The following is a 72,089-nucleotide window of genomic DNA, read 5'->3' as shown; positions in this document are numbered from 1 at the left end:
GAAAGAAGAGTCAGTAGGAATGATAAAACTCAGGACTCTGACATTCCACTGTGTCTAGGGAAACTGAAATTCAACACCTTTGCTTTCTTCCCTGACTTTGGATATAATTCTCTGATTATCCCCCTCCCCAAAAAAAGCCAAGGTAGGAGTAGGCATTAGAATGAGAATAATAGCCAATCTCCAGTCTTCAAAACATTCCTCACTGAGAACAAGCTAGGTACTCTGCGGAGTTGGGATAAGGGGCAGAGGTCCCACCTTCTCACATCTAAATGGCAAACTCTGGCATTCCAACTTAAGTCCCACAATAGTAGGTTTGGGCAAAAAGGGGCCAAGATGTCCAGGAATGGTCACAGCATTACCCTGTCACCTATTTTAAGGAATTTGACATGACAAGAGGCATCCTATCCATAACCATTGAGGTCTCACCCCCTTTTACCTTGTAGAGTCTTCTTGTCCTTTCTGATCAATGGCTGATCCTCTCCAAGATTTCTTTAGGATTAAGAACAATTGGGTGCTTTGGATGGTATGGAGGTTAGAAGGAACCCATGATGGTCTGTGATATTTCCTTTATATTCATGTGCTTAGGGATCCAACATGTAGTTACTGATATGTTTGCCATAGGTCAGGTGGATAGTTTATTTTCCTCTCCCAGGACTTTTGATCCTTGAAGAGTGTCTTGGTCATTTGCAACCCTATGATGACACCCTAAAGGCAGCTAGGTGGCACACTGGACCTGGAGTCAGGAAGACCAAAGTTCTCCAACCTCAGATGTTAACCAGTTATCTGACCCTGGGCAAATCTAAGTCTTTGTCTACCTTGTTTTTTTTTTCTGTAATGTGGGATAACAATAGCACTTACCTTCCAGGGTTGTTGTGTAAATTAAATAAGATAATATTTATAAAGCATTTTTGCAAACCTTAAAGAATTATATAAATGCTATCTGTTAGCTTTTATTACCATTATCTTCAATTTCTCTTTTTCCTTGAACTCTCCATATCTAATTAATCAAATAGGTAAATATTTATTAAGTGATTACTATGTCACCAAATCTTATTGACTCTACCTCCATAACATCTCTGACATTTGTCCCTTTTTATTCACATGGCCACCACCCCAGTTCAAACTGTCATCATCTCTCAATAAACAACTGTAATAATTTCTTTAAAAAAAACAACTCTTACCTATGTCTTAGAATCAATATTGTGTATTGGTTCCAAGGCAGAAGTATGGTGAGGGCTAGGCAATGATGGTTAAGTGACTTGCCCAGGGTCACACAGCTAAGAAGTATCTGAGGACAGATTTGAACCCAGGACTTCCTATCTCTAGGCCTGGCTCTCAATCCACTAAGCCACAAAGCTGCCCCCAACTGTAATAATTTCTTACTTAAAACTATGCTTCCATTCTCTAATCTCTCCAATCCATCTTCCATATAACTGCCAAAATCATTTATAAAGCATGAAGTTGGCCATGTTTCTCTACTTTTCAAGATCTTTCAGGGGTTCTCAAAGCTTCTGGGAAAAAAACAGAAGCTCTTCATCCTGTTATTTAAAGTCCTTCATAATAAAGCTCCAGCCAATTTGTTCCAAGCTTATTTCACATTACACAGTTTCACAAACTCTACATTTACATCTACATCTATAATTACATCTACTGTAATTCAGTTTGGTATTGCATCTCTCACCTCTGAAGTTTTGAATGAGCAAGTTCTTTGTATCTCCAGCACCTAATACAGTGCCCAGCACAAAGTAGGTGCTTCACTGGTTGGAGATTTAGATTAGAAGCTATCAGCTGATCTGTAAGAATAAACTCCCCACCCTCAACTGGTGGGCATCTTTCTTGCCTCTTCCCCCAGGTACAAATATTCTTACCTATGCTTCTGCATCATAGTTCCCAAAAAGACTCTACTATTCTGTGCTTAGAGACCAGCCTAAATACCATAATTAAGCTGAAGAAGAGTTGAGGGAAAAAAGAGTCAGAGGGCTTTCCTCCCAACTAGCTGTGCAACCTTAGACAAGTCACCTGCCATCTCTAAGCCTCTGTATCTTCCTTTAAACAGGAAGAGTTCATGTCTCAGGCCCTTTCCAGTAATATTTCGTGAATCTAGAAGTCATGATGGGTTGTGGAACAGGTGTTGCTTGGCGGTTTTATTAATCCAACCTGCTGGGAAAACTCAGGCTTATCGAATGCCATTGTCACAGCAGTAGGGGAAGATGTCAGCCCTTAAAGTGGCATATACTGGTATTGAAAACAAACTGCAGAAAGGATTGTGGCAACTGGTACACTTGCTAGCCTTAAGCCACTTGAGATATTAAAAATGGGGAACTAATCTGGATCGCTGATGGGCTCGCCTTTTCTACGGCTTTCAGACCTTCCCAGTTTTCTTTTTGATGCAATATTAGGTGCAAATGTATTTCTTCCCCTGGGGACATCTGCACAAATCTTTAGCTAGAAACATTTACCATCTTTCCCTCTGCCCTGATACATTTTTCTTCAAAAAATAAACACCCATATGCCATGGGATGGAAGAAATCTGAATGAGAACACAGGGAACGAGATGTCATAGGGCTCCACTGAGGGACCAACAGCGAAACAGTTTTTTAATTATTGATGGCAAAACTAAACAGCAATTTTTCACTTGTCCGTATTTATTAAGACCTGTCACGAGGTAATGTGGTGGAACCTCATCATGGTGGAGAGAAGACTCATTATGGATTACAGAACTCAGGGGATTGGTGAGTACTTGACTAGCTACTCCAATCTGGCAGGAGGAGTTTAGTTTTATTTATGGTGATGCTCTTCAGACTGCCAGGAGAGGGGCAAGGAGAAAGCTATTCGAGCACATGTAATGAAGTTGTAGTCAAGAGAACCCTCATGGCTGCTTACTACTGTTAAATCTTCATTGAAGAATGGAAAGAAAATAGTTCTTAGGGGAAAATGTGATCAGTGTTGCTTGATGTAGCAAAAGAGGCAGAATTAGGTAGATGCTCCCAAACAGAATGGGGAGGATTAGTCTATTTAAGTGGCACTATATATGCAGTGATGCACATGCTTCTAAGTCTTAGTCAGGTTTGCTTCAGAACAGGGCACACACTGCCCCAACAGAAACTCAGTTTTAATGGATAAGTTCAATTTATTTGTCTCCTTGGAAGATTGAGAAGAAAAGGCCAAAATGAATAAGCCCAGTTGTATGAACTCGTGAGGGCACAACAGGTATAAATCAATTCAGAGCATTTATTTAATGCCATAGGTCAGTCATATATATATAATGGAAATGTATTAACTTTATAGTAAAGCTGTACATATTTCTATATGTACCTATCTATCCCATTAGAATGTAACTCCTTGTGAGAAAGGATCGTTTCATTTTTAATTCTTGAATCTAGTATCTAACAGCACATATTAGACAATAAATGCTTGTTGAATGACTGATCAAAGAAAAAGAAAGAGGGAGAGACATGAGTGGAGAGGAGATCACATTGGAGGAAGATATGAGGATGACTCTCAGGTGAGGAACTGGATATCTGGATAATATCTGGATAATATAATAAAAAATATCTGGATAAGTTATCCTCCATAAATAAAGGGAAATTTGGAGGTGGAATGGATTGGAGGAAATATAGCAAGTTACATTTTGGGATGTTGAGGTTTAATTGTCAGTAGGACATCCAGGTAAAGAGAATAACCAATTGAGAATTGGAGCTAAAAAGAGGAAATTATGACTAAATAGGAAGACTTATGACAGGTAATCTGCCTCAAGATGATTGCTGAAGTGATGGGGCCTAAAAGATGACAGAGAAAGAAAGAAGAGCCACCAAAGACTTGATGGGAGCCCATCCTTAATGAGTGGGAGACAGAAGAAGATCTAGCAAAGGAGACTGGGGAGTAGGCAGGGGGTAGGAAGAGAACCAGTATTGAACAGGGTCATACTCACTAAGGGAGAAAAGAATATTTAGAAGGAGGGAGTAATCAGCAATACCAAAAAACTGAAAAGAAATAAAAAAAGGAAGAGAACTGAGACAGGTCTATGAGACTTAGCTGTTGGAAAACTTGGAAAGATCATATTCAGATGAGTGGCAGGAAGCCAGACTACAAAGATTTGAGAATTGACAAGAAGGTGTAGAAATGGAATCTGTGAGTGTTGGTGTTCTGTGTATTAGCCAACACCTGTTCTTTAGAGTCTTAAAAGAAAAATTCTCAAATTAATTACCTACCTTCAATGACAGACACTTTTTTCCCCTCCAGTCAACACTAATAAGTTTGGTGTCAAGTCACATTTCTTATATTAGACATTAAGATCCCTTGCTGTCAGAGTAGTCTTTCTAAAGCACAGCTCTCATGTAACATTTTTGCTCCAACCCTCATGGCCTAATAAATACATTCTAAATGCCTTAGTCTCACATTGAGGGTCCTACACTGTAAAAGCTGCAACCATTCTAAGACATATCCCTTTCTTATACCTTGGACACATCTGCTCTTCTAAACAAATTGGATTATTCAAAGGCCTGTCCTCCCACCCTACCCACCCATCCCCAGGCCTCAGTGATCAACACTGTCCCATCCATGCCTTTGCTCATTCATTCCTTCTACCTAGAAGGTCCTCTCTCCACCCCTCCTTTGATCCATCTAAACTATCCAGTTTCCAAGGGTCAAAAAAATCTCTTTTAAGAAACCCTACTTGATTCCAGAATCAAGTTATTCCTCCTCTGAACTCCTCTGACATTTGGTACCACTAAATTGGTACCTGCCATAAGCTAATGGCTTTCCATTACTATAATTATCCAAGATTGTTCTTTCTCGTGGCCCTTACAAAATGAGTATAACCTACACTATAAAGAGAAGATTTGGTGAACTAGTGGCCACCAAGAAAAGGGTCACATGGAACTGCTAGGGGGAAAAAAATTAATGATTCTTCCTAAGTACTACCAAATAATACCAATGAATCACAGGATACTATGGTAATACTAAACTAAAAATACCTTGAGTATTGTCCCAGTAATAAGAAAATATTGGTTTTATGAAGAATAATCTATCTTAATTCAAATAGATTCATCATCACCAGGTCAGCCAATGGGTGATTTTTTTAATTGCAGCAATCCCTAATAAGGTAAGGATATGCTTCAATCTGTGTTGGGGGAAGGAGCCCACACCAATAAAATCAAGGGTCATTTGATTTGCTGAAGTATTAAAAGCTATGTACACTTGTCTCATCTTCTCTACTACCCAGTGAGTCCATATGAATATAGACCACATATTATTCATTATTAAATTCCCTGTAACACCCTGCTTGGAGTCTAACAAACAGTAGGAGCATAGTAAATATTTGCTGGATGACTCCATGAAGATTCCATCCAAACTACACAGTCTAATTATTTGAGACATTATGAGATTCTGAGGGAGATGAAAGTGAAGTGGATTGATGGCCTAAAGCCTACCCTTCTGTCTAACTTGTGATGTGGGGCTCTCTCTAGGGGAGAAATATCAATAAGCATTATACATATTTCAAAGTGGTCAAGCTCAATACCTCCAATTCACCTAAACCAATAAACTATACTTTTTTAAATGGTCCTTTGCCCCAAATGAATGAATAACAAGCTAAAGAAAAGCAAATAGACTCAGAATTATAATCATCCCTGGACTTACGTAAGTAGAGCAGCAGAATCTGAATATATCACAACCCAGCATAACAATGATTTCAATACATTGTGAATCAAAGAAAAATATCTTAATGTTGACAGGAACCTTAGAGATCATTTAATCTAATCTTGACCCAATGGATGAAACCACTTTACAATTTCCCTGGAAAGTGACTATCCACCCTCTCATTGAATACTTTTAGTGATGGAGATGTCAACACCTTAAAAATCTATTCCATTTTTTGAGAGTTATAAATTTTAGGAAATCCTATCTCAGTGTGATTTTATGTACCTCTAAGAATTGGTCCTAGTTCTGTCCTCTAGACCAGAGGCTCTTAATCTGGGAGTCAGGTATCCATGAATAAATTATGTCATTGGTTAGGGAAAAAATGCATCATTTCAATATAATTGGGAAGGTTTTTTGTTGTTGTTATCATTGTTATTTTCTTTGGTAATCTGATATATTTTATTTTGTGCCTTCCAAATATCTTCCTGAGGAAGGGTTCATAGACTTCACCAGTCTGCCAACGGTACAGCACAAAAAAGTTAAGAAGATCTGATCTAGAGAATAAAATCTAATACAGAATAAATCTAATCTCTTTTCTATATGATAGTGCTTCAAATAATTTTAAGACAGCAAACCCCTTATTCTCTGTACTAAAAAGTCCTAGATCCTTTAGCTGAACAGCACATGACATGATTTTAAGTTGCCTCACTATTCCTGCTCTTGTCTGCACATACCTGCCAACATCCCTCCTAAATTGGTTCTTCCAGAAATTGTCTGAAATTCCAAAAGTAGTCATATGAATACAAAGTCCATTGGGGACCACTCATCTCTGTAGTTCTGGATATTCTATTAATGGAGTTGAAGATCACCTTTCTTTTGGGGTTTTCTCTTCTATAGACTTCTAAGACAATGTCCTTCATTCAATAAAAATATTTCTATTATATGGCTCATACCATAAGTATCATGTATGCCTCCTGTAGCCTAGTTCATAAAAGTATTTCACTGCCTGTCTAATTTTCTTCCATTATGCATCCTTCTATGATCCTCTTTCTCTGGTTGAGATTCAAATTCTAATCATGGCACATAGCACTCTAACCTTGATCCATAAAGTAGTTTTTTTTAACCCTTATCTTCTGCCTTAATATTGATTCTAAGACAGAAGAGAGGCAAGGGCTAGGCAATCAGGGTTAAAATGGCTTGCCCAGAGGCACACAGCTAGGAAATGTCTAAGGACAGATTTGAATCTAGGTCCTCCTGACTCCACCATAAAATTTTGAGAAATCATTTTCTTTGCTTGAATTCTGGATTAGAACTATGATTTTGCTAGTGTTAAGAACTCCTAGGGAGGAATAACCTCTTCGCCCTACCCCTATAAATCAGCACAGTTCAACTTTTGCTCTATATTTATCATCTGAGAATTGCCCAGGGCAGTGAGAGTTTAGAACATGCCCAGCAAAACACAGTCTAGTAGGTATCTGAGGCAGAACTTGAACCCAAATTTTCTTGGCTTTTTGATCAGCTCTCTGGTCATTATAGCAGGCACCCTTTGTCCTTAACTACACCACACAGAATGATTTTATTGAGTGCCAAGAGATGAATGACCATCATTGAATATTCCTCAAAGAAAATGCTTTTAATTAACTACTCATAGGCAAAGATACCTTAGGAAGAGGTTTTGTTCTTTCTCTACCTTCCTCCCCTGTATCTTCCTTCTTCTGAGATGGATTAATTTGGTAGCCCTTACCTAGCTGATAGATTTCACCCAAGTCAAACATAAATCAATGCTGGCCATGCCAAATTGCCTTCTGTGATGGACTACATCTAAAAAAATAAAAATAAAAATAAAACATCCTTCTCCAGACCATATACTTTATTCCTTTCTTTGTATTTTAGGTTGGCAGGTACTATGAGGCTCACTAGCTTGTTCATTGGTTCAAGACCATTAATAGAACAATGATCAAATAAAAAGACCCCAGGCATAAACATGACAAGAAGCAAGAAAATAGATGGCTGTTCGTACTCATTTGTAATATCATATTATTCCAGCATGCTGTAAGTTTTTTGACCTTAAGCAAGGGAAAGTTGATGACTTTAATAGAGTTTTCTCTAAAAAGCTTTTTTTTCTGCTTCAAAACTGCTGACTTTTTTTTTCCTAGGCTCTCCAATAACTGCCTGCTAAGTTTCCAAGCTGAGGTTCACTCTGGTAATGCTTAGTTAATTGTATGAGCAACAGAGCTGTAGACAGAATTTTTCCGTTAATGGGGCTCCAGAAAGAGGTACTAGGCACATGTAAGAACCACAGAAATTAGACTTCAGTTAACACAGGGGATCCATGGTGAACATCTAACTATATTAATAAGTGGTAAGTGGAAGATTGGGAGTGACAGGGAAAAGTTTCAACTGGTATCTAAGAATTCTGAAATAGGGCAATCCCTCCCATGTACCCCAGTGTGCTCATGGGCCTGTCATAAAATAAGAAGCACAATAGAAATGTGAAAGTGTTCACACATCTGTGCTGTTCAAACACATGTGAACCAAGGAACTCTTGGGCTGAATCTGACCAATTACCAAAGATATTTTTTTAAATCAAATCAAATAAAAACAACACCTACAGACAGACAGAAAGACACACACACACACACACACACACACTACTTAAAATACACAGATATTTAAACCAAAGAATATTTTTTAAAACTTTAAATGTTCAAGTAAATAGCTCAATTTTTACTTTGTTTTGAAAATGCAAAGACATATTGACATGTTAAACATAGTGCCATGTTAAAGAAACTTCTAAATATTGTAGTTTAGTTTTTGTTGTTGTTTTTCTTTAATGAAGATGCTAGAATGGGCCAGGATTGCGGAAGTATTTCCAGTCATTGGTACTCATAGGAGCATGGACTGCCATAGTTAGATGGTATATTAAAGATCAACTAATCCAATCCTGTCTTTAAACAAATTTGGAATTGAAGTCTAGAGAGGCTAAGTGCCCAAGATTACACAGCCAGCTAGTGAAATAGCTAGGATTCATACTGAGATCTTTGGACCCTGAAGTCAGAGTTCTTCCCCCTTACAACACACTGTCATTTATAAATTCTTTTTCTATTAAAAAAAATAAAAATAATAACTCAGAGTCCATCCTGGTAAGTTCTATAAAATAATATTTCCAAAGCCAAATCTGCCAAGATTTCTTGCATACTCAGAGTACTTAAAAAAATGTCATCATCATTAGTCCAACTAAGCATCAGTCCCCAGAAGTAGAAAGGATGCAAAGTAGTTGATTCATTCAGCACTCTCCCTTACAGCCATTACTGAGGATAGGGAGGCAAGGTCAGGATTCATCTAGGGAATAGCAATGTATGTTTTTTAGTTTCATTCTTCAATGAATTTGTCATCTCTCCTACATGGACATTCTCTTCTTTGGTTGATACTATATGCTATTCACCTTATTCTTGTGATTTCTGCACATTCATAGGTCACAGTTCCACCATGAAGAATCTAAACAATTGGCTGAAAGCCTTCCTTTAGGTCTTTTTGCATTTTTGTGGGTATTAGAGCAGCTTTTAAGCTGTTCACCCTTTATCCAATATATAACCAATGGCCTAACTTCTTTTCCTCAGTGATATCTCTTGTCATTTATTGCATAGAGGCAAATATTGGAAATTACAATATATTTGCAACCACAACATATTCATGGATAACTCAACTCAATTTAAATTCTATAGAGACTTTATTTATCATTCCAAAATAGGGAATGGTAAAAAAATTACTGGAACAATAAATGTGCTTAAAAGTAAGATTTTGTCTTGGGAACTAGTTTGGGATCATTAAAAGTTCTGTGAATTTTTCCAAAGTAAATCAATTCTCTTTCTTCCATCCTATGGCATTTGGGCCCAACTAAAGACCCATCTGCTGAGTCTATCCAAGATATATGTAATGATATATCAAATCAGTGTATTAGATATACAATGGTAAGTAATCATCTTAACAACAGGCATTTTTTCTCCTGTTATCTTTCTCTGAAAAGATTTTCAGGCTGACCTCTATTGAATAGTCATGAATCTCATATAAGACACTGATATTCTGGCATGGGATGCAATCAGTCCAAGAGTCTCCGTAAACACTAGTAGCTAGAAGATCTCATTAGCTTTAAGAAATCCTTCTTCCTGGGGGCAGCTGGGTATCTCAGTGAATTGAGAATCAGTCCTAGAGACAGGAGGTTCTAGGTTCAAATCTGGACTCAGACACTTCCCAGCTGTGTGATCCTGGGTAAGTCACTTAACCCCGATTGACTAGCCCTTACCACTCTTCTTCCTTACACAGTATTGACTCCAAGATGGAAGGTAAGGGAAGAAAGAAAGAAAGAAAGAAAGAAAGAAAGAAAGAAAGAAAGAAAGAAAGAAAGAAAGAAAGAAAGAAAGAAAGAAAGAAAGAAAGAAAGAAAGAAAGAAAGAAAGAAAGAAAGAAAGAAAGAAAGAAAGAAAGAAAGAAAGAAAGAAAGAAAGAAAGAAAGAAAGAAAGAAAGAAAGAAAGAAAGAAAGAAAGAAAGAAAGAAAGAAAGAAAGAAAGAAAGAAAGAAAGGGAGAGAGAGAAAGAGAGAAAGAAAGAAAGAAAGAAAGAGAGAAAGAAAGAGAGAAAGAAATCCTTCTTCCTTTAAGAGTTTGCAAGTGATATCCATGATAGAGCCAGCACTTTTGCCCATTATACAGCTTGCTATTTTAAGTCTATTTTGATATTATTAATAAGAGGATCACTGATTTTTGTGCCTGCATTTACCATAGAATCTCATATAATCTGTTCTATGTGTGTATTGTTCCTATCACCAACCCAAACCATAGACTCTAATCCTCATCAAAGCTAGGACTGTTTCATTTTTTTTTTTTGGTTAGTGTATCTCTAGCACTTGGTACAATTTTAGGGAAAAGTAGTCACTCAGTAAATCCATGAATGTTAACATTTGCATCAGACACTTCTGATTGGAGGAGAACTTTTTAATGCTGAACTCTGGTACTAATATGTCAGAATCAAAAAAAAATTTTTTTTAATCAACAAAACATGGAGGTAGCTGGGTGGCTTAGCGAATGGGGGCCATGCCTAGAGATAGGAGATTCTGAGTTCAAATGTGACCTCAGATGCTACCTATCTGTGTGACCATAGGCAAGTCGCTTAAGCCCCATTGCCTAGCCCTTACCACTCTTCTGTCTTGGAAACAATATGAGATTGATTCTAAGACAGAATGTCATTTTTTTAAAGAAAGCAAATCATTTTTAAAAACTTAAATTTAACAAAAAATGAAAATGTTAGAATCTTGGATTCTCCGAACCTTTTAATATGGTTCTAAATTTTTTTAATGTCCTACTGTAGAAATCATTTGCAAAAAACCTGTTTTCTTCTCATTTATTTGTGTATATTTGAAGATAATTCTCATAAAGATTTTATAAATAAGAGAAAGTACACATGTAGACCAATAGTTATTGATGTCCTTCCAAGTGTCTTCATAGGTTAATCTTTTCATCAATTTTTCAATTTTAGTTTTACTATGAAGTACCCTCTAAAGGGGTCCCTTCATGTCCATCAAGATTGGGTCAGCTCTAGCACATATTTCTTCAATGATACTTGGTCTGGGACAACCATTCTTCCCAGCTTCATAATCCCCAAGTCATAGAACCATAGAATCTCAGAATTCAAAAGGAACTCAAAAGCCATCATCTTCGATCTCTACCTATAAATATTCCCTCTACAAAAACCCTATCAAGTGGTCACTGGCCTTTGCTTAAAGATACCCAGTAAGAGGGAACACACTAACTCCTAAGGAAGCCAATTCCACTTTTGAATAGATAAAAGTGTTAATTTAGCTTCCTTATATAACACATTAGGGACTGAAATGTAAGCAGCAGTATGCTGGAGCCAGCTTGTACCAGAAGGAAAGAACTGATTATAAACTTTAAAGTGTGAGCATTTGCATCTCACACTGAAAATAAGGATTTGATTTATTATCTTATCAATTTTTTAGATTAAGAAAGTGATGGAAAAATGTTAATCAGGCATATTAAATTAAAAAGTGCATTATATGTGTGGGGTTTTTGGTTGTTGTTGTTTAGAGATCTGGTTGTTAAATGTTAACCAGAACACATTTTGGGTGTCATATATCAAACTTTCTCTAGATTTGTTTTGATATCCTTGGCTCGGTCACTTCTTTTAACTTTTTTTTAAAACCCTTACCTTCCATCTTGGAATCAATACTGTGTATTAGTTCCAAGGCAGAAGAGAAGTAAGGGCTAGGCAATAGGGGTTAAGTGACTTGCCCAGGGTCACACAGCTAGGAAGTGTCTGAGGCCAGATTTGAACTAAGGGCCTCCCATCTCTAATTCTGGCTCTTAATCCACTGAGCTACCCAGCTACCCCCGGCTTACTCACTTCTGTAAGCTGATACTACTTACCATATTTTACCATCCTCTGTGCTGCCTTACAATTTAATTCATATTGTGTTTGGCACTAAGATCAAGTGTATGTAGTCTAAGGTAGTTTATAGGCTCTTTAGACCTCCTCACTGCTTTAGGATAATTACATTTTTGTCGGAAACAATAACATATTTTAATGTTACCTTTTATTTTTATATGCCAGAAAATTCTGTTCTCCCTAGCATGTAAATATTGAAGTCATGTGTTATAATAAAAGGAGAACACTTCCTGTGAGCATTGATACAGAGTGGGCATAATTTTCAAAACTTGCCTAGGGCACATCAATTTCCTGTCCCCACTGTGTTTCATGTGCACTGCCACCGCGACGGCATTCTTTGGTATCACAACTCATCAATGCACAGTCAAACACAATCACAATACTAAAAGACCAGATAAAATAGCTCGCCAAGAAAGCACAGTTCCCAGGTCCATCCTATACTTGCAAAAGGTTCCGCAGTCCAATGTTGAACTTGCTACTTATTTGAACTAGCTGTGACCTCCCATCCTTTTCTTGTAACCCCAGATACTCATTAGAGTTCACTAACAATACAAATTTCCCATCTTGTGCCTGAAAATGACCCCAGTGTCATCATCATTTGCTCCATGTTGGTTCCATGGCCTTCTTGTAGCCATTTTTCCTTTCTATTTCATAGGTCCCCCAGGAAACTCCCAGGGTTTGCATTATACCAACAGCATCCTGGAAATTTAGTGTCTGTACCACTGAGGGAGTTCAGAATGAACAGCACACTATGTATTCATTCCCCACTCTTTCTACGTTCATAAATTCTAAGCGAAATGAAAGCTTCAAAGTTAGATCTCTTTTAAATCAGCTGCTTCCTCTCCTGGGTTTTCTTACCTCCACAGACAAGGCCCTAAGTTTTCCTGATGTCTTCATTTGTATATTTCCATCTCCAAGATGATGAGATGGTAGAACACACAGCATAATGGGAAATGCAGCTCCCCCTCGACATGACTGGCGAAGTACCAGCAACATCATTCTGAAAGCAGCCTGGGTTTTATCTGTCACTCTGACTGGCTCAACTAATGTGTGCTCTGGTCCCCCCAGGAACACCGCTCCAGCCATATCAAATGGAAAGAATGAATTTGAATGCCCAAGTGCTAAATTAAAATGTCAACTCTGACCTTTAGAGGTCACAGCATCAGAAGGCCAAAGTGATTGATGCTCTCCTTGTGCTCATGGGTGAGCCAAAATATTTATAAATTGTAGGGAGCAGGAGGGCTATAGGAAGTCATCTAGGTTCCTGGGGCAGGATGTCGAAAGCTTTCCAATCCAAGCCTCCATCCCCTCTCAATGACCACCATCACCCAATTATGCCATTTAAAAAAATGATTAGAATGTGGTTTAAGTCATTTATTCATAAGCTTTTTAGCAAATTAAATTTACATGATAGATTTCTTTTTTAAAATGCATTAGTGGCTATGTGCCTTCCAGAAACCTTCAGAAGGAGATAGAGGGAGCCAGGGTTTCTTCCATCGCAGCACTCACTTCATTTTGCCTATAGATGAGGCAAGTTGAGGCATCATTCAACAAACATTTATTGAACATTTACTATTTGCAAGACATTGAGAGAAAAGGAAAGGGAAGAGGAAAGGAATAAGCATTTATGTAGCATCTATTATATGCCAGGCACTGTGATGATCACTTTTAAAATATTTGATTTGATCCTCACAATGACCCTGAAAAGTAGATATTATTATTAGTCCCATTTCACAGTTAAGGAGACAGTAGAGACAGACAGAGGTTAAGTGACTTGCCCAGGGTCACATAGGTAGGAAGTGTATGCGGTTAGATTTGAAGTTGGGTTTTCTTGTCCCTAGGCTCATTGCTTCATCCAATTGTGAGTTTGGGGAGGGAGAAGTAAAGACATGAACACAAGTGAGTATAAAATCAAATGTTTTGTAGAGCACTATGAGAATGCAGAGGGAAGAGAGCTCCTCTATTTTAGGGTGGAGAACAATAACCAAGAAATTGGGGTGGGGACTATTAATGGAAGAGCAGAACTTAGAGGAGGAGAAAAAGAAGGAGCAGGAGCAGGAGCGAGAGGAAAAAGAAAGGAAGGAAGGAAGGAAGGAAGGAAGGAAGGAAGGAAGGAAGGAAGGAAGGAAGGAAGGAAGGAAGGAAGGAAGGAAGGAAGGAAGGAAGGAAGGAAGGAAGGAAGGAAGGAAGGAAGGAAGGAAGGAAGGAAGGAAGGAAGGAAGGAAAGAAGGAAGGAAGGAAGGAAGGAAGGAAAGAGTGCAAATAAAACACTGTAAAATAATTCAAAAGAGAACACATGGAGGTTTGACAGATGACTCAGAACAAACTGAGCAATCTTGTTACTTTAATATATACATCTGATATATACTTTAACAATAAAAACAAACAATATGAAATAAAATTTCACATTCTGATATATAGATATAGATATTTAAATAACCCCTTTGTTTTTCTGTGTATGTTAAAATGCCTACTTATGTTTCTTCAATTCATTTTTTTTAAGACAATCAAGAATGTAGTAACTAAGTAGATGCTTGAAAGATGAATAGGATCTGGACAGGTGAGCTAAGGACAGAAAATAAGATGAGCATCCCTTCCCACAGTCAACCCCAAAAGCAATAATCAGTCTGAAGACCAAGACATTATCTTCAGAAGATTATCCAATAGGTTGAAAGATATCTCATGAACCTTAGCACAGGAGAAGCTACCTAGGAGTGTCAAACAAGCAGATGGTAGCACAAAGTACAAGGCAGTAAAGATCTCAAAGAAGTAGAAGGAATAAATTCCACAGAGGCTGCTTGGAGAAATGTTATCATCTGTCTAGAGGGAATAGTTGGTTAGTGAATAGGAACATTTATTAAATACTTACTATGATTTGACATAATAAGCAAAGAGAGAGTTCTACCAAACTCCTTTTATGCCACAAACATGGTACTGATTCCAAAACCAGGCAGGTCAAAAACAGAGAAAGAAAACTATAGACCAATCTCCCTAATGAATATAGATGCAAAAATCTTAAATAGGATACTAGCAAAAAGACTCCAGCAAGTAATCTGAAGGGTCATCCACCATGATCAAGTAGGATTTATACCAGGGATGCTGGGCTGGTTCAATATTAGGAAAACCATCAACATAATTGACCACATCAACAAGCAAACCAACAAGAACCACATGACTATCTCAATAGATGCAGAAAAAGCCTTTGATAAAATACAACACCCATTCCTATTAAAAACACTAGAAAGCATAGGAATAGAAGGGTCGTTCCTAAAAATAATAAACAGTATATATCTAAAAGCATCAGTTAATATCATCTGCAATGGGGATAAACTAGATGCATTTCCAATAAGATCTGGAGTGAAACAAGGATGCCCATTATCACCTCTACTATTTGACATTGTACTAGAAACACTAGCAGTAGCAATTAGAGAAGAAAAAGAAATTGAAGGCATCAAAATAGGCAAGGAGGAGACCAAGTTATCACTCTTTGCAGATGACATGATGGTCTACTTAAAGAATCCTAGAGATTCAACCAAAAAGCTAATTGAAATAATCAACAACTTTAGCAAAGTTGCAGGATACAAAATAAACCCACATAAGTCATCAGCATTTCTATATATCTCCAACACAGCTCAGCAGCAAAAACTAGAAAGAGAAATCCCATTCAAAATCACCTTAGACAAAATAAAATACCTAGGAATCTATCTCCCGAGACAAACACAGGAACTATATGAACACAACTACAAAACACTCTCCACACAACTAAAACTAGACTTGAGCAATTGGAAAAACATTAACTGCTCATGGATAGGACGAGCAAATATAATAAAAATGACCATCCTACCCAAACTTATTTATCTATTTAGTGCCATACTCATGGAACTCCCCAAAAATTTCTTTACTGATTTAGAAAAAAACATAACAAAGTTCATTTGGAAGAACAAAAGATCAAGGATATCCAGGGAAATAATGAAAAAAAAAACACAAATGATGGGGGCCTTGCAGTCCCAGACCTTAAACTATATTATAAAGCAGCAGTCATCAAAACAATTTGGTACTGGATAAGAGACAGAAAGGAGGATCAGTGGAATAGACTGGGGACAAGCAACCTCAGAAAAACAGTATACAATAAACCCAAAGATGCCAGCTTTTGGGACAAAAATCCACTATTCGATAAAAAATGCTGGGAAAATTGGAAGACAGTGTGGGAGAGACTAGGAATAGATCAACACCTCACACCCTACACCAAGATAAATTCAAAATGGGTAAGTGACTTAAACATAAAGAAGGAAACCATAAGTAAATTGGGTAAACACAGAATAGTATACATGTCAGACCTTTGAGAGGGGAAAGATTTTAAAACCAAGCAAGAATTAGAAAGTCACAAAAAGTAAAATAAATAATTTCGACTACATCAAATTAAAAAGCTTTTGTACAAACAAAACCAATGTAACTAAAATCAGAAGGGAAACAACAAATTGGGAAAAAATCTTCATAGAAACCTCTGACAAAGGTTTAATTACTCAAATTTATAAAGAGCTAAATCAATTGCACAAAAATCCAAGCCATTCTCCAATTGATAAATGGGCAAGGGACATGGCTAGGCAGTTTTCAGATAAAGAAATCAAAACTATTAATAAGCACATGAAGAAGTGTTCTAAATCTCTTATAATCAAAGAGATGCAAATCAAAACAATTCTGAAGTATCACCTCACACCAAGCAGATTGGCTAACATGATAGCAAAGGAAAGTAATGAATGCTGGAGGGGATGTGGCAAAGTAGGGACATTAATTCATTGCTGGTGGAGTTGTGAACTGATCCAACCATTCTGGAGGGCAATTTGGAACTATGCCCAAAGGGCGATAAAAGAATGTCTACCCTTTGATCCAGTCATAGCATTGCTGGGTCTGTACCCCAAAGAGATAATGGAGAAAAAGACATGTACAAGAATATTTATAGCTGCGCTCTTTGTGGTGGCCAAAAACTGGAAAATGAGGGGATGCCCATCAATTGGGGAATGGCTGAACAAATTGTGGTATATGTTGGTAATGGAATACTATTGTGCAAAAAGGAATAATAAAGTGGAGGAATTCCATGGAGACTGGAACGACCTCCAGGAAGTGATGTAGAGCGAGAGGAGCAGAACCAGGAGAACAGAAACTGATACACTGTGGTATAATCGAACATAATGGACTTCTTCATTAGTGGTGGTGTAATGTCCCTGAACAATCTGCAGGGATCTAGGAGAAAAAACACTATTTATAAGCAGAGGACAAACTGTGGGAGTAGAAACACCGAGGAAAAGCAACTGCCTGACTACAGCAGTTGAGGGGACATCAGAGAGGAGAGACTCTAAACGAACACTCTAATGCAAATACTAACAACATGACAATGGGTTCGAATCAAGAACACATATGATAACCAGTGGAATCACGCGTCGGCTATGGGGGATGGGGGGAGGAAAAGAAAATGATCTTTGTCTTTAATGAATAATGCTTGGAAATGATCAAATAAAGTATTATAAAATTAAAAAAAATAAAATGTAGATGACAGGGGGGAAAAAAAGCAACACCAAAAATTAGGATGAAAGATAGCTTTTACAAAAAAAAAAATCCTCTTGTGTGTCAGAGATGGTAAATCATGGTATTGCCAAAAGGCACTGGAGTAAAAGTTAGGAAACCTGAGTTCTAGTCTAGTTGTTCCATTGTGTGTTCTTCCGTGTGACTCTAGACAAGTAGCTTCAGCTCTGGACCTCAGATTCCTTGCTGTAACATGAAGGAAAGGAATTCTATGAGCACTAAGATACTACCATCACCAATTTTCTACGCTTGGCTTCTGTTCAGGATGTAAGTCACATTACTGTGCATATGAACAACAAAGTAGAATAAATAAGGTGGTAAAATAAGATGGAAGATACAAACAAGACATAGTGCTTATGGTTTAGAGTCCAACTGACCTGAGCCCAGGACTGAATAAATGAAGAACAGCAGACAGGATTACATTTGAGAAAATGCATGTCTGAAGTCCACATGGAAGAAGCATTCCCCATGGAGGTGAGGATCTATATTGGTTCCTCTTTCTGTATGACATCAAACCCCAGATCACTATGGGGCTTCTCAAACAAAATTCATAGTCAAGCAACAGAATTAACCCCACTCAGGAAATACTAAGGGCATGAATAAGACTTTTTTTTAAACCCTTACCTTTCATACCTGTGTATTGATTCCAAGGCAGAAGAGTCATAAGAGTTAAGCAATGGGGGTAGAGTGACTTTCCCAGGATCACATAGTTGGGAAGTGTCTAAGGCCATATTTGAACCCAGGACCTTTCACATCTAGGCCTGGCTCTTAACCCACTGAGCTACTGAGCTACCTAGCTATCCCCATAAATAATTCTTATAGGCAAGATTATGTTGTGCCATTAATTAAATAACACACAAAACTATTGAAGTATATCTATTTTGATTGAAAATGAACGTGGCTCAGGAGGATGGCAGATTGGATTACTTTTAGGAAATCTTCAATGACCCCAAACTTTTCTTTGAAATAAAATTCCATCTTTTTAACACTCCAAATCATGGAATATTTCCTTCTCCAAGACATCAAAGTTGTGGATGACCCAAAAAAAGCAATGGTGAGAAGCATGATGGAGATAAGTAAAGTTGCATGAATTTGCCAGTGATGAATTTTGGGGAGGAAAGCAGCATGATAGAGATCTTCAGAGTGAATTAAAACCAGAAAGGTAGGTAATGTCATTGGTATAATGAGACTGAAAGATAATAGATATACTCGGCATATTGTACTGGTATTGAATAAGTCCAAGAGATCATGAAGAAGGGTACTAGTCCACTGGGTATTCACCTCTGCTAGGAGACACGAAAAGAGAAGGAGCTGTCCAGGATGAGCAGGAATGGAAGAATGAGGATCTTTATAAATGGATGATCTTTATAAAATCCCATCATGGAGGTTCTGGATCCATTGAATAATATAATATATAAATATATAAACACATATATGTCAATGTGTATATATACATATATGTAAGCATATATTCACTCTTTATATTCATACATGCATGCATGCATACATACATACTCTAAAGGTCAGAGAAATTAAGTGACATGTCCAGGGTTACATAGCTGGTATCTAAGGCAGAATTCAAACTATAGCAAAGTAGCTCTGTATGTAGTATATCATATAATATATATATATATATATGTATATATATATATAAATTTGCAAACCAGATCAAGACATGGACCAGAATATGCTTTAAAAATTTTTTTATTTAGAATATTTTTCCATGGTTACATGATTCCAGAATATACTTTATAGAAGGATTTGTGTGAGATTTCCTTCAAAAAATAAGATCTCTGATGAATTTTAAATGTGACCTTACTAATAAAATCTAATATTAAAAAAAATACTTACTATGTGCCACATATGTGGCATTGGGTATACAAAGAAAGGCACAAAACAAAAACAATCTACATCTTAAAAGAGGTGAAAACATAAATAACTAGCTACATACAAGACATATACAGGGTAGTTAGAAGGTAATCTGAAAGATGAACAGCCAAAGACCCCAGTTCAGTGGAGAAAGGCACTTACCCAAAGAAAATCGGTATTTCTGTAGCATCAAAGATCTGATTTGATCAAGCCAGATTTTCATATGAGCCCAACCACTTGCTTATGTTCTTATGTATGTACCTCAACATGTATGTTCTGTGATAATGTGTTCCTTGCCTGTGCTCCCTCCCCTATTGGTGATCTGGTAACCTGTATAGTGTTTCATATAATAGATTAAGTCTTTCAGTGCTGTTTAATCATTTTATTTTGAACTGCTTCATCTTCAGGTTGACTGGTAAAAGAAATGTATCTTGGTGGCTCATGAAGAATGGTTTTGAATGAATGCTGATCCATACCTATAGTGTACCTCAAAGAAATGATGGTATATACATGGGAGTGGGGTCTCTGTATTCTTTGTAGAAGTAGAGGACATATCAGGTTCTATGTAGTGACAGAGAATTCAGAGTAACCCAGGAACAGTGCTCTTTAAAAAATCAAAATGAAAAGGAGACTTTCATCATTCTTAACTGTCTTCTGGAACAGTGCATTTCAAAGTGAAATCAATAAGGTTATCAATCATTCAATCAACATACACTTATTCAGTGCTTGTTATGTATCAGAAACTGAGCTAGACACTAAGTATATAAATGTAAGATTCTTTCCCCTTTCACATGGAGTTGTTATGGTTGCTTAAAGGGATAGAAAAGGCATGTTTGAATGTATGAATAAGATGAATTAAAAGTCCACTTACAAAGAAACACAGCCCTTCAGAAAAAATGCCAGAGGGAGATATAGACTGGTCTGAAAAGCAGATAGTCAACTGCTCCTCAGATGAATATTCTAAGACCAGTTTAAAGAAAAAGCAATGACTGAAGGAATGTTGGCTGCAGGATGTGCTATTCCATCATCTCATTTTCATATGATGATTCTCAGAGTTTAATAGCTTATAATTGAGAAATAGTATGTCAAAGAGCTATTTGGAACATTATAAAAAGACTATTGGAGTCATACCAAACAGAAAGGTAGAATATTTGGATTTTGCATCATAAATTAGAAATAGGTGACAGCTTATGAGAAAGCACTAATCTGATACATTAGAAGCTGCTATGGGATACTCCAGGAAGAACACAGTAGGAAATAGGAAAAGGAAAAGAGGGAAAAGCTGAATATAAGAGAAGTAAGAGAAAGATGATGCAAGACCTACTAAAAAGTTTCTTACAGAAGCCAGATTAGGGAGACTTATGGGAGTTAAGTCAGAAGAGAGAGCTGACAAGCTGAACAGTCTCTTTAGCTCTCTAATAGAGCACTCTCTGGGCTCCGAACTCTCTAGTGTCATCTTCAACCTGAGAGAAAGGAAACCTCTCAGGGATAACTGTTACTCTCTACCTCACTCTGTGGGAGAGAGGGAGAAACAGTGGAGAAAAGACTGAAATTGCATTTATTTTGTTGGGAGAAGAGACTTGGCTTTGTTTAAAGTCAATTAGACAAAGCAGACAGAAGCCTCTGTTGTTGGAAGAATTTGTTGGTAAAGGGCTATATGATCCTATCATTGTCTAAAGTTTAATGGGGAGGAACCCCTCAGAGCCTAAGAGCAGATATGAGGAGTTTGCTAGTTCACCATCTTAGGGGAACTGTTTGTAAATGAAAGATCATAACATTTCCTTAGCACTCTGCCACAGGTAGCTATGTACTAAAAGAGTTTGTCACTGCTTCAGCAACCCAATAGTGGAAGAAAAGAAGCTTTTTGCCTTTTGGAGAGCTGTGATATCAGGGAACAGATGGTAGAAAAGTGGCTTTTTTTCCTAGTAGGTAACATATGGTAAGGAGTGTTTTCTAAAGAGACTTAGGGCATCAAGAAGACCAGATATAAAAAATTATGAATTGCCCTGGAAACATGGATTTCTCCATTCATGTTTCACCCTGCAAGATTTCAGTGTTCCTCTACTCCACAAACCTGGTGTGAATTTGTGGGTAAATTTGATTCAGGTTTATGGATGAGCTATTATATTTTGATTATTTCTGCTCAAATCTTCTAACTAAATGTTAAGATTCTTCTTGCTTCTTCCTTCTATTAAAGGGAAGTTATAATTATTCCTAACTTTTCCTTATAATATATAAATATTATAATTAATTCTAATTTAGTAAATTTTCCTGTCACTAAACTAGCATTTATCAAACACCTATAATGTGCCAGGGACTGTGCTAAATATTGGTTAAAAGTCAATGCTGGGGATCTGCTAGGTAGCTCAATGGATTGAGAGCCAGACCCAGAGATGGGAGGTCCTGGGTTCAAATCTGACCTCAGACACTTCCTAGCCATTTGATCATTGGCAAGTTACTTGAACTCCCATTGCCTAGTCCTTACAGCTCTTCTGCCTTAGAATGTGACAGTATTGGTTGTAAGATTCAAGGCAATGGTTTAAAAAAAAAGGTCAATGTTGCTATAGTGATTGATTCTATACAAATGGGAAATACACTACTGGAGTTCTAGAGCTACGGTGATGAGTAGTCGGAGGGTATACATATCAAGATTACTCCCCTTGAGTTGAGAGAGAACTGAGTTTCATCCACATGGTTATGGCTAGCCCCATATGGGGAATAAAATCCATATCTGCCAGCATGTGGGAAAGTTGGGATAAGTGAGTCAGCCCAGAGAAAGAGAAAGAAGGTGTGAGTATCATGTCAGATGACACAGAAAACACAGTCCTTGCCTCAAAGATATCACATTCAAAGAGGGGTGGTATTTAGAAAACCATAGAAGAAAATTACAAAGCAGATGGAAGGTAACCTGAGATGGGAAGGTAGTAGCAGCCAAGTGAGAGGTTCCAAAAGGCGATTTCCTAGTGGGTGTCTGTGAATGGGATTCCTAATCATACTAGAAAGGTAAGCAAGTCTAAGAAGATGAGAACGTGTTGATCTCATGATTTCACTACACAAAATGCATCCATTTAAACTTAAGAAAAGTGGGAGGAGTTCCTTTTTTGCAAACTCACACTCCAGAATCAGTGTTAAAGTTCCAAGGGACCTTAGACACCAACTAATCCAATACTCTTATTTTACACATGATTTAACTGAAGCCAAGAGCCTTGGCCAGAATTTCATAGATCAATCAGCACACAAAACCTTACCATAAAGCGAAGCTCCACTGAAAAAGAGAACATGTCTTTAGTAAGCTCTGAATATTCCTCCGCACCTTGCACATAGCAGGACCTTAATAGATGTGCCATGAATAAATGAATGCCTCATGGAAAGAGGTCTTCCTGTCATTCTCACCTTGTTCTTTGTCATCCTTATTGTCCACCCCAGAGATCTATCATGTTTTCCTCCACCCAAGAATGGGAAATGATAAAGTTAATCTATGTGCCAAAGAGAAGGTTTAAGAAGACATTGCCCAGAAGAGTGCTACTGGGTTTTATTATAATCAGGAGGAGTTTCGAGCTCTCAGTTGGCCTGTGCATAGGAAAATTTGGGAGCCCAAACTGGACTTTGTACAAAAACCTGGTTTTTAAGTCATAGCTTGACACTCACTAGAGAGAAGACCATGAATAGGGCATTTCACTTCTCTGAAACTTGGTTACATCTTCTCTAAAATGGGAATAATAGTAATTGCTTTTATTATTTTATTTTATCAATTATTATGTTATCAATATGTTTTGATTTGAAGACCTTTAAGTAAAGAAGGGAAAAGAATAAGCATTTATGAAGTTCCCACTATATGCCAAGAATTGTGTTGTGTGGCAGTTTTATTATTTTTCTTTACTAAATAGAATCTCATTTGATCTTTACAACAACCCTGCAAAGTAAGTGCTATTATTATCTCCATTTTACAGTTGAGGAAACTGAGACAAAGAGAAGTTAAGTGACTTGCTCAGGGTTACAAAGTTAGTAAACCTCTGAGACCAAGTTTGAATAGCTTTTCCTGACTCTGAGGCCAGCACTCTATCCATTGCGCCATCTTTGGTACATAAATGGGAACAATTATTAGAAGTTGGTTCCATTTAGAATCTCAGAAACATAGTCTCTAAATTATCTTTAAGAAGCTTCTTCTCTGTTTTCTGAAAGCCCTGACTCTGTTTATCTCATAATACCTGATTGGATCACAGCCCAAATTATAACAGCCCCAGGTAAAAAGAAAGGGTCAGCAATAGGTCTAATAGCAAAAACAGCATCAACTATCACAGCTAATCCCCCATTTAATCTTGATAGCTCATTTCTAAGGAGGAATAATTAGGATAAAGTCAGTTTCAACATCTAGTCTAAAAGATATCATTTCTTTTTAAGAGGGAAGCTTTTCCTTTGAATCTGCTGGAATACACTCCAATTATGCAGCCAGCATCACTGAAAAAGCTAATTAGAAAATGTATCAGTGTTTAGGCACATTCCCTTCAATGCCTTTTCACAAATGGTTTTCATTTGAAAAGAGATCATTTTTGGACTCTAATTAGAGGCTTGATCCTTGTCGATAAGGAAGAACAAAAATGGAGGCCTATGGAGCGGAAAAACAAATTCTATCAGTAAATGTTTTATGAGGGGCCTAAAAAAAGGGAACCCACAAGTGAAGCATTTGTCTGTCTTAATCGGGCCAGCAGATTGACAAAATTCAAATTGCTCCAAATGCTGAAAGGATGGCTCCCTGCTTGTTTTCCTACTGCGCAATGTTTTCAAGCTCTTTAATTTCCATTTACTGAGGAAGAATTGATTTCTCACATTTGCAGAAGCTCTGCAAGCAGCAATGGCCTTGTACTTGGATCACATTAATTGTTTTGATGATTGAGTTGTAACTTCTATAATCTTTAAGCCTTTCCTGGACAGGCTTGAATCCACAGAGGCAGGGTGGTATGGTGAAAACAGCACAAGACTGAGAGTCAGAATGTCTGGGTTCTTGTCTTAGCTTTAATTAGCTGGATGATTCCAGATAAGTCATCTCACCTCTCTACACTTCAGTTTCTTCCTCCCTTTCAAATTAAAGGGATGAATTAATAGGAAAGAACTATCTTGTAGCTCTTTTCATATCCTTAGGACTTAGCACAGTGCCTGAAATATAGTGGGGTCTCAATAAATGTTTATTGAATTAAACTCAACAGAATCTAAGATCCCTACTGGCTATGAAAACTTACTTGTAAGAACTAGTTTAATTCTTACCTTATGTCAAGAAGAAGATTTCCATCATTTGACCCTTACATTATCAAGACATAAAGCAGAGTGCCTAAAGGTGTCCATCACTGTTGTGGATCATGTCCTACACAGAGTCTAAATGAAAGAAGTGTCCTCTACAGACAGTCGTCTTCTAGACATTCCTATTTGTAGATGGCAGGTTGTTGGTTACAATGAGAAGAAGAACAATATGGCCAACATCTGAAGATTTCCAAAGTATAACTCCTCCAGAGTAAGCTACAAAGATACACAAAAGAGGTCTGCATATTACAAGTAGTTGAAAATATATATTGTGAGTTTGGACTATAGAACATGAAAGTGGATGAAAAAGAATACATATTAGATAATATAATATATAATGTGTGTGTAGATGTTGTTCAGTCATTTCAGTCATTTACAACTTTGTGACTACATTTTGAGTTTTCTTGACAAAGATAGCTAGCTGGAGAGATTTGCCATTTTCTACTCCAGCTCATTTTATAGATGAGGATACCGAGACAAAAAGAATTAAGTGACTTAACCAGGATTACACAGCTGGGAAATGTCTGAAAACAATTTTGAACTCAGGTCTTGAACTTTACTACCTAGCTGTCTACATGCACACATACACACACACACACACACACACACACACACACACACACACACACACTACTACTACTACTACTACTACTACTACTACTACTACTACTACTACTGCTATTTGGCAGACCACTGAATTAGTCAATTACTCTATATCTGTATTGATGGATGGATGGATGGATGGATGGATGGATGGATGGATGGGTACACAAATAGATACATAGATAAATACCTCAGACAGATTCTTTAGATAGATGAACAAACAACTGGAGCTAAAAGTATAGTCATCCCTCACTAAATCTTGGTTCACTTATCCTGACTTTGCTGTAGCAGGTTTGTTGTTGTTGTTGTTGTTGTTGTTGTTTTAATATCCAATTCTGTATCATAATTACACTTATTGTGGCACACTATTGGCTGATGGAATGAAATGGGTGCTGGTTGACTCAGTGACTATAGGTTAATAAGCATGTGCAAAAGGTTTATAATAGAGTGGGAACGATTTATAAACCCTTAAAATATATACAAATAATAAAATAAATATAATGCCATTACATCACAGATTTTCACCTACTGCAGGAATCTCTGGAACATAACTCCCACAATAGGTGAGAGATTACTAAAAATGGAGAAAAGGGAGAAGAATTAATTACATTTGGGAAATATGCACTATGTTCAAGACTGTTGAATTGCTTCTTGAAATAAAACCTCTTTTCAACTCCAACACTCCAACATCCTTGTGATTATAATGCTCTATGGTTGTATATTGCTTAATGCAACAATATCTGAGAAATCTGAATTGCAGGGGAAAAGTATATATCAGCATATTTAAAATGATAAATTTTTGAAAATAGAGAAAAGAAGGAGGGACGCTTCACAAATATGTCTATCAGAATTCTAAGAAGGAATAGAAGTGATCACTAAATAGGACATTTTGATTACATAAAATTAAAAAACCTTTTATATGAACAAAAACTTTGCAGATGGAATAAGAAAAGAAAATGTCAAATGGGGGAGAGTCTTTGCAGCATAAATCGTGAATAAAAAGACATAGAGAGAAATGACAAATATTAGATCATTCCCCCAAAAGATAGGCAATCAAAATATATTAGTAAAATTTTCAAAGAAAACATTATAAACTATAAATGGCTATGTGAAAAGATACTCCAGAATTGAGGGAGTCTAGATGTCAGCTTAGAGATAGCAACAGTTTAGACCTCCATAAACCCTTCCTCACTAATCAAAAATACAATGCTGCCAGGGGACTGAAAACCAAATCTAACAGGACAGAGCTAGGGAACCCTCCTCTGGGACTCAACTTAAAATGTACTCCCCCCAAAAAGCCTGAATTCTTGAACATGTGGGTTTAAAGGAAAGGAAGAAGAAAGGTCCCAGGACCCCTCTCTCACCTACAGCACTGAGCCTCTTTGGAATCTCTGGGCAGGCAAGGGTGCTAATCTGGAGAGAGTACCTTGCCAGCAAAGCTGTGCCAAGGCTCAGGGCATAGAACACAGGTGGTGTAGAGGCAGCTGGAGGAGAAGTACAGAGCAGGCAGTCTAGTCACAGCCAAGACACTCCATCTTGAACCTACCTCCTTTTTGGAGGTTTTGGCCTCAGGACACAACCAGCTTTGCAGATCAACTCCTCCACCCTGGCTCAGTCTCATCAATAGGACAGATAAGAAGCCTTCAGAGGGCAGAGAAGCTCAAGCTCCAACATCCCTCCCCCAAGGACTGATCTGAGAGCCTTGCTGACTAAGCTCCAAGGGCGAAGGCTACAACCACTACAGGCAACAACCTTGGCAACAGGGTGGGAAGCCCAGCTCCTATTCAGCTCCTGCTATCAACCAGGGAAGATCTGACTAACCTGATCAATCAGCAGAACAGAGAAGAAGCCCTTTCAGGACAGACCAGCCCAAACCCATAGATCCAGAACATAATGAGAGGAGCAAGACTACAGGCAACCACAAGGAGGAAAGAAAGGGGAAATGTGAGTAAACAACAGCAAAAGAAAAAAGAAATTACAATCGACAGTTTCTATCCAGGCAATGAACAAAGAGCAGAGAAGAATCAAGGAATATCAAGCAAAAACACAGAAACTGGATTGGACACAGGCTTTAGAAGAACTCAAAATACAATTCAAAAAAAAATTAAGAGAAGCTGAAAACACCTGGAAGTTAGGAAAAGAACTTAAAAAGCAAAATAAATAATCTGGAAACAGAAAATAGTGTCTTGAAAGCCAAAATTAATCAGCTTGAAAATGAGGCAGAGGAGATGAAAGATGAGGCAAAGAAGATGAAAGATGACCTCCAAAGAAAATCAGACCAGAGGGAGAGGGATGTCCAAAAAGCCAAGGATGAAATTCAGTCTTTAAAAACTAGAATCCAACAACTAGAAGCAAGCAACTTCACAAGGCATCAGGAAACTATAAAACAAAATCAAAAGAATGAAAAAATTGAGGAAAATATGAAACACCTCATCTAAAAAAAATGGAAGATCTAGAAAACAGGTCCAAGAGAGAGAATTTACAAATCATTGGATTACCAGAAGATCATGACAAAAGAAAAAGCTTGGACATCATCCTACAGGAAATTATTCAAGAAAACTGCACTGACATTCTAGAGCAAGAGAGAAAAGTCAAGAATGAAAGAATCCACACATCACCTCCTGTATTTAATCCCCAACTGACAACACTCAGGAATGATATAGCCAAATTCAAGAACTACCAGACCAAGGAAAAAATATTACAAGTTGCTAAGAAGAAGTCATTCAGATACCATGAAACCATAGTTAGGATAACAGAGGATCTGGCTGCATCTACACTGAAGGACCAAAAGGCATGGAATATGATATTCTGGAAAGCAAGGGAACTAGGTCTACAACCAAGAATCAACTACGCAGCAAAACTGACTATATTTTTACTAGGGAAAGTATGGTCATTCAACAAAATAGAAGAATTCCAAGCATTCATAAAGAAAAGATAGGACTTGAACAGAAAATTTGATGCCCAAACACAGAACTCAAGAGAATCACCAAAAGGTAATTAAGAAAGGGGGGAAAAACTTTTTTAAGGGACCCAATAAGTTAAAATGATTTGTATCCCTACAAGAAAAGAGGATATTGGTAGCTCTTAAAAACTGTTATTATCAACTGGGTAGCTAGAAGAATTATTCTTAGAAGGAACAGTGAGAAACTATATAGGATGAAATGCCAAGACATAGATATGTGTATATATATATGCATATATGTAGGCATAAATATATGTATATATAAAACTAAAAAGCACTAATAATAAAAAAACACAGATTCAAAATCTTATCTCACATATTACAAATTAGCAAAGATAACAGAAAACAGAAACAGTCAATAATAAAAGAGCTATGGGAGTCCAACCACTCTGTATATCAACTTGGGGAAAAAAGATGATTAAAAAGCTCATATTGATGCTATGACCTGCTCTGATATCTATAACTTAAGGAGGTCAAAAAGTCATAAATAAAGATTTAATCAAAGTATAAATAGCAGCAGTTTTGTTGAGCTAAAAAACTAGAAGTAAAGTTGTTATTCATCCATTGGGGAAAGGCTCAATAAACTATGGCAATAAATATAAACTGGGCAGCTATGCTGTACAGTCAATAGCATTCAGGACCTAAAGTTAATTATCTTGTGAGTTCAAATATGGTCTCAGACACTCAGATACTCAGCAGTTTAACCCTGAACAGTTTATTTAATCCCTCTTTACCTCAGTTTCCTCATCTGTAAAATGAGCTAGAGAGGGAAACTATTCCAGTATCTTTGCCAAGAAAACTCCAAATGGAGTCATAAAGACTTGGACACAACTGAAGTGACACTACCACAACAACAACAACAATAAATATAATAGAATATTATTGTACTGTAATTGACAAATAATTCAGAAAAATATGGAAAGATCTGTATGAACATGATGCACAGTAAAACAAATAGAACTATAAGACCAATATACACAATGACAATAATGCAAATGGAAATATTACTAAAATTAGGTTCAAGTCTAAGTAATTGAGAAACTAATAATGACCCCAGAGCATAACTAATAAAACATCTACTCCTCCTTCTTGCAGTTTAATACAATGAGACACAGATTACTCCAGGATGCCCTCTGGAGGACTTTAGACCTCATATCAATAATGTGGAGAGATGAAATAGCCACTACTGAAACAGAAACTAGGAAGAGATGTAGATGAATTTTCTTTTTTCCAATAATGGTCAAAAGTAGGGGACTTTTGTAAATATTTCTAAGAAACTCAGATCAAACAGTCATACATTTTCATCATTTATTATTCTTACAGCTATTGGATATAAACAATGAGACAATTGATAAGGATAAAGGAAGAATTATAGAACCAAAAAGATAAGGGAGGACACTTAAACCAATCCCCTCATTTTTAAACATATTTGTTCACACCATTGCTTAGCTCTGGGACATATGTATCCATGGAAAGCACTCAATAAATATTTGTCAACTCAGTAAATAAATTAATGGAGATAGTTAAACAGCACAGTGGAGAATGTGCCAGAGAGGACCTGGGCTCAAATCTGGCCTCAGATTTCCTAGTTGTGTGACCCTGAACAAGGTACTTAACCCTTATTGTCTATCTCTTGCCACTCTTCTATCTTAGAATTGATACTAATACAGAAGGTAAGGTTTTTTTAAAATGAATTAATGAGTTAGTTTTATAAAAAAAATAAAAGGATAATGAAATCTGGAGAAGCAAAGACACTTACTTGTCTGAGAGCCAAGACTTCTGAAGAGTATGCATTAACAGGAAGCAAAGGAAGAACTGGGAAAGAAGTTTCAAATAAGCAGCAGCAAGCTGAAACTGCAAATATTCATCTTCATAATAGCCAGTGTTTCCTGTGTCTGAATTCTCATATTGCTTGACTGAACACAGCACCAGAAAGACAGGTGATACTTCCCGAAACAAGACCCAAAAAAAGATCCATAAGTAAACAATTTGTGTAACTTCTTAAGTTGTGATGGGTCACAGAGAACTTGCATAGTGAAAAAAGGAACTCAACGACCATCAAAGACCATCACAACCACATTGACCCAGTTGTGTCAGGGACTCCTTCCAACTTCCTCCCTCATGTTTATACTGCTCTACGTTATAAGAAAAACAACTTTGAAAAACTTTAAAAATCTGACCAATGAAATAAGTCATTATGTCATAGGGCAGAAGATCAAACATGCTACACACTCCTTCCAGAGAGATGATGGACTTAAAAAGAAGAATAAGACAAATTTTTGGACATGGCCATTGTAAGAATTTGTTCTTTGAAATTATGCATATTTGTTGTGAGGAATTTTTTAAATTTTTTGATTGAGAAGAAGGGAAGTGATGGAAGTAACAGGTGTATGTAATAACTGAATGTCAAAATAAATAAAATTTAAATATGTGTATCTGTACTGTCCACTTTTTTACTGCAAAATGGTGATAGTTAGCTTACACAACACAAATAGCTTATCATACCCAAAGTCATTCCCTAAGTAGCATATAGCTAATAACATCCAAAAGGTAGAAGATGACCTGGCTATATTTCCCAGAGAAGCATCTCTGCACTGCTCAGTCCACTTCATTCACAATTCTGTGTCTGTCACGTCTCTTCCCTCCTATATCTGTGATAATTAGATGCTCTCTGATCATCTGCATGCCGTCCTCCCTAACTCCTGCTTCTATCCCCCTTCCTCTTACTCCAGTGTTCAACCTGGATCCCTGTGCTTCTTATTTGTGAGAATTCACATCTTACTCAACTCAGGAACAAGGTCAAATCAATACTATCAATTTCCCTATGACTCCAATCTCTGTCCCTATGATTTCTATGACCAAAACACTCCTGTCTGGCTCCTATTCCCCTTTATGTACTATTTTCCTTTCTTTAAGGGACTTTCTTATTTTTTTATATTAGCACAGTACTTTGAACATAAGTACTTTAGTGTAGTGAATGCTTTTTCATTCATTCATTTGTCAACCACTTATGAGTTTGGGTTTGCAAGGTCAGCACACAGGAAGATTTTTTTTAAACCCTTACCTTCCATCTTGGAATCAATTCTATTTATTGGTTCCAAGGCAGAAGAGCTGTAAGGGCTAGGCAACAGGGGTTAAGTAACTTGCCCAGGGTCACAGAGCTGGGAAGAGTCTGAGGCCAGATTTGAACCTAGGACCTCCAGTCTCTAGGGCTAGCTCTCAATCCACTGAGCTATCCAGCTGCCCCCCTACAGGAAGCTTTTAATTTCTGCACTATTATGCCTACATTTGGATAAGCTTCCCCAAAAGAAAGGTAACATCTAAGCAACAGGCATAGGGTCTAACATAAAAGCTTCTCTTTGCTGGGTCTCTGATAACCAGCTCTAATTCTAATGGATTATATATTTTAGGGTTTAAGCTATTTGGTCAAAGTATTAATAATAATCACTAAATACTAATAATAATATAGGTGACTTAAAAGAATGACACAAAGATTTTAAAACATGTAAACACCTAAGTACAATTTTTGTTTTTCTCTGCTTCCAAGAGAAGATTTCAATTCTTCCTATTCTTTTATTTTTTTTTGTTGGTATTCAAAGCTCCTAAATTCTTTGTACCATTGTAATATTAGTAAAAATTATAGTAATTAAAAGTTATCATCTGACCTTCCAGTTCACATGAACAACAGGAAGGAAAACTAGGTACTTTCTCTGATTCCCCACAACTTCACAAACTCTTCAAAACAGAAATTATGCCAAAAGATAAATATAAAGCAAACTTTAGTTGTCTCCGTGGTCTAGGATACCTGAAATCTAAAAGAAGGTTAAAATAAAACCATAAAGCTTACTGACCTTGAGCTCAATTGGCACCCCTCTCCCACCTTCCAGGCTACTAGCACTGTGGCCACACTAGGATCCAAGAACATAACACAGGCAACACAAGGAAAACCCACCCCCAAATACCCATCCTCTCCCTCCTTCTATTCAGTGCCATGGAGACTCCAGGTTGAGAAGTTGGTCCTGGCTGTGACAGCCAGCCAGGCAGCCATAGCCCCTCACGAGTGAAAGCCGGCTGGGCACCACAACTCTATAACATCAGCCCTGCAAAAGTCAGGGCAGATAACTGGAGCATCAATAGAGCTGGAGCTGGGCTGACAACCCCTTAACACTATAATAAATATAACACTCTATAAATGTTGCTGTTATTATTATTATTATATTCTCATTATTCCAGCAGAGCCAGTGCTAGGCAAACAATGATATATCACAAGTACTCCCATGCTCCAAACTGCCAATGCTGGGTCAAAGGACCAAGAAACAAAAGGAGTAGACACAAGGACGGGACACTGTGTATGAGGGAGCTATGCTCACTCTGCTCCATGAAGCTTCATACAAAGAGCATGGCATCTACCTAAGGCCAGTCATGACCACCCAAAAGTCAGATGGTAGACCATGAATTGCTGTAAGAGGATATAGAGACACTTTGAGACAGAGAACCACTACCAGAAGGAGGGAGTCAGAAAGTGAGTGATGAGGAAAACAAGAGATGGGGAAGACTGAAATTACCTGACATTTCAGGAAAAAGTAAACTCGATAAATCAACAGGAAAAAATAATAACCACAAAAGAAATGTGGCCTCCAAATATAATAAACAAGTCCAAGTATACATAAATAAATACTGAAAAATAAAGGGAAATGATTCAACATTTGATGAAACAAAAGACTATGGAATTTGAAGAGAACATGGAGCCTTAGCATGCTATTCCTCAATAGTACAAAAGAGGAATGAGAAGTATAAGAGCAGAATTTATAGCCTTCACAGCAAAAATAAATGGATAGAATAGGAAAACGAATCTCCAATAGCAAGTCTCACCAAATAAACAAAAAGACAGTATAGATGGAGATGTATAAGGCACGAGACCCTGGGTTTTCCTTGGAAACCCCAAACACTAGAAGTGTTTCAGGTCAAATAGAAAGCAGGAAAATTCCTTCCCTTCCTTGCATTCTTGTTAATGCTGAGGAAAAGGTGACTGTGGGCATCAGAGACTCACAATACAGAAAGACCCCCTGAGAGAAATATTCCCCTTGGATTCTCCCCTAGATTTTGAGATGGACACAGATATACATCTTCCATTTATACTCTGATACCATCAGACTGTAATCTAGGAAATCTACTTGTCTCAACCTATGCCTGACCACTCCCTGTGTCTTTGGGACCCAAAACATCACTTTAGCCCCAGTCAGATAAAAAACATCCCCCACTTCTGCCCAACCTCATTCCATTTCATCAACTCTACTGATGTAGATTCTGTTGTCAAAAGGGGTATATAAAGTCCAGAACACATCTCTTCCATGGGGCAGTGTCCCACCTGCACTGTCTTCCCACCCAAATTCAACATGAATACCAAATTAATAAATTTCTCTTTTTATTTTTAAGCTAAGTTATGGAGTCCTGTATTCTGGCAAAAAGTACCTGTCCCAGACCTAGGGTTCACCTCAAGTTCCCCCACAACTTATATACAGAGAAGTGAAAGGCAGTCAAGAAAAGAAATAAAAAACAATAACATTAAAATAAAATATACTTACTATGCAAGGAAAATATTGATCTCTAGAATGGGGAGGGGTAAAAACAATCTCCTAGAAGAATAAGACAGGAAAGTAATTTTTATTAAATTTAGAATTTTTTATTAAGAATTCCAGGAAGCCAAAGCATTCAGAATAATGGGAAAATTTCAAAGGGAAACATCACCAATTTGGGTACTAACAGCATACCTCTTTTCATTCCATTCCATTTTTTACTTAATTAACTAGAACCAGATTTCCAGTTTTTGTGAATTGTGAATTGGCCATTGAAGTCAAATTGCTATTCTTTGTTTCAGGTTTGGAAGAAACTAGAATGAACTAGCAAACTCTGGCTCTCTGGGTTTGTTCCAGGAATGACCATATGTAGTTATTCTTTTTCTTTTTCTGTTTGCCAACTAGTCCTAAGAATAGGCTTCATTTCATAATTCTCATATAACTAAATTACACCAGACTTGATTAACTAAGTTTGCATCTCAGTAAGATTGTGATCGTTTGCATTTTCAGAGTTTCTGGGTAGAGACAGTACCTTTGTGCTGAGTGGAGGTCAACAAAAGAGGACTAACAGGGGTTTTGTTTGCAAATATCCATAACAAAGAAGGCTTTGAACCTGGTAAGTGAAGGACTTGGACTTCAGCTCATAGTCTGGTGCCTAATTTTATTTGCATAGGAATCAAAGAAAATTTGGAGAACTAGGCTAAACCTCTACACAGCTCCTAAGTGTGGGTTTTTAAATTAATAATCAATAACTGAATATTATATTTTATAAAGTTTTATTAATAATAATTAAAGCAAAAAAATGCCTGACTTCAGCTTGGTTGCTGGTTCAAAAGAGGACATGGGAGAAGTTACAGCCACTTAAATACAATCACGCAAAATGTGGGGATGCAGGAAAATGGAATTTTGGGAAATACTAAGAAACTTCTAGGGGATGAAGTCCAAAGGCTCAAAATCTCCATTTATACATAACCCCCTGTGATCCTATTGGGAAACCAGTTTCCCCAAAAGGATCATGGAAACATCATCAACTTAAAAATTGCAATAATTTGTGGATAAGAGGGAAAGAGAACAAAACCAATGATTACTAAGTTGACAAAAAGCCAATTTGGGGGCAGTCCCCTCTGGCATAAGAGTATACATTCAAACCATTTCAAGCTCCCATAGTTCAATTCACATCCCAAAGTTGACTCTGGATCTTCTGGTACAGCATGTGGTCTCTGCAGGCATCTATCTTCATGGGGAATTCTGGATTCTGGGAGGTAGCAAGTTTCTTATCCTAAAATTGCTCAAATTTAAATCAAAGTTCACAACAATAACTTGGCCCCCCTGAGGTGAATAATAACAAACACAGGGATCACTCAGGGATGCATGGCTGTGTTATGAGGTATATGAATCAATTTGCAAAAGAAAATAAAAAACATGAAAAAATCCAAATAAAAGAGAAAAATAATGTGGATGAAATACAAAATGCAAAAGTCTTATGTTTAAAAAAAATCTAAGTAAAGGAAAAACAAATCTATAACAGGTCCTTGAATCAGAGCCCAATTAAAATAATTTAAGCAATTATGAATTTACCCAGTCAGTAGCCAGGACTATAAAAAGTTGCCACACTATGAAAGACAGAAAAGGGACTAGATTATAGGAGCCAGGTAGAAGCCAAATTTGAGATACTTGGTAGAATGTGACCCAGAGGAAGACCTGCCTTTAACACATGTTAAACAACTGCAACCTTGAACCCCAAACAAGTTCAAGTCCTCTTATCTTGGCTCAAAATTACATCAATCCCACCAGGATTGGTTGGTCTCTTTGACCTTGTGCTCCATATACAGTGACTTTATGAATATCAAGCAATTCATTTTTACTGCATCTTTACTCCTACATTTGTTCTCAGGTTGCCTAAACCATTTAAATACAAATAAAATGAGTGTAGCAAAAATAATGAAAGTGGACAGCAGGTAACTTTACAAATAATGGAATGTGAATCATTTCTGCCCTTCTCTAGAGTAAATTGATTGGGTTAAAACTTTGTCTTAAGGAACACTTTTGCAACTGCAATCATAAAGGTGTACATGTTGAGTTTTTTAGGGGAGTCCCAAAAATAGATATGGGGGCACAATATCCCAATCGGGCTATAGTAGATGTTAAAATGTATTCATTAACCCCAAGTTGGATAGTTGTCTGGGAATATGGACTTTGAATCAGCACCAGACACAGAAAATCAAAAGAAAAGAAACTACTAGTCTTGGGCATTCTGCTAGCTGTGGTTGCCTGCTTGGATGAATGGTTCATAGCACTTAACTGGCCAATAGTAGAACTATAGATATCCATGTCAGAGAGAAGTTTTCTAGCAACCATATCTCAACAGATGACAACATAGTGTACCAACTGTCTGCAAAAGGCTAAATTGCTAAAGCCTCGCCGATGGAAAGAGGCATTTGACAAGTATTAGATCAATAGAAACCCAGGAAAAATGGTATAATTCCCATGAGGTCAAGATAAATGAGCTAAATAACATCACTAGAGAACATTTGCAGTTTGGTAGTCAATGTTATCTTGCTACTCTTGTGCATAGTCACATAGCTTTAGGTCTGTGCCTTGTAAGCACACATCCTGGATAAATGGGTTCCTGTGTGTCCTTTACATATGTGCTCTGGCCATATGAGTGTCCTACTTCTTTGTTCCCTGGTTACATATAATCTCTGAACATTCACCCTTCCCCATCAGTCCTATGGTTACCTGGTATGAGAGAGAGAGAAAGGGTCAGGATAGTGTCCATAGATTTTTTTGTCACTATATTTGCAAGGCTGTTTGAGTAAATGTCATTTGCTTTTTAACTAATATAATGTGTCATTTGGCTGGCTGGTAAAAGTAAACACATTAATGGGAGCTCATGAGCAATATTGAACAGTTGCTGACCAATAGATTAATTCCAACCTGAGACAGATTTTCTGAGGGTCCACAATAAGATACTTATTCTGATGCTCTTCATTTTTACCTTATGTATTTCAAGTTCTCTATAGTTACATCAACCCTTTATCAATAAAAAGTCAGCATTTGCTTCATAATGAAACCACTCACCCTATGGAGTCTCCTCCACAGTTTTGCTTTCATAAGCCAACTGAAAACCTTCATTTTGCCTTATATGATTGGGTATATGGGGGATTGGAGGATGATATATGTAGCTTATAAAACCAAGTGAAGAAACCCTTTCAAAGTTGCATAGCAAACCCTGGATCACATTTATATTCTTCAGCGTTTGATATAAAAATATCCTCAATTTTTTTTCTAGTGCCTGAAGTGAGGTACTGTGCTAAGCTGTGGGGGAACAAAGAAAGGGAAAAACAGAGTCCTTGCCCTAAGGAGCTCACATTCTAATGGGGTGACCACATGCAAAAAAAAGTGTACATATCCAATGTACACCGTGTCATTCTGAGTGTAATCCAAAAGAGATGGCACTAGCAGGAATGGGGAAGACTGGGAAAGGCTTCTAGGAAAAGGTGGGATTAACTCTGCATCTTAAAGGCAGTCAGAAAGTGGAGATGAGGAGAAGAGCCTTCCAGGCATGGAAAAGAGCCCAAGAAAAGGCAAAGAGTTGAAGGAGAGAGTGTTGTATGGGAGAATATCAAGAGGTACAACTAAGATAATAAAAAAGCAAACACGGTATATATTTATGTATCACATATAGTATGTCATGCTGTATTATATACATATATGTGTGTGTGTGTATGTATTGTTTTGTCAATGTCATTTTCCATGTAGAATAGTATGCCTTGCTTTGCAGATCAGGTCAGAAAAGAGTTTAATAGTCCTTTTGTCCATATCAAGATAGCCACAGTTGAAATAATGAATGCCAAGTGCAAACTTTAGTCCTTCCCTTCTTCTGGACTTGCTTCAAGATTCATAGGCTAAAACCACTAAAGGACTGCCATTTCTTCTGAGGTTAATGATGCCAGGAGCAGGTGTTCAGTCACAAGTAACTTCAGAGAAAGTCAAAGGTAGGATTAGTCTCTATGATCAGGTTTAAAGAAAGATTTGTACCCACAAAACCAAAGGTTACAGACTACTACTATGTATTAGTTCATCAGTCTCTTCCTCAGAATTCTTGATTCATGTCTTTCCTTCTGGATTCTTCATGCTGGCCCAAGCTTCTAATCCATATCTCATGTGATGCCTTAGTGTGATGGAATGCATTCTGATGCTCTGAGATACTTCCAAACAGAAACCTTCTGATCACAGTATTTGCTAGTTCAAGAAGCCTCAGCCTATATGATGGGAGTTGTCCCAATCCTTAGTTTATCCAATGCCTGGTACTGGAAAAAGGCTAAACAAGGAAAGACATATGAAAATAGTACAACAAGGGAGAGTGAGAGGACAGTGAGGGAGAAGGTGGAAGAAGGGAAAACAAGTAGTAATGCTGCTGAGCTACAAATAAGCTCTGTCATCCCACTGAAAATTTGGACAATCGGGAGAATTGTTTTTAAAGATTGGGCAATATATTATAATTCATGTGAGCTTTGTTATGGTGAATAATTTACAGTCAAATTTTCTAGATGCCATTTGCATAATGGAAGAAAATAAGGAGAAAGAAAGGTCCAAACCTGGGTGGTATTTTGTCGGAATGCTGGCAGCTTTCAAAAATAACAAAACAAAAGTGTGACACTTCAGTCTCATCATTGGTAATTCTTGAGGGCACAAAGTAATTGGAAGGCAGAAAGTAGGTGGCTTCATATACAAAGTTCCTGCTTAGCACAAAGGCTGAGATCACCCCATAGCCCCCATGTTGAGCCCTAAAACTACAAAACAACACTACTATGTGCTTAAATTATTCCGTTGTGCTGGAATAAAACATATGCAGTTTTTTGGCATCCTAAATCAAGGCTCTAAGCCCTTCTCTTAGGCAGGCTTCAGGGACATTTAGAACTAGTGGGAAAGAAGAAAGGGATGTAAGAATAATTTCCCTGTTATTTCAAAAACAACATTATTCAAGTTGAGAATAAACACAAAATGTGTAAGCCATCAGAGATCATCAATAGTGACATACAGACTGAAACTGAAACCCATCAATAGTCAAAGGAGACCTCCCCATTCTCTAGAGCCAAAGGACTTAGAACCTGAAAGGAACTTCAGAAATCACATAGTCCAACTGTCTCAGGTTAGTGGCAGGGGTTTGGAAGGATGCTACTTTGGAAATAGACCATAGTGTTTTCAAGGTAAGACCAACTCTTGTCATTGCCTTACTGTACTGTAAAGCATCCTGGACTACTGGGAGTTAACAGAGAACTCAGCTTAAATCCTGGTTCTGATATTGACCAGCTTTGTGAGCCTAGAAAAGTCATTTAACTTTTCTGTCAAGTTTGAACACTATCTCAATAAGTTATGGTTATAAGTTCAGTATTACAAGTCTGATTTGCTCTTTGTACAGTACTTCTTGCTGTGTTTTTTGTATGTCAACATTATTTCATTTTTTACTGATTCTGGAAAAACATATATGAGAATATACCATCCATTACTTCATTCTTCTGCATCCTGGCCTTAACTCAGTTCTTTTCCTCCACTACCTAGCAGCCCTCTTACCTGAAAAATGACTACAATCCTATAGGTCCTTCTTCCGATCACTTCCTCCCAGAACTTTCTTTTTAAAGAAAGTTCCCAGATAAGTCATAGTCACTCCTTCATTCTACTCAACTCCTATCCTGATTCTTTAGACTTCTTTCTGACTTCCCCTCCCTTTTCAGATTCCTTTTCTATTTTGTCTTCTTCTGTTAAAATGTAAGCTCTTTGAGAGTAGAGATTGGCTTTCTTTTTGTTTGAATTTACTTTAAAAAAATGCGGTACCTAACATCAGTTGGTTTCATGGCAACATTAGCTACAACAACATTATAAAGGACAAAGGGTTCAGTAAGAATAATATTTGAGGGGGCAGCTGGGTAGCTCAGTGGATTGAGAACCAGGCCTAGAGACGGGAGGTCCTAGGTTCAAATCTGGCCTCACACTTCCCAGTTGTGTGGGCAACTGGGCAAGTCACTTGACCCCCATTGCCTAGCCCTTACCACTCTTCTGCCTTGGAGCCAATACACAGTATTGATTCTAAGACAGAAGATAAGGGTTTTTATTTAAAAATATACATAAAAGAATAATATTTGTGCACATATACCAAGCAAACAATATGACAGAAAGAGAAAAAATGACAAAAATAGATGGAATCTCAGCTTGGAATCATGAAGAACTGTTTTCAAGTACCACCTCTGATATAAAGTCCCAATAGAGCAATATGATTTTGTACAAGTCATTTAAACTCAGAGCCCAAAGGTAACTTGCTAAAACTATTCATAGTAGTGCTTCTTATCGTAGAGACTGTATTTTTTCATTGCTAAATTTATTTCAATATAACTGGATTCCTTTGTAATCCTAAGTATTTGGACTTATGCATTTAAACACATTATGCTGAGAAGGGACAATAGAGATAAGCTTCACCCGATTTCTGGTGGAGGACCATGACTGTCCCCACAAAAAAAAAAAAGACTAGCTGCCAACTTAAAGTGAGTTTCTATATGGAGTATGAGTCTACACAGCAAGACCACATAAGTGAAATCAAAGCAAGATATTTTCAAGGAAAAAAAAATTTAGAACTGTAACAAAAGTTACTAAATTGTTCAGACACTTTGACCTATCTATACTACCAATAGAACTATAAACCAAAGAGAAGAAAAAGGAAGCACACCTTTGTGAAGAAAAAAAAAATTAACTCTTTTCATAATATCCAAAGGAAGCATGAGATACCTATTGGAGAAGAGCTAAACAAATTACAGCATGAGAACTTAATGGAAAATTATTTTGCCATAAGAAATGATGGAAAGGAGAGTTTCAGAGGAAATTGGGAAAGTCTCTGTAAACTAAAAGAGTAGCTAGGTGGTACAGCAGATAGAGTACCAGACCTGAAATCAGAAAGTCTCATCTTTCTTAGTTCAAATTTGTCCTGAGATACTTGTTAGCTATATGACCCTGAACAAGTCATTTCACCTTATTTGCCTCAGTGTCCTCATTTGCAAAATGAGCTAGAGAAGGAAATAGCAAACCACTACAGTATCTTTGCCAAGAAAATCCCATATAGAGTCATGAAAAGTTGGAAACTACTAACTTAACAACTATGAATTTTTGTCAAGCAAAGTGAGTCAAACTATAACAATTTATATGATGATAAAATTTTAGGAAAAAAACTCTAAAAGGATTTAAAACTAATCAATACAATGATAAACCACAAGATCAAAAGAATGAAGTTGAAATATGGCTCTCATCTTTTGGCAGAGAGATGATGAACTTAGAATGAAAAATAAGATATATATTTTTAGTTATAGACAATGATCAGATTTGTTTTGCTAGACTATGGCTTTTTTTTGCAATGGTTTTACTTTTTTTAATTTGCTCAATGTGGGAAGAAGATAGTGGAAGGGACAAATTATAAATGCTTGCAAAAATAAATTAATTTTTTAAAAACAAATTGATAGAGAACACCTAGGTTTAATCAAGACTATTCTACTTAATAACCAATTTGATTCTGTGTAAATTTCACATTCCATCATTTCCAAAATGAATGTGTTGGACTTAATGACTTCTGGCCTCTCCACTAGCTCCAAATCTGAATATGATTATGCCACCTGGCATTCAGTGCAAATCAAGATGGTTTCTAATCAAAAGATGTTTCCAGTCATGTTTTGTGATGTTATGTTAAGGATTATGTCATAATTTATCAATGATGTTATTTTAAAATGATGTCAATCACAGAAATGTTATAGGTAGGATATGTGTGTGGTGTTTCATTTAGAAATCTAGTAAATTTCTTAACTGAATGAGATAAAATAACTCCTCATATATAGTGGAGTCATTTGAGACTTTGGTATAAAACCAGAGGTTCTATACGTATCCATAGATGATTATCATTCCTTCTGCATTCTACAGCAAAGAGAAGATATTGGAGTTCACGTAAGGAAATAAGAAAGGGGAAAATATCACCCAACTTGAAATCAACACCTGTAAAAATATATTAAACATTCTTTATTGTCTCCATTTGGAGATAGACTAGCAACTACTTAACTATGGAACTATACATATTGGCCAGACATGTTTATGATAGGGTGATGTGCTGTAATTACATTTCCTCCAAATGTACTAGTCCCAGATAGAGGAACTTTTGTTTAATTTCATTTTGGGGTTGTTTTTGTATTACATTTCAAACAAATCAGGGTTTGATAAATTATTTAGCAGTAGCTGGCTAACCGATCCAGCACCCCCTGCACACAAAGTGAATTTGATTCAAGTAAATGTATTTTTGACAAATGACTACTGCCTGCATGATTTATCAACTTAATGTTGAGTAGCCCTGCAACAGCATGGAACTTGTTCTGTTTTGCATTTTGGACCCTGCATTGTAGGCTAGGAGGAAGATGGCAGAAAGTATGATTCATTTCCGAGTGACAGTGAGGGGGAAAAATGGTTTGCATTAAGTTGACGGTGTGTGGTTCAAACATCCTCCCCACCCCCATCTCATCCCCCCAAAAGGCAATAAAGATACACATAACAACACGAATCAGCAGTGGTGGAAATTGTACCCTTTGAAGTAGAGGGGGAAATGCCATCAACTTTAACTAAGACTATTAAATTTTAAGCCACTAATTAACTTTTTGTATCATAAACCTAGTTCTGAAAACCTTCATAGAGAAGGGAGCTAGAGGTCACCACAGTGACATTAAACTAGCCTAAATACAGACCTTGAGTCTAGTTTCAAAGAGAAAAAAAATCTAGAACTTAAAAATGTCCTTGTCAGAATACTTTTTGAGAGTTAGTGTTGCGGGGCAGAGAGGAGGATGATAGTGCTTTATGCCCTGTCATCTTCTGTTCATCTTTTGTTCTTTCAAACCCTCCCCCCCATGTTTAATTGATGTTAACATTGAGTTTGTCTCAGGCTACTTTGCAACAATAAAGTCTTATCATGTGCTGGACCAAAAGATTTCAAAGGATGAGGCAGCATGGAGTAGTTGAAAGAGCTAGGGACAGGTAAGTAGTACAGTGGTTAGAGCACCGGGGCTGGAGTCAGGAAGACAGGAGTTCAAATCCAGTCTCAGACACTTCTGAGTTGGATGATCCTGGGCAAGACTCTTAACCTCAGCATAAGTTTTCTCAAATGTAAATAGAGATGGTAATATCATCTGCCTCCTAAAGTTGATAGGATCAAATGGTGTAACATGTATAAAGCATTTAGGACAGCCACAGAGCCTGCCACATAGTAGGTACTTCATAAATAATTCCCTTCCCTTGTCTTCAAATGTCCCTTCTACCTCTAATCCTCTGCTCCTGTTATATATGTGCAGCTTAGAAAATCATCCGTCTAATCACAGGTAGTGAGTAGAGGTGGTAGAAACATACAATATGGCAGTTGGAACCTTTGGTTCAGTTCAGGGATTTACAAGCTAAGGCTTATTATAGCAGCTACCCCTATACCCATTGGGTAGAAATGAATATTTAACTACAGCCCACATCCAACTATATCAGAAAAGAAGAGGCTGAGATTCAATATTCCTCTTCCAAAACCTGCACTAATAATATGGAATTAAGTGGTAGAGTTGAAAAAGCACCTAGCTATGAGTCAGGAAGACCCATCTTTATGAGTTCAAATCCGTCCTTTGAGACTTAATAGCTGGGTGAACTTGGGTGAGCCACTTAACCCTGGTTGCCTCAGTTCCTGATATATAAAGTAAACTAGAGATGAAAATGACAAATTACTCTAATATATTTGCCCCCCAAAAAACTCCAGATAGGATCACAGTCAGACACTGTTGAAAGACTACTGGAAAACAAAAGAAAAAAATATTTTTCAATTTTTTTTCATTTGGTAGTATACTCACGGATCAATGTTCCCCACCCTTTTTCAGGTGAAACATGACCCTGTGAATAGTGTAATAGTACAAAAACAAGAATATTTGTAAAGTTTTGGAGAGTCTTCCAACTCAGTTCTCCAATATCAAACTCTAACTGGGTGACCTTGGGCAAAATATTTGTCATCCTCATGTCTCAGTTTCCTCATATGCAAAATTAAGGAATTCATTCTAATTTTAAAACTAGGATACTAGTACCCTAAATACAAGATAATTTGGGAGTAGGGTAGGAGTTTACATTGGAAGCCAGATAAGAGACCAAAACCTCCTCATGTCAGAGGTAGAGTTTGAGCTAAACTTTCCAGAATGCCAAGTGGTAGAAGAGCATCCAAGAAGAAGAAGAGCATTCTTGGTCCATAGAATAACATACACAAAGGTACAAAGTGAAAGATGGGATGAAGATAGGATGGAAGATGTGATGTCACATGTGAGGGATGGCCACAGGCTAGTTTGAATGGACCATAGAGTATGTAAGAAATATGTCATAAAACTGGAAAAGTCAATTGAAGTCAAATTATGAAGGAATTTAATGGCCAACAGGAATTTTTTTTTCTAGTGGCCACTGAGAGCTACAGAAATTTCTTGAGCAGAAGAAGGGCATGGTCAGACTTGTGCTTTAGGAAAATAACTTTGTCAGTTATATTGGGGATATAGATTTAGGGGACAGAGATACTGTAATCCCTCATGCCTGTCTTTCAGAAAGTTATGCCTCCAAAACTCCAGACCTTATTCTTGTTTGGCCTGATGAGTCCTTCAAGACTCACAGACTACAGCAGTACTTCCTGACTAGGCTTCCTGGGGCCTTAGAACCACAATTCTGTACATTGTTTGTATTCTCCATAAGGCTAGACTGTAAGACTCAGGACTCCACAAATACCCAAATTCAGTTCTTAAGATCCTACCCTTGCAACTGAATTTACAGGTTTCCTGGGACACAGCAGTGCCACTGCTACTAGGCTAAGGGAACCCATTGCTTCTGGATACTACTAAGATACAGCAACATCTCCTACCTCCTGGCAGAGTTTCTGGAATCCACTCAAGACAAAAGAAGGTTTTTTGGGTTTTTTTTTACTTTTACTATTAAGAATTGTCACCAATCCAGATCCTGATAGCCATAATGTTCTGACCCCCAAGTAGCACAGTGGGTAGAGCAATGGGCTTGAAGTCAGGAAGACATGAATTTAAATCTTGCCTCAGATACTAGCTTTGTGATCATGGATCACATGCCTCAATAAATGGAAATGATAATATCATGTATATCAAAATGTAGTTGTGAGGACCAAGTGAGATGATATAGATAAAATGCTTTACAAATAATAAATTACTGTAAAAATGTTAGTGCAGGTCCTACTGCAATATCCTAATACTCTTTCCTTCATGCAAATTAAGCTAATTTTCTTAAATTTAAGTTTAGACTATTCTTCCAAAACAACCATGCAAAGTTCCATCTTCTCTCTGATGATTGGGTGGCAAACCAAAATGTGAAACTCAGAGATAAGAGAATGTCACTTGACTGAATCGACTCAGTGTCCTCAATGCATATTGTTCAATATCCTTTTCCTAAGTAAATCTCCCTTTGTTAACTATTGAAGGATATATGTGTCCAATTTTGTTTCACTATTTAATAAAAACTCCAAAGGAACTAGTCTGGGTCAGGTCTAGAACAATTGCCAACCATCTTATTAGTACTAATAGGAAGTTATAACACAGCTAATCCACCACTCTCACTTCTGGACTCTCTCTATTACAAATTTTACTGTTAAGATTCTCCTTTTACTATTCAGAATTGTCACCCAATCCAGATCCTGATGGCCATAATGTACTGACTCCCAAGACATTCACTCTCCTTTCTCAGTGATTACAGTGAAGACATCACAATGTCCCTCTCTGCTCCAAATACTAGACCTATGATTAAGAAAGATTTCGATAAACTGGAGAGTGTCCAGAGGAAAGTAACATTGATGGTAAAGTTTCTTGAGTCCATGTCATGTGAGTTACTTAAGGAAGGAGGCTTGTTTAACCTAAAGAAAACTCAGAAAGGTCACAAATGCTACCTTTAAACTTTTGAAGCACTACATGGATGAAGTTTCAGATTTATTCCATTTGACCGTACTGGACAAAACAAAGAAAAGACAGAATTGTCAAGAAGTCAAAATAAGCTTGGGATAAGGAAAGCCTTACTAATAATTAAATCTGTCCAAATATGAAGTGGGCTGCCTAATAAGTGGTGAGTTCCTCCTCTTCAAAGGTCCTCAAGTAGAGGTTGAATGACTATTGTAGTGATGATCCTTTTTTTTTTTTGTAAAAGTTGAACTAAAGATGACCACTGATGTTCCTTTGAACTCTTGAAGTTTATGACCTGCTTTCATATTAAGGGACATCAACATGTCCCTAAACTATCCTGCCTTTCTGCTCTTAAATCTATTCAAATTCCATATCCTCCTTCCCAACCTCAGATACACACAGGAATGATCATACCCTTGATGTTGTTATCATCCACAAGTGTTCCACTTTCATGTTCATAAACTCCAAAATCTCATCTGATCATAATCTTCAGCCATTCCATCTCTCTGAATGCCTCAATCACCACAGAAGATATTTTAAAACTCTTCTATCCTTAAGCCTCTCGCATCACCCTCAACTCCTTCAATCTTCTCTCTGAAAGTATCAAGACTGTACATAATGAGTTATGTGTCTCCTTTCATATCTTGAATCCCTCTGATGTCTTCCCCCATTATATACTACTTTATTCTAGTCTGATGAATAGGTGGCCCTTCTTTTTATCAAGGCCAAAACCTCTACATATGCCCTTGAACTCATTCCTACCTATTTTCTACAACACATTACCTCTATTCCTATTATCCTAGCTTTGGACTCTCCATCTATCTAGTTGCTCTTCCATTTTGAATGCTCTGGATAAGGTCACTTGTGTTGTTGATATACTTTCAAGAGACATTCACATAGATGATGAGGTTGATGGACACATTGCCAGAGACTAATTCAGTGTTTAGGAACCTCCAAAGGAAAGTATGAGAAAGAAGAGATAGTAGGCTGCCTACCAAACTGAATGTCTACAGAGCCATTGTGCTGACTTCATTGTTTATGCTTGTGAAACCTGGATAGTATACTAGTGCCATGCCAGGAAATTGAGTAGTGTCCATTTGTATTGTTTTAGGAAGATTCTGAAGGTCATGTGGGAAGATAAGGTTCCAGACACTGAGGTTCTTTCTTGAGCTGACTTGCCAAACATCCAGACTCTTCTACAGAGATTGTAGCTCTCATGGGCTGACTACGTTGTTCAAATGACAGTTGTATATTTACCTAAAAGACTATTTTTCCAAGAACTTACACAAGGCAAGGGCTCACATAGATGTCAGAAGAAGTGATTCAAAGACAGTTTCAAAGTCTCTGAAGAGCTGTAGAATTGATTGTAATACATGAGAAACACTGCTACAAAATCATCCACCGTGGTATTCCTGCATCTAAGAAGACTCTGCTCTAAGTGAAAAGTGGAATTTCAGTAGCTCAAAAGAAATGGGAGGTACACAAACTTAGAGACATCTCCATCCCAAATGTTCATACAGGCTAATTGTGATCAAGCTGTGATCAAGCCTTCTGAGCTCATATTGGTATGATCAATGATAGTTAGACATCTTCTTCATTGATTTTGACATAGTGATGTCATTTTGGTGTTCTTCGAGAATGAAAGACAACCAACCAACTGCCCACAAATATGCCCATATCTCCCTTATCCTTAAAAAAAACTCACATAATGCTATCATCATCCCTATTAGCTATCCTCCTTACCATCTCTATTAATTATTCTCCTTATCTTCATGATTAAACTCTTTTTTTTTTTTTATTTATTTATTTATTTATTTATTTTTTTTAAATATATTTTATTTGGTCATTTCCAAGCATTATTCGTTAAAGACATAGATCATTTTCTTTTCCTCCCCCCCGCAACCCCCCATAGCCAACGCGTAAGTCCACTGGGCATTAGATGTTTTCTTGATTTGAACCCATTGCTTTGTTGATAGTATTTGCATTAGAGTGTTCATTTAGAGTCTATCCTCTGTCATGTCCCCTCAATCTTTGTATTCAGGCAGTTGCTTTTTCTCGGTGTTTCCACTCCCATAGTTTATCCTTTGCTTATGAATGGTGTTTTTTTTCTCCTGGGTCCCTGCAAGTTGTTCAGGGACATTACACCACCACTAATGGAGAAGTCCATTACGTTCGATGATACCACAGTGTGTTTGTCTCTGTGTACAATGTTCTCCTGGTTCTGCTCCTCTCGCTCTGCATCACTTCCTGGAGGTTGTTCCAGTCTCCATGGAACTTCTCCACTTTATTATTCCTTTTAGCGCAATAGTACTCCATCACCAACATATACCACAGTTTGTTCAGCCATTCCCCAATTGATGGGCATCCCCTCATTTTCCAGTTTTGGGCCACCACAAAGAGCGCAGCTATGAATATTTTTGTACAAGTCTTTGTGTCCATTATCTCTTTGGGGTACAGACCCAGCAGTGCTATGGCTGGGTCAAAGGGTAGATATTCTTTTGTCGCCCTTTGGGCATAGTTCCAAATTGCCCTCCAGAATGGTTGGATCAGTTCACAGCTCCACCAGCAATGAATTAATGTCCCTACTTTGCCACATCCCCTCCAGCATCCATTACTTTCCTTTGCTGTTATGTTAGCCAATCTGCTAGGTGTGAGGTGATACCTCAGAGTTGTTTTGATTTGCATCTCTCTGATTATAAGAGATGTAGAACACTTCTTCATGTGCTTGTTAATAGTTTTGATTTCTTTATCTGAGAACTGCCTATCCATTTCCCTTGCCCATTTATCTATTGGAGAATGGCTTGATTTTGTGTACAATTGATTTAGCTCTTTATAAATATGAGTAATTAAACCTTTGTCAGAGGTTTCTATGAAGATTTTTTCCCAATTTGTTGTTTCCCTTCTGATTTTAGTTATATTGGTTTTGTTTGTACAAAAGCTTTTTAGTTTGATGTAGTCAAAATTATTTATTTTACATTTTGTGATTCTTTCTATATCTTGCTTGGTTTTAAAGCCTTTCCCCTCCCAAAGGTCTGACATGTATACTATTCTGTGTTTACCCAATTTACTTATGGTTTCCTTCTTTATGTTTAAGTCACTCACCCATTTTGAATTTATCTTGGTGTAGGGTGTGAGGTGTTGATCTATTCCTAGTCTCTCCCACACTGTCTTCCAATTTTCCCAGCAGTTTTTATGAAATAGTGGATTTTTGTCCCAAAAGCTGGGATCTTTGGGTTTATCGTATACTGTCTTGCTGAGGTCGCTTTCCCCCAGTCTATTCCACTGATCTTCCTTTCTGTTTCTTAGCCAGTACCAAATTGTTTTGATGACTGCTGCTTTGTAATATAGTTTTAGGTCAGGGACTGCAAGGCCCCCATCATATGTGTTTTTTTTCATTATTTCCCTGGATATCCTTGATCTTTTGTTCTTCCAAATGAACTTTGTTATGGTCATGATTAAACTCTTAAAAAGCTATCTTCTTTTCCAATTGACACTGTTAAATTTATGGTTGGATTGAATATAATTTATTTGGTCACCAGAGATTTAAATTTATAAATCCCAAATAAGTTACTCAAGTCAGAATGGAATTTATGGTAGTTTATTTACAATAGAGGGAAGATATTAAGGAAGAGAGAAAGAGAGGAAGGAGAGATATAGCCACTCTGGCCTCCTCTGAGCCAGGCAAGAATTCAGAGGCCCCAGCCAAGGGAAAGGAGTCCCAAGATGATGGGCCTCTCTAGAGGCTAGTGCCTTCAGAAAGGCCAAGGAAAGGGAGTCAGTCTTTGCACTCACCAGAAAGCCAAGGTAAAGGGGTCACCAGGAAACACGTCCAGTTAGCACTCTTCTGAATGAAGAAAATTCTCCCCTCCAGTAGAACTGCCAGTAGAACTCCAGCAGAACTCTCTCACACAGGAGGTTCCACTCCAAGTAGAACTGCCTTCAGGCGGTAGTTACTTTCTTTTTAAAGACATTTTTCTCTTGTGTCACTTCCCCTAATTTTTATATCTACCAATCACAGCTGACATCTGCTCTAAGACTGCCCAGAAGTTTGCACCTTTTGTGACTGAAAACAAAATGAGCAGATCCCCATACTCAACTTTTAAGTATAGTGGTTACACTTATGGGGATTAAATCTAAAAATAGGCAGATCTAATTCAACTTTAAGTAGGGTATTTACACTTCTGGGGATTAAATCTAAAAACAGACAGGGGATTACAATTTAATCTTTACTCTCAAGGAAGAGATAAGTACCTTCATTGTTACAATCAGGAGAGAGCCAAATCCAATCTTCACAATACATAGTCAAAGAATATAAATGGGCAGTTTTCAGAGCAAGAAATGAAAACTATCAGTAATCCTATAAAATGTCCTAAATCACTTTTTTTTTATAAAACCCTTACCTTGGGACATGAATAGGCAATTTTTAGCTAAAGAAATAAAAACCATTAATAAGCACATGAAAAAGCATTCTACATCTCTTATAATCAGAGAGATGCAAATCAAAACAACTCTGAGGCATCACCTCACACCTAGCAGATTGGCTAACATGACAGCAAAGGAAAGTAATGAATGCTGGAGGGGATATGGCCAAGTAGGGACATTAATTCATTGCTGGTGGAGTTGTGAATTGATCCAACCATTCTGGAGGGCAATTTGGAACTATGCCCAAAGGACACTAAAAGACTGTCTGCTCTTTGATCCAGCCATAGCACTGCTGGGCTTGTACCCCAAAGAGATAATAAGGAAAAAGACTTGTACAAGAATATTCATAGCTGCACTCTTGGTGGTAGCCAAAAATTGGAAAATGAGGGGATGCCCTTCAATTGGGGAATGGCTGAACAAATTGTGGTTTATGTTGGTGATGGAATACTATTGTGCAAAAAGGAATAATAAAGTGGGGGAATTCCATGGAGACTGGAACAACCTCCAGGAATTGATGCAGAGTGAAAGGAGCAGAACCAGGAGAACATTGTACACAGAGACTGATACACTGTGGTACAATCGAATGTAATGGACTTCTCCATTAGTGGCAATGCAGTGATCCTGAACAACTTGGAGGACTCTACGAGAAAAACCACTATCCACATTCAAAGGAAACACTGGGAGTAAAAACCCCAAAGAAAAACAACTGCTTGAATACATGGATCAAAGGGATATGGTTGGGGATGTAGATTCTAAATGAACATTCTAGTGCAAACAACATCATTGAAATAGGTTCTGATCAAGGACACAAGTAATACCCAATGAAATTGCATGTTGGCTACAGGAAGGGTAAGTGGAGGGGAGGGAGGGAAATAAAATGAGTATTGTAACCACAAAAAATTAAATTAAATTTAAATTAAAAAAATAAAACCCCTACCTTCTGTCTTGGAGTCAATACTGTGTACTGGCTCCAGGGCAGAAGAGTGGTAAGGGCTAGGCAGTGAGGGTTAAGTGACTTGCCCAGGGTCACACAGCTGGGAAGTGTCTGAGACCAGATTTTGAACCCAGGACCTCCTATCTTTAGGTCTGACTCTTAATCCACTGAGCCACCCAGCTGCCCCCCCTAAATCACTCTTATTAGAGAAATGTAAATTAAAACAGCTCTGAGGTACCACCTCACACCTTTCAATTTGGGCAATATGACATTAAAGAAAAATGATAAATGTTAGAGGTGATGTGGCAAAACTGGTACATTGATGCACTCCTGGTAGAGTTGCAAACTGATACAACTATTCTGGAGGGCAATTTGGAATCATGCCCAAAGGGCTGTAAAAGAATGCATAGCCTTTGATCTAATAATACTGCTACTTGGTCTGCATCCCAAAGAGATTTTTTAAAATGAGAAAAGGCCATTTTGTACAAAATTAGTTATAGCTGCTCTCCTTGTGGCCGCAAAGAATTGGAAACTAAAGGTATGTCCCTCAATTGGGGAATGGTTAAACAAATTACAGGGTATAACAGGAACAGAATAAGATTGTGCTATACGTAATAATGAACAGGATGACTTCAGAAAGAGCTGGGAAGATGCAGAGTGAAATAAACATAACCAGGAAAACACTGGTAAACAGTAACAGCAACATTGTCGAATGATCAAATGTGATAGACTTTGCTATTAACAGCAATACCATGATCGAGAACAGTTCTGAGGAACTTATGAAAAAAGAATGCCATCCACCTGCAGAAAAAGAACCATTGGAGTAAAAATGCAAATGGAAGCACATGATGTATCACTTGTTTATTTGGGTATATGTGTTAGGGTTTGAGATTTAGAAGATTTTTCACTTAAAAAGGAATAATAGATGGGGTGGGCAGCTATCTGCTCTCAGTCTCCATAACCTCTGCTCTCACTCTCATCTAAAGCCTCTGCAATCTGAATTCAGTTTTCAACATTACAACACAAGTAACTGTCTCTAAAGAAACCAGTGATATCTAAGTCCCTCGATGTCACCTAAATTCCATTCCTACATCATAAAAAGAAAATTGGACATTTCAAAATGGATACCTCATAGGCATCTCAAATTCAGTTTACCAATACAGAACTCGTTATCTTCCCCCAAAAATCAACTCTAACCTCATGATGCAGAATCACAGCTTCAGTGTCATCCTTAATTCCTCACTCTCATTCACTCCATACATCCAATCAGCTGTCAAATCTTTTTGGTTCTATTTTAACTTCTTGATTGCATATCCCCTTTCCTATAGGCAAACCTTCAATACCCTAATTTAGGCTTTCACTACCTTTCACCTGACCTCTTGTGAGAGCTTCCTAATTGGCATCACTGCCCTAAATCTCTTTCCACTCCAACCTGTCTTCCAGGCAGCTGACAAAGGGATTTTCTTGAACCACAGCTCTTTCATTGTCATCTCTGTATTCAGTAAATTCCAGTGGCTTCCTGTTTTCTGATAGGGTCAAGTATAAAATCCTCGGACATTTTTCACACCCTGTGCCTTTCCAATCTTTGCAATCTTGTAATACATTCCTCTTTTCTGAGATGAACTTCCATCTATTCAGTACATATCTATACACAACTACGAACATGTTACCTTCCCCATCAGAATAAGAGATCTTTTTTAAAAGGGGCTGTTTCTTGTCTTTCTCTGCATCTTCTGTTCCTGGCATATAGTAAGCATTTAACCAATCTCTGTTGACTGAAAGGTTGGCCCCCTGTACTCTGTGGTCCAGCCACACTAATGTACTCTCCATCTCCATCTCCATGACTTAGCTGTGGCTGTTTACCCTATTTACTGTGACTGGAATGGTCTCCTTGCTTACCTCTGGCAAACTGCCTTCCTTCAAGACTCAGTTCAAATGAAACCTTCTTCAATACTCCTTTCCCATGTGTATGTATCCTGTTAAGGTCTATTTATATACAATTCCCAAATTAGAATAATCTAAACTCCTTGAGGGCAGGGACTATTTTTGCTTTTATTTGTATCACCGGTGACTGCCAGTGTCTGGCACATAATAAATGTTTAATAATTCTCATTTGACATAATAAGTTCTTTGCAAAATCCCTCTTTTCTTCCTCTATCATACATCGAATCATTAATAAATCTTACAAGATTGCTCATAAATTCAGTCAGGCACAAACTAGGAAACTCCCCCTGATATAGTCATCCCCAAGGATCAGGAAGCCCTGGCCCACAGAAAAGTCCAGATCAGTATCATAAATATATTTGCTACTCCTGCATCCTCTGAAGGAATGTCCCTCAATGGAGAGTGAGCTGCTCTGGCCCATTTAGAGAAGAGAGGCCCTGTATCTGAGACATTTAAAGTCTATTATAAGTGCAGCTCAGGGAGCATATTTCCTTGTTCTCGTACTGTATAGTAGGCTTCTCAACCTTCCCGTGAAATATAAAAATAGAAAAAGAACTAGGTGAAAATGGTGTGAAGATAGCAGTAAATAAAAACACTTTCCCAGGAGATCTCAACAGTATTCTCAGGGAAAAAAATGAGAATTTAAGGGACTGTAAGGCAGAGAAACTTTTTCAATGATAGAGGCAATTTGATTTCCATTCTGCACATTCCAGATGGTATTAGCTATTTCTGGAATGCTATTATGAACTAACCTGTGAATTAACAATCAAGATTTAACTCAGGGTATCATCTAAGATAAAAAAATATTTTTAGATGTTATAATAAAATCTTCATTCCCTGTACAACCATCCTTATTATACAATAAACTGTGGGGTTTTCAATGGACTCATTTTTAAAAGGACTTTCTCATGCCTTAACTTGGTTTTTTTGTTTTTGTTGACAGTTGTTACATTGACTTTCATCTCGAGAGGGCATCATGAAATTACACCATTAAGGTATTGTAAGTTCAGATAGAAACTTTCTGCCTGACACAATCCATACACAATGAAAAGAGGACCCTGGTGGAGGCTAAAAACTGAGAACTCCATCTAAATCATGTTGGAATGGGAATGTGGCCAAAGTCACCACTATTAAAGTTATTCTCTCCTTGCATAGTCATTTTTAGTGATGGGAGGCACTTACAGGAAAGACAATAAAGGTTGATGTTCTTCTCTCCCCGTTTCCTCTGTTATACTTATCAGATCCTCATCAGAAGGCTCCCTCCTACCATAAAAGGTGTAGAATAACTTTGGGAGCCTTTTAGATATCTGACCCAATTCTCTCATACAGGTGTTCTAAGAATGTCAATATTTAGTATACCTAAAGAGTGATCACAAGTTCTTATAAGTACATAGACTCACAAGCTTCATAACATAAACACTTTTCTTCATGACTTACTAGAAATATATGTCTTATATCTGTGACCACCAACATTAATGCTACTCACCAGCAAGTCATCCTATGGCCATGGAACTGTATAGCCTCCATGATTTATATAATTAATTACTGTATATGACTCCATTCAAGCAAAATCAGGGTTTGCTTCCCCCCACCACATCTCCTCTTCATAGCCCCTTTGCCTGAGCAGCATTGACTATCTCTGGTCATTCTCACTTATCATCATCAGTCATGTCCCACTATAGTGTTCTTCACAGCTCTGGTTAAGCTCTCCTCAATTCTCTGCAGGCAGTGATGATCCTATCAATAGGTTAATCTATTGTCCTTCATAATACCTGTATCCACTTCTCCATAGCTCCTATTCCAAAGATTCTTCTCTGTTTCCAGGAAAGGATTGTTTCCCTGCCTATCCCACTCACCACCTTCCATAGTTCTGCCATTTTCCTTCAGCACACAATCACCTTTCCTGGATAATTGGCTCATTAATCACTGGTTCATATGAGAAGATCCTATCAATATGTTTGTAGATGGGGAAAAAGCAATTCCATTTTCTTTACATTTTCTTTCACACATAAGCCCCATGGACATAGAGTTCAAATGGTAGGTCTAAAAGAACAGATTTTCCTTCTGTGTCACAAGTAAATCTCCTATCTCCAGTTCTGTAGGACTGATTTTATCCTATTACCTGAGCAGTGTATCTTCAGCTCAGATCAGCACTGATTATTTCTGTGGCTCATGTCTTCTCTTCCATAGGCAAATAAGTTGAATTATTTAAATTATCTGCTGATATTCACTAAAATAGGAAAAAGGAAAAGAATAATGTGGAAGGGAAGGGAGAAGAGAGAAAAGGAGAATGAGGAGGAAAAAAGAGAGAGAAATCTATACTTTATATTTTCTGCTTCATAAATCCAAGTGATCAGCAAAATATTAGATGATGAAAAGGATAATCTAAGATAGGAGGTAATGTGGTATAGGGAAAAAATTATGATCTGAAGGTCATGAATCTTTTGAGCCTTACTACTTATGATCTGTGTTATTTGAACCAATCACTTTCCTTCTCAAGAGCTTTGTCCCCTCATTGATAAACTAAGTCTGGTGGAATGCTCTTTTCTCCCATCATTTCTGGCTCTAATAGTCTATCAGCCTAGAATTCTGGCAGTCCGAACATTTGATTCCACTCTTGCCTCTTTGACCAGGAAACTATGTGAAGTTAAGCAAGTCATTCACTTCTATGGGTCTCAATTTCCTTATCAATGATAACACTCATCCTCTCTGCTTCCTGAGATTATTTTAAAAAGCCCAATAAACAAGAAAAAAATCACCCCTCACCTTTCTTTGCAGAGGTAGGTGAGGCTATGAGTGTGGAATTGGCACATTACAAATTTCAGTTGATAAGGTTTTTCAATGCTTCATTCTCTTTCTATTATTTATTCTTGGGGCTAAGAGGTAACTTCCTTGGTAGAAAAAGAAAAGGAATATATTTTTAAATTATGTTAAGGGAAGCTAGGTAGCCCAAGGGGTAGAGCACTAGGCCTGAAGTCAAGAGGACTTAGGTTCAAATATTGTCTCAGACACTTCTAGCTGTGTGATCCTGGTCAGGTCACTTAACCTCAATTGCCTTTCCCTTGCCACTCTTCTACCTTAGAATTGACATTAAAACAGAAGATAAGGGTTTTAAAAATATATGTTAAAATAAATGATACTAATAAAAATGAAATTCCTAAAGTAGAATAATAAATATATTATTAGTAACATGATAAACATATAATATGATACTGTAACATGACATGAATAACAAAATATATGATTGACAAAATAAAATCTCTTTGCCAATATATTATTTTGATTAAATTAAAGCTTTTGGATTCTATCTACTATTTATTATGAGAGAGTTTGGAACTTTGAAATACAAAAACTGATTACAAATCCTGCCTCCATTACTTATTAGCTATGTGACCCTGGACAACTTCAGTTTCCTCATTTCTAAAATAATAGCAATTGCACATATCCCACAAGACTATTAAGAGGATTAAGTGGCTGAACAAATTATAGTATATGAATATAATTAAATATTATTTATAAGTTTATAAAATAAGATTTATAAAATAAATTATTTTTCTATAAAAATTGCATAAGGGATGGTTTCAGAGAACACTGAGAAGACTTGCATGAGCTGATGCAAAGTGAGGTGAGCAGAACCAAGTAAACAGTTTACACTATGGCAACAACATTGTCAAAGGGAACAAGTTTAGATTTAAGAAGATTCAAGAACAACTCAGTGATCAACTATGACTGTAGTGGATTGATCATGAAGAATGTTACCCACCTCCTGACAGAAAAGTGATAGACTAAATATGTAGAACTAGACAGTTTTTCAATTGGCCAATATGTAAATATGTTTTGCATTACTATTCATCTCTGTTGTAAGGGTTTGTGTTTGTTTGTTTCCCCCAGTGGGGTGAGAAGAGACAGAAAAAATAATACTTGTTAATTTTTTAAATTAAATTAAAAAATTTAAAGGGACACAACTATAATAGCCAAACAAAGCAAAATCATCCCTTAGCTATAATTTTGAATAGCTGTTTTCTTGTCTTCCTGGCATAGTTTTGGGGGTTTTGTTTTGTTTTTATTTCTGCCCAGTAGCTTCTGTATCTTGTTTCCCATTCCTGTATAGTTTTATCATACAAACTGTTGACCTAAATAATTTTCCTATAAGTAAATAGTCAACATAATGTAATGAGCAATTTCAATAAATTAACATATATTTATTAAGTGCCCAGATATGAATTAAATGCTAGCTATTTCCCCCCACCCCAAGTATCATTAACTATCAACATCTTTTTAAGTGTTCAAAATTGATAATATTTAGATAAATGCAAATTTAGATAACTGAATTATTACCTGATATTCATCAAACATTTTTAAATTTTTAATGATGATGGGACTATGGAAAAACAGGAATGCTACTTCATGACTAGTTCAAACTGTTTTGGAAAGCAATTGGAATTATATGGTAAAAGTTCAAAAGCTGTTATAGCCCTAACCCAAAAATCCCACTTCTGGAGGTTTAAACTTCAAGGGAGTCATGAATATGTTTTTTAAAAAAATGTGTCCATACAGATAAGTTATGATATGGGAATGTTTACATAAAATGAGATAAAGCATAAAACAGTTACATGTATTCTAAAATACTCACCACTGGATAGAAGGAATTCATCACAGAGTCCAAGTTGATGAGAGATTCCCTGTGGATAGTGAGAGCCTCCAGATACTCTTGTTTAAATAACATTGTGTTGATTCCCCAAGACACTGCCGAGCATCCTGGAAGAGATCTATAAAAAAGTCAAAGGAATTTGACCCAACCATCCATATAGAAAAGATCAAGTGAATAACTATTGTTCAGATGACAATGGGTAATTTGATGGACAAACTGTTCATCAGGACACATTTATGTGTGTGTATACACACACACACACACACATACATATATGTGTGTGTATGCATATCTCTATAAGTATTTATATAGTGCAGGGATCATTTATACTTAAAGGCACATATACATGCAGTGTTAGCATATAGCCATACTAGTAGAATGTTGATATAAAAAAGATGAGCCTTGGCTTTCATAGGTAATTTTAGGTCATTAAGCATATCTCTCTCTCTCTCTCTCTCTCTCTCTCTCTCTCTCTCTAAATATATATATATATATATATATAAATCAATATACATGTATGCATCTATTCAGAAATACAAATAGATGATAGACCCAAAGCTGAATAGTAGGATGATGTTGGTTGTATTGCCCTTGGGAAATTACAGAGATCCCTTAATGACATCAGTTCTTATGAAAGCCAAGACCCATCTTTTTTATATCAACATCCTCTCAGTGTCACTATATGGCAGCAAGATAAGATGTACAAGAGCCTATTCATAGAATTAAAAGTTAATACCACAAAATGAGGGGTGGTTCATCAATTGGGGAATGGATGAGCACGTTGTGGTATATGATTGCAATGGAATATTATTGTGCCATAAGAAATGATGAACAGGATGAGTTCAGAAAAATCTGGAAAGACATAATGAACTGATGCAAAGTGAAGGGAGCAGAACCAGGAAAACAACATATGCAGTAACAGAAATACTACACAATGATCAACTACAAAGGATTAAACCATTATCAGCAAGCAAATCTCCAAGACAACCACAACAGACTCATGATGAAAATGCTATCCACAGTCAAAGTAGAAACTGTTGGAGTCTGAGTGCAAATAAAAACATGTCATTTTCCACAATATTTCTTTTGGGATATTTCTATTGTATGTGTAACACGTGTCTTTTGCCATGACATGAGCAATATGGAAATATGTATTACATGAAATTTTGAGTATAACCTCTATCAGACTCTTCATTGCCTCAGGGAGGGTAGGGAAGGAGAAAATCTGGATTTTAAAATGTCAAAAAAAAGTTGTCAAAAATTATTTCTACATATAACTAAAAAAATTTTTAAATGAGAAAAAATTAATATCAACCAGAGTGTAATGAAGAGGCTCATGATGGGTATCTTCAGGTTAAGACAAAAAATTATCGATAGATAAACTCTGAAGAAAAGGAAGAAATGATGTCATTAAGGAATATAATAAGAAGTTGAAATGGCAAAGATGAAGATGAAAGGTGGGCAAGCAGTGTGCTCTACAGGTACTCCTGAAATGTCAGTATAAAGTAAAAAGACCCAGCATTTTGGGTAGATCTCTGATAATGATGATGTAGAAAGACATGGTCAAGAGTCTTCAGAACAGGCAATTATGAATGACTTATAATCTGTCATTTCAGGAACTTACAAACAAATAAGACCATAGATCTCTTATTGATATCACCAAATATTATTTCACTGTAAGGAAAAATGAATGTGAAGAATTCAAAGAAATCTGAAACATTTATAAAAAAGAAAGAAAATTCAAAAGCAGGAAAAGTACTGAACTCGGAATCAGAAAGACTTCAGTTCATGTCTCACCTCTGACATTTATTAGCTGTGGGATGATGGGCATGCTGCTTAACAATTTGAACCTCCATTCATATAAAGTGATTCACGCCATTTATAAGAAAGCATTAAGTGTAGAATTGGCCTTGAAGTCAGAATGATCTCTGTTCATATCTGATACCTCCTGATTATGTGATAAAGGCGAATCTTTTATACTCTTAGTGTCCCCAAGCAAATCTCTAGGACCAATTTTACAAGGCAGATGCCAATATATATTGGTAGAAGCAAATTCCTTACCAAGAATCCCCTATACCAGTGAAATCATCAGTCCATCCCCACCAAAAAAATGCTACATAAATGTCAACAATACTTAAGATATGCATTAATGCAATAAATGGAGACAGTTTTAAACAATAGCAAATTTCAGTTTATATACATAATATAGACATTACCTTACTAAAGTTATAGTCCTTTTTTTAAACAAACAGTAAATGCAGAACTATACTGTGACATATGTAGTCATAAATACTCTTTCTTTAGGAATGAATGAATGAATGAATGAATGAATGAAAATCAATTATTAAGTACTTGCCATGTGCCAGTCCCTGTGCCATGAACTGGATACAAATACACAAGGGGGACACTGACCTTAAAAAGTTTACATTCTAAAAGGGAACATACAAAAGGAATTGGTGGGCAGAGAAGGAAGTCACAAAGATGGTTGATGAAAGTGGAGAGAAGGGTCATAAATACTGTTAATAGTTTTCAGGAAGTACAATTCATCTGAGAGGCAAGGTGGCATAGTAGATAGAGAAATAGCCTCAAAGCCAAAAAGACTGAGTTCAAAGTCCTCCTTCTAAAATATACTGGCTATGTGACCCTGGGAAAGTCATTTAACTTGTCAGTTTTCTAGACAACTCTCTAAGAGAGGGTATATTAATTTCTATATATTTCCCACATCCCTAGATGTCCTTGCATCATTATGGCAAACTTCTGATTCCACCCTGAGGACACTGCAATTCACCCAATTCTGGAACTACTGACATGTCTTACAGAGTAACATTGCCTCTGCCCCGTGGAATTTTGCACGTGTGACTGGTTTAACAACTTTCAGGTATTGCCTCCCATCCATCAAATCAGAACTCAGACCTTTACTGTGCTCCCAAGCCCCTGGACTCTTGTTTTCTCAATTGAACTTGAATTTATAGTTCTGCTATTTGTACACAGAGGTTAGATACCATCCTGAAGAACACACAGGCCTAACTGGGGGGGGGGGGTTAGGATGAAGGGGGACAAGTGGGACAGGATGTTATGTCTGACTTCGTTACCACCTGTTGTCCTTTCCCTTTCAATTACAAGTCTCAGCTCTGAATTTTAGCAAAAGATGGTATTTCTGCATGGGATGCTTTTTGTTACCCGTCATTAGGGTGAGGAAAAACAGCTCTAAATTCCTTCCTTTTGCAGAACTCTTGCCTTTTCTCAACTGCATAGGTCCAGTGGATGAAAATATATTGCTTAGAAAAGAAAAAATCCATTTCAAACGTCTGTTTTCCTGGTCTTAATTTTTTTTCCCAGAAAAGTCTATTTTCTACTTTTCTGCCTGGCTTGTCAAATCAGATAATAAAATAAATCAACAGAGAGAAAAATACTCAATGCCTTCTTTTCTTTTCCCCTGGAAGAGGGGTGTATTTTAGACAACTCCCTATTCCCTTCTCCCCAGCAACTTTTCCCACCATTCATCCTTTTGTATGAGAACTCCCAATCTCTTCTCTTCCTCCCCAGTTCCACCCCCACATTCCCACCCCTTGCTACAGGGCCTCTGGCCATATCTATGCTGCAAGTTATATAAAAATTCTATTGCAGTCAAGATAAGAAATATAACTTTGCACATCTACGATTCACCAAGGAGATTGTGTGCTCTCTGCCTGCCAACCCAGGAGAAAAGATCTAGAGGGAGATGACCAATTCATCACTTATCATGATGAGCAAAACACTGAGAAATCAAAAGATGGGAATCCAGACATTTGGCTGGGGAACTGAAGCAGGGAAAAAGCTTTGTCATAGGCAAAAATTCACTCTTGAGCTCCCACAATCCTATCCCCACAATCCACAAAAACTACCCATTCTGCTAGAACCCTGAATCCCATATTTCAAAAGAATAAAGAGGAAAGGCAAAGTACTATAAAGGAAAGAGCACCAGATTTATGGGTAGAAACTAAGGTTTAAATCCCAGTTTTGCCACATTTTTGTGTGTTCAGACTTGGATTTTCATCACTAAAGGAAGATCACTGAATGAAAACTCCCTCCACCCATGTAGATCAGAAACTCATCTATAACATACTTGGAGCAGAGGTTTTCAAACATTGTTCTCAGGACCTCGTTACACTCCTAAAAATTATTCAAGACTTCAACAATCTTTTGTTCAAATAGGTTATATCTATCAATATTTACCATTTTAGAAATTAAAGTATCTTAGTACTATTATAAAAATAATTGTTAGCTCATAGATGCCCTAATAAGAGGGTCTTAGAGATGCCTACAGATCTCCAGACCATACTTTGAGAACCCTGTCTTAGAGAATTACATAGGGGCACTGGGAAGTTGGAAAACTTGTCCATGACCACATAAATAATATCTGTAAAAGGCAGGCCTTGAACCCAGGTATTCTTGACTTCAAGACTAGTTAACCATTTAATGTACCATACTACTTTCTAACCTTGGGCAAATAACTCCCTTTATCTGGGACTCAGTGTCTTTCTCTGTGAAATGAGGGAGCTGGACTATGATTTCTAAATACCTATGAACTTATATAAAAATCTATGTATTTGGCATATTGAAAGGAAAGCAGACAAATCTGGACCAGTGGTACTTACACAAATATCTGGAATTATTTTTATAGGAGCTAGTCAGGTGAATACCTCAATTAACTTGATGAACTTACATGGTAATAAGCCTTTGGGATCTTTATCATAACTCCCCAGGAAGAGTAAGGAAACATCCATATAGCCTAATGTGGATCAAATAAAGATGAAATATTTTTCTCTGACTGTTATGGGTCAGTCACTCTTTTGTGCTAGTCCTGTAAAAAGGTTGTCAGTCAGTTGTAGACTTGGATTCTTTGGATCTTTTCTTTCCCAATGGATAGGCTGAGTAGAAGGAGATGATTATGGACCCCTGTCTAGAGGAGATATGATAGAGACTATATTTTCCATCCCTGAGAAAATGGAAGTGATTAAATTAAGGCAGGGAATTCCATGAGAGTTACACTTGTCCTCACCCACATAGATCAAGACCAAAGTTCCTGGACCTTCAGTCCTGTAATCAATCATATAAGAAGGAAAAGTGGTGATATAGGGATAGCATTAACTTTGGGGATTGCCTCTCTAGCTACATCAAGGTCAAGAATTCAGGGAATCAGATTTCTTGTGAGAAAGGAGGGGAATTTCTAGATAATACCAGTTTCTTAGAGAGAGAAGAGAATCCCCATTACTATCATCCTGAAAGAAAAGAATGAATTCCTGGTTACCATTAGTCTCTTGTCACACAAATAGCCCCTAAAACCGTAAGGGTTTTATTTTTTAAAAATCTTTACCCTTTTTGGTATCAGTCCTAAGATAGAAGAGTATCAAGGGCTAGGCAAAAATCAGGGTTGAATGACTTGCCCAGGGTCACATAGCTAGGAAGTATCTGAGGCTGGATTTGAATCGATTCCTTCCAAACCTAGTTACCCCAAGAACTGTAAGAGTTATGAGGGGCTAGCCTCAAATTTTAGGAACCTCAAGACTTGGATTTTCCCCTCTGATAATACCATTGATTTTATTCTCTAAAATTATGTTGTTCTTTGCATTATTCAGGCACAGAAATCCTGATGAGAAAAAGTTGTTTCTCTGACAACTTAAAGTTCATTCCTTTCCAGAGGAGTTCAAGCCCTGGGATGGGTATAGACCCCAATGAGTGATTATTCTATTATTTACGGGCTAATCTGAGTTATTTAAATTTAATATATGCTTCCTTTGGAATAAATTTTAGGCAGTTCTGTGGCCAGTATATACAATTTTTTTAAAACCTTAACTTTCTGTCCTAGTAACAACTCTAAAATAAAAGGATAATGCCTAGACAAATGGGATTAAATGATTTTTCCCAGGATCACACAATTGGAAAGTTTTTGAGGCCAGATTTAAACCCAGGTTCTCCTGACTTCAAACTTGACACTCTATCCACTGTGCCACCTAGCTGCCCCCCACCAATATGTGCTGGTTTATTTGTATGAGAGCTAGGTACCCTCTTATTCATGTATATGAAGATAGAGACATTAGCTATATTTGAGGTATTTTCAGAGATTTCTCAGAGAGAATTCTGGGAAGGTAAAATAAGATAGAGGTCAGGGAGAGATGGAGAGAAAGAGAGCAAGACAGAGTGAGACAGAGAGCTATAGAGACATATAGAGACAGAGAGATGGAGAGCTGATCACAAGATTAAGCCATCTCCATGAAAGTCCAGAATTGGCCTGCTGCTTTATACTCCTAGTTTAGAAACATGTCATGCCATATATCATGTTCTGAGCTCTAGTCCTGGCTTCTTTTGTAACAATTGCCCAAGAAAGCTGTCTCTTAACATCACATTTGCTAATGCACATAAGAATAGAATCTAAAATAAGGTAAAGGAATAATTCCCCATTTCTCTGGTCTCCTTAGACCACATCTGGAATATAGTGGCCACATCCAGGTACCGAGAATTTTTTTAATATATACAATATTTTATTTTCCCCTGCTATATGTAAAAATAATTTAAATTTTTGTTTTAATTTATTTTTTTAATTTTTCCCTCCCTTTTAAATCTTTTCCCTCCTTAAGATGATAAGCAATCTGATATGGATTTTATATGCTAGGCACTGAATTTTAGAAGCACCAATACACTAAAATGAATCTAAAAATAGATAATTAGGAAGTTGAGAGTACTCTAAGTCAAACCGTGAAAATAATCAATTGGCCTGCCCCAAAGTGTGTAACCTGAAGAAAAGTAGACTTAGATGGGATATAATATCTATTTTTATATATCTAATGACTTATCTTTTGGTGGGCATGGGGAGAGAAAGAAATAGATATGGCACAGTGATGAAAACTTTTAGAGACTAAGTACCAAATTACAACCCTAACCCTGACTGTGAGCCCCCTGCCTTACCTCAAACAAGGGAGGGAGGAAGAGCTGCTGGGCAGAGTGGGCAGGTCATGTGAGAAATGTCTTCAGGCATGCATGGAGAGGGGAAGAGAACAGCCCACTTTGGCACATGTGCCATAGTTTCATCAACACAGATATAACCTGTTAAGTTCCAGAGGAGAGACATGAGAAAATGCATGAAAACTATGGGGTGGGAAATTTCTGCTCAGTAGAAGAAACTAACAAAGTAGAACAATGGAAATGAGAAGTAGCCACATGCTAAAGGCTTCAGAGAACTGTAAGCTTGACTCTCTCTTTTCCTTATCTTTGAGCCTGAAGCCTGAAAGCTCATATTTGATAAGAAACTAGCCTGGGAATAGTGAAGGAAAGCATGAGGATATAGAGATAGCATTTTTAAGTTATCTTAAGTAAACTATCTTAAGTTAGTGCTTTTATTCAGAGAACATAGAGGAAATCAAATTATTAGAGGACATTTCAATGTGTATAAGGACTAGAATAATGGAACCAGAGTGGAAGAAAGAAGTAAATGGAAAATTGAGAATGTCTAATAAGGAGGTGATTTCAATGAGTCTTTATGAAAGGAGTGAGTCATTCAGGTCAGGGCAAGTGTAGAGTTAATGAATCTCAATTAGCCTGATCTGAAGCTCTCTAGAAGATTAATGAGAAATCTAGTTTTGAAGTTTAAAAGATCTGAGATCAAATCTTGTCTCATACACTTGCTGTATGTCCCTGGGCAAGTCATTTAACTTTTATGTACTTCAGTGTCCTCATCTTTAAAATGGGGATAATAATCCTTCTTCCTCACAAGGTGGTTGTGAAGATTCAGCGAGATAACATGTAAAACACTTTTGCAACACTTAAACTCTATATAAATGTTAATTAACTATCAATATAATTACTAACAATAATGGCAATGATTAAAATGATGATATTGTGGCCCTTTACCACACAGTACAGATATACCAGCAGAGCAAGTTGAGATGAAGGCCTGACAAATTAGAATCCCATACAATATATCTGAATTATAGTTTGTTAATCCCCTCACAGAGTCTCTTAGGGTGAAATGGGGAGAGAATGACTTTTATAACTTGCCTACTTTTACCTTTCCAAAATTCTTACCCCTTACACTCCTCAAATACTCTGTGGTTTAGTGGCACTGGCCTCATTATTTTTCAAACAAGATTCCATCTTCCTAATCTGGGCATAGTCATTGACTATCTAACATACCTGAAATGTTCTTCCTCTTCATCTCCTGGCTTTCCTGGCTTCTTTCAAATCCTAGGAAAAAGTCTACTTTCCACAGAAAACCTTTCTTGAACACCCTTCATTTTTGTGCCTTCCTTTTGTAGATGATGTCCAATTTATCCTCTATATAGCTTTTTTTGACATTGCTGTTTTCATGCTGTCTCCCCCATTATATTGTAAGCTCCTTGAGGGTAGAGACAATTTTTAGCTTTTCATTGTATCCTCTATTTTTAGCACAATGACCTGAAAATTATAAATATTGTTTAATTAACTGACTGAATTGGATGTATACATGACAATAGAGTCTCAGTTGTGTGGCAGCTATCGTAGCAGTATGACTTCCCCATAATTATAAGTATTAACCCAAATGATGAATGATGACTTCTTTTTTTTTTCCTGATTCAGTAACTTTATTTTTTTTTTTGTGACTTAAATATATTTTATTTGATCATTTCCAAGCATTATTCGTTAAAGACATAGATCATTTTCTTTTCCTCCCCCCCACCCCCCATAGCCGACGCGTAAGTCCACTGGGCATTAGATGTTTTCTTGATTTGAACCCATTGCTTTGTTGATAGGAATGATGACTTCTTAAAGATACCACAGAGAAGAATTTTATAATAGGAGGGAAGTCAGACTAAATGAGCTCTCAAATCCCTTTCGACTTTGAGATTTTATGATTTTAAAGACCACAAAATAATCACCCTGCTCGATGTGCTGTCTCTCATATTTGCTTCCTGCTCTCCTTCTAAAACCTACTTCCTCTTTCAAGGAGTCTTCCTTGATTAGTCTCACATGGATTTCTTTAATTTCCTAACTGTTATAGGGTTCATTTATATCTTTGCCATGCATTCTTGTTGACAACTGTATCCTTACTAGCTAATTAATCCTTTAAAATATTACATGTTACAAAATGTCATATATGTAGACATATAATACAGATACATTGCATTGGGAGAGAGGTCTAAAATATAGATGAAGTATCTTCTCGGTTCTCCTGCATTGAAAATCTCACCTGATCACAGTGGCAATGACCCTTCTCCCTGCGATTGCTTATTATCCCCAAGCATTAGATGCTGTGCCAACTTGGAGGTTGCTTGAGCGAAAGTCCAGATAGGGTCTGTGTGACTTTAAGTCTTAGTTTGCCTTTTAAACCTTGCTTTTTGTCCCTTTCCCTTCTCTTTTATAATCTTTTCCCCCCTGCTCCTAATTAAATTTCCACTATGTTCTTTGATCTCAAAGAAGGTATCATCTCATTGGGTGTTGTGGCAGGTCTAGCCAGAGCCCACCACTACCTGATTAGTATCTGTCTGAAGAACAGGACAAAGCCCTGCAAAGCACAGTGAAGTGGGGCCAGGGAGGTCCTAGGTTCAAATCTGGCCTCAGACACTTCCCAGCTGTGTGACCCTGGGCAAGTCACTTGACCCCCATTGCCTAGCCCTTACCACTCTTCTGCCTTAGAACCAATACACAGTATTGACTCCATGACAGAAGGTGAGGGTTTAAAAAAAATAAGTGTTGGCTTGGATTCCATTTGGCCAATATTTATTAAGCACTTACAGTATATAAAACACTGTGCTATGAGGTAGGAGAGACACAGAATTTTAACAAGATAGAGCCCCTGCCCTGCCATTGCTTGTTATAGAATAAAACAGAAACCCTGCTAGCTATAGTATACAAAATTACTTAAATACATTAAAGATTTACCAAATAGTTATCAGGCAAGTACCAAGGGAGCAAGTATTTAAAGTACGTGAATTGCCTTGTACAAATAAAGCATACCTTGAGCTATTTTTATTATTTTGTAAAGGTGGCTCTTTTGTATTATTAACATGGCAAGGCAAGATGAGAAAGACCCTCCGTAAAATGATGTTTCTTCTTGCCTTTGGACCTATGATAACATCACCTCCCAACTCCTTTTTTTGCCTCTTGTTGAACAACCTGTAAGCCACTTTTCCTTTTAGTTGAAACTTTCTTCTGTCTTCTGGCTTCATTTATTGTAAAACTTTCAATATTTAATGTGACTTAGTTTTTCCAAGAATATAGCTATAATGTAGACCTTTGGGGTTTGCAAAGTGCATTACAAACATTATCTCATTCTCTTTTCACAACAAACTTAAGGAAAAAATGCTATTATTATTATTATCCTCATTTTATGGAGGAGGGAATAAGGTTCAGAAATGTTAAGTGACTTGTCCAGGGTCATACAACCAGTAAATAATTGAGGCTAGATTTGAACTCATATCTTTTTTACTCCAGGCCCAGAGGTATATGCATTGCACCATAGTTCAGTCTCAATATGTCAATTCATTAGTCCTTGGATTAAAATCCAACATTTGGAATTACCAATAATTAATGTAATGTTGACCAATCAATATTTAGAAACTTGTTCTCCACTTCCAACTCCCTGCCATCACCCCTGTGGAAATACATTGCATGCTAGATGGACAAAAATCATTTTATTAAATACTTCCTATGTACCATTTTTTTTCTGTCATACAATCCTTTTATAGTATCCTCTACTCTCATTCTTCTTTTTTAAGTTCCTCACTAGTTAAAAGTTGCAACTTGTTTATATGCTTTTCTATTTTCAACTGTGTGATGCTTATATGACAAAAAAATGTTAAAGACAAGATTAAAGGAAGAATGATAGATAGGGTGCTTCACCGGTAAATGAATAAAGTCAGGAAAGAGAAAGGAAGACCTTCAGAATATTGGAGAGAGACACTGCAGTGAATATTGGGAGAGTGTGCAGTAAAATCTCCATAGGACACTGTTCTTTCTCATCCTAATTTCTCATTTTCCTTTGTGTCTATCCCTAGTTTAAAACTGTAATGACATTTTGGAAACCCTTTATTTCACTTGATGATCTCATCAGCCCATGGATTCAATTATCCTCTCTACATACATGGTTCTCAGATCTAATTGTCCAACCCTAACCTCTCTCCTGGCCTCTCATCTCTCATTTCCAACTACCTATTTACATATGGAACTGGATGTCTTAAAAACATCTTCAATTGAACTCATTACACTTCTCATCTAAACCCCTTGCTCTTCTAAACTTGCTTCTGACTTTCAAGGGTACCATCATCTCCCAATAATCTGGATTTGCAACCTACCTGTCATCCTCAATTTCTCTTTCTTATCCCCTGTCCCTAGTCTATTCATTCTACACTGCCACTGCCATGATTCAGGCTCTCATCACTTCAAGCCTGGACTATTGCAATAGTCAGTTGGTTGGACTCCCTGACTCCCCACTCCACTCCATCCTCCATCCAGCTGTCAAATTGATCTTTCTATAGTACGTTGCAAAAAAAAAAGGCTGGGAAAATAAACAAACCCTAAAAGAAACATGTAGAAAATTTCTATGGAGATAAAGAGCAATAGTGGACAGTGACATCCAAGAAAAAAACATGCAAAACTTTAAAGAAAAATGGGAATTAGTCTCAGGCACTAAAAGAACTCAAAAAGGAATTCGAAAATAAAATAAGACAGGTTGAAAAAATGAGAAAAAGAAATTAAAATAATGCTAAATGTAAGTATGGCCATGTTACCCTCCCACCCCCATTCAATAAATTCTAATTGCTGCCTATTATCTCCAGGATCAAATACAAAATCCTATTTGGCCCTAAAATGACTTCCATTATCTGTTCTCTTCATATTTTTCCAGTCTTCTTATACCATATATTCCCCACTTGCTCCCAATCCTGTATAGTTTATAATAGAATACACTTGCCTCCTTGCTATTTTTTTACATATAACATTACATTTTCCTGACTAAATATTTTCACTGACTGATTTTCATGCCTGAAATTCTCTCCTTTCCATCTCTATCTCTTAACTTTTTTGGCTGGTTTAAATCTTGATTAAGATCTCACCTTGCAAGAATCCTTTCCTAAATGCTCTTAATACTAGTACCTTCCTGCCTCTTAATTATCTCCAAATGTATCCCTTATTTATCTTCTTTATACAAAGTTGTTTACCTTTCTTACCCATTAGACTATAAATTCCTTAAAAGCAGAGACTGTATTTTTTATTTCTCTGTATCTTCAGAGCTTAGCACAGTGCCTGACACATAATAGGTGCTTTAAAAAGTGACAATTGACTGACTGACAGAAGAAGCAGTCATGAATGAACTACAATTTGAATCTTTAGTTGGAACTAACTCCAGAATTGATGTATGATGAGTGTCTGGGTACTCTGGACCAAGCATTTTGCTAAGTGCTAGAAATATAAATATAAATTCTTTTTATAGAGAGACCCTGGCCTGGAAGAAGCTCACATTCTAATAAAGAAAAGCATGTCTTAGTTCAGAAAATCATGGGAGGATAGTGAGTGGAGCCATAGGAGAGTATAATGACACATCATTCCAGTAACAATGACAGCATTGATTTAACTTTGGTTCTAGAGGTGGACAACTAAGATAATGGGAGGGAAGTGTAAGAGGAACAGGCCCACTGGGCAACATGAGGAACATGAGGATAGATAGGTTTTTAACAGGTAGGATGAGACTCCCAGACTAAAGAAACACCTGAGCAATAGTGGAAATCGTAAAAGAAGAGACATCATCTTAAGTATGTTGTTCATGTATCTTATGCCTTAGTTGTCTGTTGCCACATAAACATTGCCTGTAACTCCATGTGGATGAGTATGTTTGGGGTAGCAACTCAGTATGATTGGTTGCCAAATATAGTGACAACTCAATTTCCTATAAGTATCATCATCCTCTTGAATAAATTAGCCATTGGCCTCTTGATTTCCACTAGTCCTCCTGAGTCCATCTGCATTCTTACCCCTTGGGACCCCCAATCAGGAGGTCCACAGTGGTCCCAACATTTGCATCCTCGGGGCTTAGCACAGTGATTGACACATAGTAGGTACACAATAAATGTTTACTGATTGACTTTTTTTATTCCCCACATAGTGTCTAGTATAGGACTCTGCCCAGTGGGCAAACCTGCTTGTTGCAAGCAGATGAGCAAGATCCAGAGATGGCAAGGCTCTGCTGCCTTCTGCCCACCACCCTACCCGCTCCTAAAACTTCCAGTTCACTTAATACTATGGTATAAACTCAAGACCTCTTTCACAAGACCCATGCTCACACAGAACTCTGCTATACAAAGTACTGCCAAAGATGACAGGAGAACAATACAATCACATCCACCCAGGAGCACAGTATCAAGATTATGGTCTGGCTGATCCTTGTTACAGATTCCTTATACTTCTTTTTAGAATCTCCTTAAGATATTTTGTATACCTCTGTTCACTTACAACACAGAACAATTATTTCAGCATATTTTTGAAACAAAGGCTTTATATTTGATCTCCCTCCCCCCCTAAGAAAAGGTATGAGCCATAAACAAACTTTAAATTTATTCCTTGTCCTGCAATAGATGCTACCATTATTCTTAATTATTCCTGAACTTTCACACATCATCCAGTGAATTTCCCCAGAGTATGGAAATGAGAAGAGAGTCTTCTTTTAGAAAGGATGAATTCTTCCGGAGGTTTCATCTTGTTTACCCTCAGAATCTTGGTTGGATGGTTATTCATGCCCACAGCATTCCCTAGGGAAGATGATAGTGTGGTGTGGTGGGGAATGCATTAAGTAGAAGAAATGGATCTCTGTGGGGGAAAAACAGAATATCCTTGAAAATATTAAACAAAGAAGAGAACCTATACTCTGCTTAGAATTCTGTCCACAGTTTGAGGATGGGTCGGGAGGGAGAGTAGGCAAGGATCTGGAAGAAATGGTAAGGAGGTTCAATGAATCAGGCAGTTGCCTAGAGGGCTGAGGAGGAGCATACAGTAACTGTACTCTTAAAAAAGAAATGATCTGCCACCTACAAACCTCTCTTTGGTTGACAACAGCATCCCATTTTGTTCCAGAGCCTCAGAATTCAGCACATTCCGATGCTGAGCCCTCTAAGGGAGCACAGGTCTCATGAATTCAGAATGTAAGTTCTAGAAG

The sequence above is a fragment of the Monodelphis domestica genome, chromosome 1, assembly GCF_027887165.1.
Source record: "Monodelphis domestica isolate mMonDom1 chromosome 1, mMonDom1.pri, whole genome shotgun sequence".
Lineage (NCBI taxonomy): Eukaryota > Metazoa > Chordata > Mammalia > Didelphimorphia > Didelphidae > Monodelphis > Monodelphis domestica.
Note: the sequence above shows the minus strand (reverse complement) of the source record.